The sequence below is a fragment of the Mastigoproctus giganteus genome, chromosome 1 (assembly GCF_048544385.1).
Source record: "Mastigoproctus giganteus isolate SK-2022 chromosome 1, ASM4854438v1, whole genome shotgun sequence".
NCBI classification, from domain to species: domain Eukaryota; kingdom Metazoa; phylum Arthropoda; class Arachnida; order Uropygi; family Thelyphonidae; genus Mastigoproctus; species Mastigoproctus giganteus.
In genome coordinates this window covers 253,206,257-253,278,345 of record NC_143575.1, presented here as the reverse complement: position 1 = coordinate 253,278,345, position 72,089 = coordinate 253,206,257, and the positions used below count along the sequence as shown (strand labels likewise).

Sequence of the window (72,089 nt, the reverse complement as noted above, 5' to 3'; positions counted from 1 at the left end):
AATCTTACCCTCTTTAATCTGAAACTAAATCCGACCAGGATCCAATACATGAATTAGCATCCAGATGTCTTTCCTCTACAAATTCTTCTCAACAGCTTACCATAACTTGCGATTGCAAGTTTTGAGATTTAAGTTCGGAGGGATCTTGTAAGAGTCTATCGGGGTATGGTTGAAACAACATCTTCCCCAAAGCTCTAAGGCTCACAATGCAACCAGACGCTCTAAAATAATTAATATTTATATATTTTTTGGATACTCTCTGCATCTAATCAGAGACATAAGTCAGAGAATCAGTGAATCTTAAATGGTCGTGGACAAATGTCCCATTTCCCATTACTATTGCAGATCTCGACTTCTTGACGAATTCAAGCAATTGATCTTGAGGTAGACCAGTAGTCACAGAGCAAAGAATCTAGGCAGATTCGTTTAAGAAAAATGTCTTCATATAAAACTATGAATAATCTTTTTGTAAACTCTGTTATGAATCATAGAAACTATTAATTAGAACTTTGATCTGTTATTTTCCATATGTGCAAAAGCCAGCTAGTCTCTGTTCTATGGTCCTGGTTTATCCAATGTACCCAACCTAGGGCCATTAAATATAATTATTATAAACTAGTCTGTGGTAAGGTATTGCGAAAAGTGCAGATTTGTTGTTGTTATAGCCGTTCTGTGGTCGAATTTCTGTTTGCTGGACAAAAAATCTGAGTTTACTGGAGAAAAAACCATGCTACCCTCGCCAGAGACCGAGATTTGTTGTGGTTGGATTTTAGATACATTAGTGACTTAAACCATATTGTGCTGTATATATTACAGCTGTAAGTTGCGTATGTTCTGTGGTCAATTTGTCTGTTTGCTGGATGAAAAACCAGAGTTTTAGTCGCCTTCCTCCCCCAGATGTGGGGAGAACGTCGGTTCTGCCAACTGTGCTACCCACAAACATTACAACACTACTTACAAGACCTACCACAATCAAGGTAAAAATCATAGATCAGAAAGAAGTCGAATCCGTTAGTGAATGCCACATCAACGAGTTGCCCCAAACCATAATTTCTTAGTAATGGAAGCTTGTATTAAGCTGCAAATATACAAGCATGAACCAGGCCATGGGAAAAGAAAAAAGGTGTATTAAAGACAATTTTAAGAACCCAAAGAGCTGTCTACAAAACCAAGAACAATCGTTTAAGAAATGGAACAGTTCTGCCCATTTTTATTAACAAAATGCCAGCTGCTGTCTCATTTTACAACCATCATACTGGCTCAGAAGTAAGGTTTATGGTTCACTGGCTCACCGTAAGAAGGCACTGTGATATGTCATGTCCCATATATTAAAATATAGACAAAACTTAAAATGTCAGAGAAGAATTCAATCTTCTGTCTTGTCCAAGTTATGGTATGTGGTATTTTTATTATTACTTGCGCACGCACCTGCCAACAAATCAATCAGGCTAAGAAAACAAGCCAAACTACTTAGACAACAAGCTTAAGAAAGAAATCTATCCTCTAAATGAACTGGTGCAGAAAATGCGACACAACTTTCCTTAGATGTCCCCTTAACAAATCCCCACCACCTCTTCGCTATACGGTATGCTCCAGTACCAACCAGACCGGAAACTGTCACAGAAAACATCTTAGGAAATCAAGCTTCGATAAGTACCCAAACACGAAATGAAAGAGCAGTTATTTAAATAACAGATGGGATTAAGAGAAAAAATCATTTTGTCAGGCGAATGCACTTCCTGTATTCCACCCGCGTTAAAAAGTAACACTGGGCCAACAAAGAACAAACAAAATGTAATAATCGGCTTAAGAAACTTCCAGTCTTACATCACCATTAAATAATGATCAGTTCAGACTCAGTCACACCGATTATTTTAAAATAAATAAAAGTAAAAAAGTTTTTGTTGAAAGACAGGATGCTCTAGAAAAACGGTTTCGTTGAAAAAACGGGTGTAATTTAAAAATTGGAGACAAGTACGTCTGTTGTGGGCAAGTCTCAATTATGGTAGTAAAAAAGGGGGTCAGTTCCTAGGGATCTTGGTGTTTGAGGAGGAGGGGGCTTGAGGGAAAAAATTTCCTATCGAAAGCAAAATTTAAAAAATAAACAACCTTTCTGGTTATAGAAAGTCCAAATTATTGGACACAATGTTTACAAGAATATTGGTTGACCCTCGCAACTTGATCCACCTTTGTTTATTAGACATGAAAGTAAAGCTTTTGTAAATATTTTGAGTAAGTGGAACTTTCTTATATTCACTAAGTATGTCCATCTTTCTTTTCCAGATCTACACATGTCGAAGGTGCACTATGAGCAAGTCTTCCATCTTTCTTCTTCTACTATCACCAATCCTGTCATTTATTATTCTTCTAAGCACCTTTGCTTCGGCCCATCCTGACATTTCAGTCAACAGAAGCCGGAGAAATGATGAGATCTTTGAGGGTAAGAATATTTTGATTGTCTCAAAAGATTTGAATAAAATTATGTCAATTAAAAGAGCACTTTTTTTTTTTTACTCTAAACGTACAATATGCAAATATCAGTTGTAACGTGGTATGATCACGAATTCCTTAGTATCAAATAAATATTGAATGCTTTGACTGGGTCCAGAGTTTTAGGCGCATCAACAACTTACGCCATATTGCACAATATCATCTTATGACAGTAAATTGTTGTATTCTGTGGTCGATTTCCTGTTGCTGGACGAGAAACCAGAGTCTCTGGGAGAAAAAACCATGCTACACGATTACCTCAGCCACTTGTGAAAAAAACATAAAAATTCCAACTTTATTACCCACTAGGGATTTGTGTGTCGGAATAAAAGGTCCAGTGTGCAGCAAATATCTGAAATATTCCATTAAGGCAAAGAAAGACCCATTTCCAAATAAAGCATGCTACTGAAGTTGAAAATTATGCAAATTACTCATGCCTACAAAAACACGGGTTCCGACGACATCACTTCATTCCTGTTCTTTTGCTTACTCAGTGGGATAGCCAAATCTTCAGTCCTCAGAATGGCAAGTAAGTCATCATCGTTTAAATTATTATATTATATTAAGGTCACCCGCAATATCTTACACATACTCATGTGTACTGTGTCTGTAAATTCCGTGTGTTCTCTGGTCGATTTGCTTATTTTTCTGGACAAAAAACCCCAGTTTCTGGGGGCGGGAACCTTGCTGTCTACGCCTCAGACCGACTAACTCAGCTACGGAATGAAAACGCCCACTAAAGTTCCTCGCGTCATCGACGGGATTCGAACCCCGGTCTTTTCCAACCGGTGTGGGGAGGACGGTGCCGATACCACTATGCTACTCGCGCAGACTCAACATCGTTTAGATGATTCTATGATATGGTGGACCATTGGACGACTTGAAGCCGGGCAGTCGCAGGCGGAAGTGGCACGTTGACTTAACGTCTCACGCCGTGTCGTCTCGGCACTCTGAAAGCAGTCTTGGGAGACAAGAAGAGCTGGTCAAGGTCACTCGAGGGCCACGTCAACCAGAACAGACCGCTATCTGGCTCTAACAGCAGGACGGAACCCTACGATACCCTGTCATCAACTGTCTCTTGAGGTTGCTGCGGACATAGGTGAAAACATTTCGAACCGGACTGTGTCAAGAAGGCTCAATCGAAGTGGATTCCACGCAAGGAAGCAAGTGATTTGAGTCCCATTAACCCCAAATCATTGCAGAGCCTGTCGAATCTGGTACCATGAACACGTGACTAGGATCCCTGACAAACGAGACACAGTGCTGTTCTCTGATGGATCCCGTTTTAGCATACAAACTGATTATAGACGTTGTATCAACTGGAGACAACGAGGAATGCGGTACCGTCCCTCCAACATCAGAAAAAGTGACACTTAAAGTGGAGGAGGTGTTCTCGTGTGGGGCGGAATAATAATCAACGGCCGCATCCCTCTTCATGTTTTTGATTAGGGTACTTCAATTGTGCAGAGGTACCGTGGACAGATCCTCGAACCTTACATGCGACTTTTTAGGGCACTGCATGTAGAGCTCAAGTTGTGGAGGATCCACTAGATGCTCAATAAAAGTTGATATATTTTTTTTTTTTTTGCCATTGAGTGTAAAAGATAAAATTTTACGCCTTATTTAGAGATGCAATTCAGTGGCATTTATGGACAGGAACGTCAAGTTAAAATGAGTTTCGCATGTAGTCCTTGTTATTACCAGTGAAAGCTCCTTCCTGAAATTTGAATTTCGAAACAGATCTCCACCAAATATACTCCGATCTTCGACTCATCCCTTCCTTTGAATGCAGTTTCCGTCTTGGTGCTTACAAGACGTATCACCTGTTTCTTGAACCATTAAACAAAGCAGCTAACAAGAACCTGCTTTTGTAAGGTACTTCCGCAACGGTTAGCCACCTAGAAAACCCTTACTGCAGCGATTACAGTAATTCCATTTGCCTCCAGGGTAGCTGCTGCTGACCCCGTTTCGGTCACTCGCCTGTCAATAGCAAAAAAGATGAAGAATCGCCAAAGGCTACCAAATTCGGTACGTCTTGCACCAATTTATATCTGTTACCCTAAATAACCAGTAATGAATCACCACCTGTTAGAAAACGAGTCATATTTCTCTGCAGCAAATCCCAAAAATAATAATCTTCAAGGGTATCACTCAGTTAATGATAGACTGAGATCTCGAATCAAGAAAAGAAAAAGAAACCTGATTAAATTAGCATTAGTAACTAATATAAGATAATCATTAATATGATTAATTAAAGTTTTATAACAGCCTCATACGTGATGAACTATTAAATACAAGAAGTGGAGTATCCAGATTTAAAATTAATTGAGAACTTAACAAGATGCATTTGAGCTTTGGCAATTGCACAACCATTAAACTACATTTAAAAAGAAGAAAGAAAAAAATGGAAAAAGAATAGTAGAAGGTCAGAAGGCCTGAATATACAAGACCTTTTTTTGTTGAGTATCTTCGATTGACCTCGTGAGACATTGGAAAAAAATGATGGTTGATGCTAACAGGATGAAGGGATACAGAAAAAGATTAATCTCTTCGATAGTATTGATTAATAAATATCAATAATTATAATTACATCATTAACTCGTTTAATAGAATTACTAAACTCCTTAATGGCCCGTGAATCCTGGTTTAAATAACCGAAATTATTTCAGTATAATGTAAATGATTGTTGTTGTTGTTCTAATAGGGTTTTCGGGGCATCAGCAACTATATCCATATTGTTTCGTGTATATTGGCTGTAAATTATGTATATTCTGTGGTCTATTTTCTGTTAGCTGGATGAAAACCCCGAATTTCTGCCAGAAAAGTACAATACTGTCCTCGCCTGAGACCGAGTAATTTGGCCACGTTGTGGAAATGCCCATAAAAATTCCTGACTTCATTGGCGCGCTCAAACTCAAGTCTTTTTCACCAGCTGTGGGTAGGATAGGGATCCTACCAACTGCGCTACCCACAAAAGAGCACCAAAAAGACATGGGGTACGAGAAGTTGCTGTCTGCGTATTTTTAATACCAGGGTCTACTTAAACTGGAGTTCATATCTAGTCTGTGGACAGAACAGATGGAGTTGATCGTTACAGATAAGTCAAGATTCATCATGCAAATTGGTTGTCGATTAAAGCTCCATCAAAAGAGACTGTGGAAGTCGTCGTAACTCAAGAGACATCGCGGAAAGGGACAGATCCGGAAGCTGTTCTTTCACCACCACTTCCTCGAGCGCAGAAGTATCCCGGTAATGGATTTTGTGATGAGTATTGCCACCGGGAGAATTTTAGAAAGAATGGGACCTTCAGTATGTATGAACTGACTTACCCATTTTCCGATCATAAACCCCACTGCGTATAACTGGGATGCTCTTGTAAGGTCCACTGGGTCCGCTCTTAGTCAGAGAATTTATAATTGCCCTCATACGGAAATGAACAGTGCTGTCTTGATTACCACTCTCTCTCTCAGCGTGATAGAACGTTAAGATCTTGTTTTATTGCGAGATAACAGCGTGCTCCTTATTGTCTTCGGTCCCAAAGAGTTGGTAATTAATTATTGACGCGCTTATATGTAATCTGGGCGCCATTATTTCCTAACAAATTACTCCCTCTTCTCAAATATTTAAAGCATTAAATGTGCTCGTATTAATTTATTTTTTGATGTTCCAGGACACTGCTGAGAGACAAATCCTTGACCAGGTAATCAAAGAATGGTTTATTCTGAAAGAATTATGTACAATATCCACGAAGCAATTTTACCTTAGTTGCTGATGCTCCTGAAACCCTACAACAACAACAAGGACAACATTTTCTGAGTACTCTCTTAAGCCCATGCACTGGTTCAAAAACGATCTTATTAATGAACTAAAATTGATTAATAAGATCTGTCCATTATCTCTATGTCACTGCCATGACTGTTTTTTTCTTTCTCTCGTGCATTTAGGAACTATTTATTTCCATGGCCCCCAGTCACATGCACCCAGCAGGACCGTGGAAGACCTTTTTCTACTTAACAAACCAGAAAGACAAAGTGGAGTGTTCTCCTACTGTGTAGGTGGCGCTAAGTGTCAGTTCTTTCTTTACTGTTGGCTGTCCGGAGGATCCTTAGGAACATCTTGTGGGCCCCTTTTCTCATGCTGCATTAGTCGTAGTGATGGAAAGATAGAGCCAACAGACTACGGACCAGTCAGGAACGAGCCCTGTAAGTATGGACGATCCCCCTAATATCTTGTATATCTACTTCCATCGATGAGAAACACATTAAGATTTTTCTCTAATTGATTTCTATAACGTCCATTCAACTATTAAATTGATTTTAATCAATTCTCTGTTTTTCAAGAAACTCGGGTTGACAGAAAAAGTCATTCAATGTAAAAGATAAATTCTTTCGATTAATTAACCAAATAATGAGATGCTATAAAAACTACAACAATAATTTTCAAGTGTAGTTTCAACTGATCTCAAGAAGAAAATTCTTTGCAGAGTTGTGAGAGAAGACATTGAAAAATAAGCTAAGAATGAACCTTTCCTGACTCTATTGAAGGAACTCGTGCAAGAGGCTAATAGACTTATCAAGACTCAACATTGATACAGTCTGGTGTCTATACCAAACTTCTTTGGAACTATGTAAAACAATCTTCAGAAAAGTTCTAATCAATCTGTGCTCTCACCGAACCAATGGGTCATATGATCTCAAATTCTCAAAGATATGGCCAATCGGTTTGATGACTATCTTCAACTCGACTCAACAGCAAAGGGTTTCGCATACTTTTCAGGTGCCACAGCACGCAGTTCTCAATAGCGTCGTTATTCACATTAAAGATCTTAACTTGCTCTCTTTAAATTCAAAAATGACAAATCTACTGGACCAGACAATATCTCACTGCTTTCTGAAAAGAACTACATACCGTCAATCTCACAGTTCAATCTCTCCATTCAAACTGGAATTTATCTGGTCCAATTTTAAAAAGGTTCGTGTTATTTCAACCTCGAAAGCCAATGCTAAGAAAAAGCTAGAACTCATTAACTCAATTACAAAACTTTTTGAACAATTGAGAAAAAGCTTATTTCTTCACTATCCTTCCTCAACATTTCAATGAATAGTGGTAAACAAATAGATGTTATCCTAAGATCTTGCACACGCTTTTAATAACGTTGCGCATAAAGTTCTTGTTAACAAATTAAGGATCTGTAGAAGTCTGGATCCACTTCACTCCCAAGTAATTAGCTATAGCTATATAAGCAGCAGAAAGCAATGCGTTATCTGCCATGGATCCAGCTCATATGGGGCTCATTTGTTCCCCAAGGCCCCACATGGACCTTTACTTTTTTAGCAGTTTTATCAACGACTTTAGAAGCATCGACATTAACTCATTAAATTTGTGAAATTCTCTTCATCAATCAAAACTAAAGCGAATTCAAGAACACTCCAGCAAAGAATAGATTTCTTCTCAGAATGGGCCACGACTAGTGGTCTACAGTCAATCCGTCTAAATGCGATTGCTATCTTTTACAAAAGCTGGGAAGAAGGACATCGTCACATTCAAATACACAAGCCACCAACAAGACATCGAAGAGTTATCCAGGGAAAATAGGTCTAGGTATATTCCACCGAGATTGGAAGTCAATTCAGAACTAATCAAACCAACCAGACTGAAAGGATACAGAAATGGTTAATTAAATACTTTACTTTTAAAGATAGCATGTTTTATCTTGGAGAGCACTATTTTAAATTTACGCTTTTTGAGAGCAGGTGAACTGTCTTGGACCTCAAACTTTTCCTCTAGATGACATTAGGCAAAATTCAAGAACCAGAACTCCTGCAGCAAATTTTCTTCTACGTTCCATCTTCAATAACCAGAAACAAAATAAAAAAACTTTCCGCATAAAGAGAACAAAACTGGAACCTGAAACTTTAGATGACAAATCAACTAACACGATTCCTTAAACTAATACTGCTTCTTTCTTGTTTTCAGATTGTGGTCGGAGTGCCACTCGTACAAGTCGAATCGTAGGAGGTAACGATGCTTATTTCGGACAATTTCCATGGCAGGTGAGTTCTTTTAAAATTTAAATTAAAAAATGCAAAAAATCCTCAATTCATTTGAAATATAAACGAAATCTCTAAAAGATTGCAAAAAAGATTGCAGTTTCTTCTACTGCAGTTGGATCTTTTGATGGCCACCTTAATGAAAAATTATATCATACCATTTTGATGATATAATTATAAAAGCTGTTCAAAAACCTGGGCTCAATAAAATTCCGGGCAGAACCGTTAATGGAATGATTTACTCTTGTCGATTGAAATCAAAACCATCGCAACAACCAATCATCTTATTTCTTTAACCACTCAACGATACTTTAATTTAAAAGTCAATAATCGCATCTTTGCTAGGATACCCCATCTTAGTACTTAAAGAACAAAGAAAACATTCAAAATCTCTTTGAAGCTATCACTTCCAGGAGTCAAATATCTCGTTTTCTATTGCGTACGTATTTTGTGCTAATAATAAGGATATCGTCTCGGGCCAGTCAGGAACAAGCCCTGAAGATTCTTGGTTGTGTGAGGAAATGAAGGAGCATGAGGAAACAATGGTATATGGCATATAATTGCCAAACGAAATGCGATATCAATGGCAAGATTGGCGTTCCAAGAGGTATCCAAGCTTCTCTTCCACCCCAAACGCAGCAGTCATCTTCAGAAAGTCCCAAGTCCATAAGGCTGGTTTTAATAGAGCGTGGCCAGTTACCATATACGTTGTCTCCAAGTTTGGAGTAAGCCAAGTCAAGGTCTTGGAGGTTAGGAAACCAACTTAACGGTAGAAATTTCCTGTATTTTCGCCTTTTAATCCTTGATCCCATCTATCTTGCCAAAGTCAAGGTTGAAAAGAAGTAACTTCTTTTCAACCTTGATGGTTTGGCGAGGGTGGTGTTGATACCCAGGAATTCTGTTTCGCGGATTTGCTTTATACAATATAGTAGATCACTGAAGGCTATCTATAATTCCAACCCAATGGGAATTGCCTTGTATGCAATTGCAATGCAGGTATTGATGTGGTTCGGCAGGAACTGGCCATGCGAAACAAAATCAGCCTCTTCTCTTAGAGAAGGTAACTTTATCAGCAGCGAAACCACAGAGATGCCCAATTGGAAGCTATGGGGAGGAAAACTACTGAGTACATAAGTTTGAGAACTTTTCACTTCAAGCCACAATCAGTCCTGGTCATCCTTGCAAGAAAATGCTCAATAACTCTTGATTTTCTCCTTGATGTGTCTAGATGAGGGACAAAGGTTCATCTGTAATCAATAATAATTTCCAGGTATTTCAAGGATTTGCAGATTTTCAGGGATTGTCCATGAAGTTTAATAATTGGTGGTCGTCTGAAGTTCAGTGGGAAAAACATATCAAAGCAGCCTTATGTAGATTGTTGTTTGTAGTGTCTCAGGCTCATCAGCTACTTAGACCGTATTGGGCGAGTTGCTGTTTGCCGGAAACAAAAAACCCGAGTTTCCGGGTTGAGACCCAACCACGTTGTGAAAAACTCCAGTAAAATATTCCTGTGTACTCCTAACTGGCAACATTTGAACATAACTTAATCGATAAATAATAAACTATAAATTTAAATAATTGACGATATATTAATCCGCAAATAAGGGCTGTTCAATAAACAATGATCATAATTTTCCATGAACAACCGTACTGCTTGCTATTTCGAGCTGAGCTGCAGAATTTAAAAGCTGCATCACAGATCGTCCAATGTTCTGAATAGTTTTAAATATTAACAACTTCAAAAAATGAAATATTAAATAATTTATTCCTTTCTGTTTTTCAAAATCCTTTTTTCTATTTATAGGCCGTGATCCAGGTTGGCGGTAGTCGCTGTGGAGGCGCTCTAGTCGGTCGGAAACACGTAGTAACGGCAGGACATTGCGTGGCCCGGTAAGTTGAATCATTTGAAACTGAAAATTATGATTTTTGTTAGAAGACCAGCAACATAATGCGACTTAGAAATGCAAATTAATTTACGTTTTCACGCTAAAAAGACACGTGATAGTATGTTTTGCCACTTGTCACTCGTTTGGAGAGGCCTGGGTTCGAATCCCATCGATCAGTGGAGGAATTTCTAAAAGCCTCTTCAACTAAATCTGCAATTTGTCGGTGTGAGGAGGAGAGAATAGCTTTGTCCCCATGACTTATCCCGGATTTTTCATCCCGCTACCCTGAAGGACTACTATTTATAAAATTATTTCCACTGCAAAATGCATTTAGGTTAGACTCTACACCTACCCCTAACCAATGAGCTTTTGGGAAAGAACCCATTCGTAATTTGTACTTCTTCAATTGTCATAAAATGTGAAATATCAAAGCTAGAATAAAATTTCTTTTAAATTCTTGAACGATTGAGAAATTCAGGAAAAAAAAAATGTTTCTCACTTAATTTTATAGTCGATTGTTGGGTACCCTAGTAGATGGAGAACTTTCTAAGGACTGTTGGTATAAATTTCCTTTAGGGAAAGAGGAAACTGTGGTGATCGAAGTACTCAATCTCAAGACAGTTTTTCATCCCGAAAACATGGGTTCCATCATAAAGCAAAACAGGCAAATCGACCAGAGAATCCACACACATCTACTGTAAATAGACTTGAATGTACACTAAGTTGCCAGTTTATTTGATACAGCTATGAAACCGTTGGCTATTTTGGCTCAAATGTTTCCTGGAGTTCATCTAACTATTAACTCATGCTGCTATCTACCTTTCAATGCGACCTCTGGAACTAACCATTAATTCTAAGGGGCTGGGATGTCCCAGTACAATTAGAAGATAACATAATCCTCTCCTTAGCTTTGTTTTATATTCATTAAATTCGTTTGACTAAGTCCCTTAAGTGAAGTCACACTCCTGCTGTCCACTTTCTCCACTTTCCCATCTTTAATTTTCTTTTTTTATTTATTGCAGATCCCAACACAAGCCTTCCAACATCCGCATCACCCTTGGAGATTACGTACTACATTCGGATGTCGAAAGCCTTCCAAGTGAAATCTTTGGCGTTTCTGATGTAAAACTTCATCCCAACTTCCGATTCACTCCACAGGCAGACAGATACGACGTTGCAGTTCTAATCATGGACAGGTACGCTCCCTACCGAGCAAATATTCGACCTATATGTTTGCCAAAGAAGAACGCTGACTTTTTAGGACGTACAGCGTACGCTGCTGGCTGGGGTGCCCTTGAACCAGGTCAGTCACCTTGTTTTGCCTTCTATCTAGTTCACTGGTGTTTTGTTCTTAACGAAGACCAAATGAATATTTATGGAGTTTGGCTTTTCGCAACAATCGGTTTTCCAACTGTTCTTTAATGCTCAAATGATTCTATGATTGCAATACAATTATACACTACTTGACAAAATTAACAGAACAAAATGTTTTTCATAAATATGTTACTGTAAACAGTGTCTTCGAAGGGGAATATTTGATATAAAAGGCATCCTGGCATGCAAATTCCCGGTATCCAAGAGAAATCGTTCTATCACCTTAGAGAGGGCCCATTATGCAAATTATTCATGCCTATAAAAACCATGCCATGAATACAAAATGTCTTGTGTCCATCTCAAGCAGATTGAGGCGTATCGTTGGTATGGGGGCATGTTCTGGTAGCACGGATTGGATCCAATCATACCCTTAGAAGGCCGCGTTATCATCAATGAATATGTTTCTTTCGTATTGGACCAACTTCACTCTGCAATGCTTCATTTTATCCGGATTGCGATGGGTTCTTTCAACACGACACGTTATTGTTGTTGCGGTAGGGTTTTTAGGAGCAATAGCGACTAAGGCCCAAGTTGCTCAGTGTATGCTATCTGTAAATTGCGTGTGTTCCATGGTCTGTTTGTGTTGGACGAAAAACCTAAGTTTCCGGGAGTAAAACCATGCTGCCCTCGTCTGAGACCGACTAACTCAGCCAATTTGAAAAAGTTCCATAACAATTCCTCACGTCATCGGTGGGACTCGAACTCGGGTCTTTTTCACCCGGTGTGGGGAGACGGGCTCAAGACGACAACGCAACTATCCACAACGCAAAAATTGTATTTGAATGGTTCTAGTAACATTCTCAACATTTCCAACTCTATCCTGACCGTCCAATCCTTTTGTTCCTTGTACGCGCTGTAAAGGGAACAAAAGGTGGCCCTTCTAGATACTAAATCCTTTGATTAGAACCAAACTCATCTTTTCCACTCACTGGATGGAATCCATTAGTACAAAAATAATTTGTATATATCGAGCAGAGTGGATATAATCACCATCCTCCCCAAACTAGGTGAAAGTGGGTTGGAATTACTCAATTTGGTGAGAACTCGATGAGTATGCAATAATTTAATCTTGTTCAACTGCTTACAGAAAGGTAAATTTTTTAAGCTATATGGTAGAAGTCTGTAGGAAGAGTAAAAGTCATACACGTATCATGCAAGTTCTCGACTTTATTGGAATGCAGGTTGGGTTGAGAATTCTTCCGACCTAAATTACTGGAAGAATGTGTGGCACCTCGTTTGAAAGCTCAAAGCAGCCCGACTTGGAATTCATTTCAATGCCATGATTGATATAACGAAAGATAAAGGGAAATTGCAAAATATTAGGACTGTATTTTGAATCGTTTTGTGATACTCGATCTGTGGTTTCTAAACCTAAATGTCATTCGGAGGATAATATTCTCTGGTATAATTTTCTCTGGTGGGCACATAATTACTTTTTTTAAAAACATTAGGGTCCTCATGGTTTATACAGTTGGTGTAATCACCGTCCTTCCCACACCGGATGGAAAAGAATTGAGTTCGAATCCCGTCGATGATACGAGGAAGTTTTATGACCATTTTTTACATCATGGCCAAGTTAGTCGGTCTCAGGCGAGGGCAGCATGATTTTTTTCTCTCAAAAGACTCGAGATTTTCGTCAATAAATAGCAAATGAACCACAGAATACACACGATTTACAGACAGATTATATATGGCGCCTAAGTCCCTGATGCACCTAAAACCTTACAGCAACAGTTCATCACAAAATGCCAAAACGAAATCCATTCTAAATGTTACAAAGGACAATGTCTTGGAACAGTGTCTGAAGAAATGCATTAAACGGTGCCATAAACTGCGCTACCCAAGAGGGCATTGTTGAATTAGATCAAGGACATTATTCAAAGTCACTGTGATTCATGTTGAGGAAAAAGTTTCTGAGTTTTGAGGCCTTAAATCTCTCCAATTACTTGATGGAAAGAGATACTATATTAGTCTGGTGCGTGATACATCCAATGTTAGATTTGCATAATTGTACAGTTCGAATCCGAACCAAACTCAAATTTTCAAGAATAAAGAATAACAATCTGGCTTGTATCTAAATGCTGAAGTGAAAACTGTTGAAAAGTGAAAATTGAGTCAGCCTAAAAGCTAAAGGGGGACCATGGGACTATATATGACGATGGTTGGCAAATTGGAATTAAAAATGTGAACCATTTTGATTCAAGAATTAAATAAGATCATTCTGATTTAAGAATTTTTATCTGGACTGTGTCTGATAATCAATCCTCGGTATTTCCTATACCAGAAGCGGTCCTAATTGGTAATTATTTACCTTCGATTTATTGGTTACTCTCATTTCCATGTGACCAGCAATACCAGAACATTAATCTCCAATCAGAGTGGTTCAGGATCTAACTCCAATTGGCCACCCATCAATATATATAATTTCAGGAATCCTGGTTTTCAGCCTGACCCAGATGACATGATGAATTTTTATGGGCCTTTTTCACAACGTGGCTAAGTTAGTCGGTCTCAAGCGAGGTTAGCATGGGTTTTTCTCCCAGAAACTCGGATTTTTCGCCAAGCAAACAGAAAATTAGCACTGGAGGAGGTTATAGATCTCATAAGGAACAAAACGCTCCATTGGAAAACGTATTGTGGCCTCCATAAGAGATGGGGGCCCACTCTAGAGTCATTATAATACGTCCGATATGAAATATTAGTCTAATAAAATGGTATAAAAAATCCTCCCTTAGGAGAGTGTGCAGTTTTTCATTCATCATTCACATACTCCAGTAACATTTTTTCTACTTTGCATATTTCCAATTTAAAGGAGAATTTGCTTTCTTCCATGATTAAATTCCTTAATAAATACTTATTAACCTGTTGGTGGATTGAAAACTACTTTTGATCTGGATCTTAATTTCAATATTTATTTTTCCAAGGGTCAAAGTTACGTCCCAAAGTGCTACAGTTCGTTGGAGTTCCTATTATAGAAAATTCTGTTTGTGAAATTTGGCACCGCAAACAGGGGATCAACATCCGCATCCACGATGAGATGATGTGCGCAGGACACGAATTTGGAGGAAGGGACGCTTGTCAGGTAAGAAATGAATTCGGTTTCATATTTAAAAAGATATTGAAAATATAGTAGGGCATAGAAAATTGCATTTTCTTAATAAGTTTTGAAAATGCCTGAAGACATTGAGTCCAGTCCTCAACTGTTTTCACAGAACGAACTCAATGATTTGGTAAGAGATTTAAATTTACCAAAAGAATCTGCAGAACACCTTGGTTCTAGACCTAAGTCAAAAAATCTTCTAAGCCAATGGGGCATTTTTCTCGTGGTACAGACACATAGAACGAGAACAAGCCCCTTACTTTTCTGAGGACGATTCTCAAGGGTATGTAGTTCCAACTTCAATAGCTCACTCTGCCCATTTGAAAGAAACGAATGAGAACTTCAAGAAGTTGTTGAGAAATATTAAGAACGAAGAACATGGTGGGTTGGTCTGTGCTGACTTTAAAGTGATAGGCATGTTACTTGGACAGCAATCTGGCTACACAAAAATGCCTTGCTTTTCATGTGAGTGGGAGAGTCGGGCAAGGAGCACTGGGATGCCAAAGTCTGGTCAAAGAGGAACATTTTTTTTTGGATCAAAGAAATATACCACTGGTAGATCCTACAACTGTCACAATTGAACATCAAACTGGGTTTGTGAACGCTTTACCTCGGTAGTGGACAACAAGGATCCAGATTACAAGAATATAGTTGAAAATATGTTGGAAAACTTCAAGAAGGGCTGCAACATGAGTGTCAAGATATCTTTTTTACACTCCCGCATCAACTACTTTCCAGAAAATCTAGTAAGTTTTCACCAGGATATTAAAGACTTGGAGATGAGGTACCAGGGATGGTGGAATGTCAACACGATGGCTGACTATTGCTGGATGCAAAAATAATCTACATTTGGTCGAAGAACTGAAAGCCGATGTTTTTTCGACAATGCTGTCCATAGATAATGTTGATGGATAGAAGTAAATCCTGTGATTCTTCCATCTCATATAAAACTAATTATTTTCCAGTATTTTTCACATTTAATGGTTCGGTCTTTTGCGCAGTTAACTTAGTACCACCTTGGCCCAATCAGATAATGTCTTTGTTTGTATTTTACTATTCAAACAGTGCACCAGAGTAGCTCAAGCTGAACCACGCTCGTTTCTTGCGCAGGGGGTGAACATCTCGATTTCCATTACTGAACAGTCAAAGTAAACAACGCATTTTTTCTTATGTATTTTTCCGCTATACATTTCCTCGTTCTCAGGGTATAATTAGTGAAGTTTTCTACCAGGAATTATCCGGTTTTGGGGCACAAAACAGAAACATTTGCAGGGAACGCACACAGTCCAAATACAGATAAAGATCTTTCCACAGCTTGCTTCCGGGTAAGCGTGAAATAGGAAATTCCATTCTAATACTCAAGTTTCCATGGACATCAGTAAACTCCGGGCAGTATGGTAAAATGAATTTCATCTGTCCATCTGCGTTGTTGTCTTCCAGGTTTTCTTCTAACTCCTCTTCGGTACCATTCTGTTATTTTCTTAGTCCATCTGTCATCATGTCTTTGAACTATGTCCTGCCCAAGTCCATTTTAGTCCTTTAGTTTTTGATAAGATTAGTAATTCGTGAACACCCAAAGAAAAACATAGAAAAAATCCGCTCTGCTCTGTAATAGGTTGATTAAATGTACAAACTGCGCATGCGCTACTTATGCGACTTTCGTGTAGTAAAATCAGCACGTACAATACATACGTAGACTGTTGCTTAGCTTTCACCATCTTTTAACACTTCAGAGTGCTGCCATCTAGCGGTCAGGATTTCTGATTCGAGAATTTAATGCATTATCTGAAAGATTTTTTATTATTTAAAAAACAAAATTACATTTATTTATTCGAGTTTTTCTTCAAAATGCGCCCTTCCATTTTTTAAAGTACTTAATAAACATTCCACCAGATTGTGTGATGAAACATTTTCAGGGAAAAAATTGTTTTAGCAGAGAAATAATTTAATTATGAAACAATGTATTAATATGCATTAATATTGCCATTATGTTAATAATTAATAATAATTATTAATATATATTAATTTCAAAATAATTCTACTCTTTTTCATCTATATAATTTGTTTTAAATGCTATTAACTGTTTAATAAAAAATATTAAAAAATTATAGGTGTCTATACGCTTTCATATTCTGATTTTTATACTTATGAATTATTAGAATTCGAGGGGGATTGGGGGCTTACTCCTATCCTGTTTTATCTTCACTTTATCTTCTTTTTTTTTTAGCCTCGGCTTATTTCTTACCTTCTAACACCCCCACCCCTCTTATCTTATGTGTATTTTGATAAAATATGTCCTATTGTGGCAATCAGAAACAGCTACCTTTTGCTGATTATTGGATGTATTTGGTGGGTGCTAGCCCTTGATAAAGTACCAATCAATATTTTTACGATAATTAGCAATAATTTTAGTAATAATAATTAAGTTATTTAATTATTTTTTTTAAAAAAGATCTTTTCTATTATTTTCTTTCAGGGAGATTCTGGAGGTCCTCTGATGATGAAAGACAGGGGTCTGTGGTATCTAGTGGGTATCGTATCAGCGGGCTATTCATGCGCCAAACAACATCAACCTGGAATTTACCACCGAGTTAGCAGTTCATCGGACTGGATATCGTCCAATATGTACTGAGGTCCAGATATAGCTGGATTCTGAAAGAGTATTTCGATCCTCCCCGTGTGAGGTAGTTGAAGTACTGCCTTGGGGAATGAAAGTGAAGTACCGATCAGCAGAAGAGTCCAAAAGATGATGATGCTTGTTGGGAGGTTCCGACAATGATGGATGAATAGAAAGACCTTTGATGTGTTTATTTCGAGTATCGACAGAATATGCGCCTCTTGTTTGTAATCACGAATTCAACTTGTGCACAACCACATTCCACCCGCTTTCACATCAAGCCATGTGAAACTTAGTGACGCAAAGGTTTGAGATGGAAACATCAAAACCTACCATTCCAAATGCGGCTAGTCCACATCTAAATGTTTCTACAATGCGTTTTCCCACCAGTGCGATGAGTAAGTTTATTGATAGCCCATATTTTCAAATTGGGCATAGGACTAGTTCCAATAAGTCTGCACCTATCTCAAACTTCAAACCAAGAATTATTACTACCAATTTAGAATCTTTGTGAGCAATCTATACACTACTTGCACAAAAGTAAACCACCGTCCATACCCTTGGATACTTTTTAGTTCATCTTACAGTCTACATCTTTATTAGGCTGGAAGATAAAATCATACGGAATACCGTAGTATGTAAAAAGCATGGTAAGATTTTGACAAAGAAGTCATGTCAGATTAGCAACAGTATTATCTTTGATGGACAGTTACACAGTTCAAACGATTGCACAGATGGAATAATCCAGTCATTAGAATTCCCCAGAAAAAGAAATAAAGGTTTTTGGGTGGTCCTCAGTAACTTTGTTTACAATTACTGTTAACGTTTAATTCGAATGCAATACTCCGTGAGATTTATGGTTTTCAAAATCCTCAAATGTATGCGTACAATGCATCGATTGTGTCTGTTGAATCCAAACTTATGGACTCATACTTTCTATGTGGAATTTTCAGCCTACTACACTTGGGACACAGTGGCACAATTTCTCCAGGGTCCCAAGATCACAGAGAACCCAGTCTGAAGCCTCTGACGAGTTTTTTGTGACAGGATTCAGAGAAGAGGACAACGCAATGCTTTTCTAATCCTGAACTGTCCAGATGGTGTACCCGAGCCAACGGTAACCGTATTTTCTTGTGTTTTGACAACAGGACTGGAATTCAGTTCGGTCGCTGAACAAGGTACACAGCTCAAACCCACATTTATGTCAAAGACCACTCTAACTCTGGTTTCTTCAACAACAGAAATTTTTGAAAATGAAAAGCATTGAATGAAAAATGAAAAATATCGGATTACTTGAACCTTCTTAATTCGAACTTGCAATTTTTTGCTCTCTTCAGTTCGAATTAACGAGATTTTCCTGCATTACGAGATTTCCTCCTTGAAGAGCACCTTCTCACCCAAAAAAAAGATGGCATTTTCAAAGTTTTATACAGATGGGAGTCGAATTGCTTCGATTAGCGTAAGGCAACTCAGACCATGAGCCACCATTTTATCGAGATCAACCGGCAGTAATTTTGATGGTGAAGACACAAATACACGAACAGAAAGCCAAAGAAAGAGAGGATGATAACATCTTAGATTTTCTTATTGGGCTTGAAAAAAGACGTCAGACACCTGTTTGTTTCATAATTGACTTTCACTGGCAGGCACAGTGGTTTCCAGAGTGATAGAGATTTGCTTTTTCCTACTTTTTCAGTTCTTTTGGTTCTTTTCTTCATCACTTAAGATGTTCTGGCTTTAATAGATCAGAATTAGCCTCTGGAACCTATCAAAATATAAGAAAGGCTGCAATTTCCTCAGGAGAGACTCATAACATTCTTCTTCTATATAATTTAAACGCACCGATTAAATAACTTTCATTTTTAAAACACTGGTTAGTAATAACTATTTTTAAACTGAAAGATGTAGATTTTAAACTTTTAGCCTGCAGATTGAAAGGATAAATCCTGATTACAAGAAAGTAAACCATGTCTTTTGTACCACGAGGAGAGTCACAGGAAGAAGTCTGCAATGTTCATTACTGTAAATAAAATCGTGGAAAAAAACACATGTATTTTGTCTTTATTATTTATTCTGTACACACTGAGTGGCCACTTTATTAGGTACATCCATCTAATAGCAAGAACCCTCGTGGGCAGCAGTGGATATAATCATCATCTTCCTCACATCGGCCGGTTCGAACCCACACACATTAACAGCGAGTAGATACCCCTTTGGTCCACAGAATAGCCTGGATTCATTGAGGCATGAACTTTAAAAACATTGAAAAGCACGCTATAGGGATGCTGCTCCATATGATGGTTGCTGATCACTAATCCGAAGAGTTCTTGCCACTTACCCCAAAGATGTTCAATTGGATTGAGCATTCATTCATTCTCAATGTTTCCCGAATTTCTCTACAGTTCTGGCATTAGGAAATTTTCCTGTTGGAAGAATCCATTCGCAGATGGATACATTGCAGCCAGAACTGAATGATTCGAGTCTGAAGGGATGCAAATGGTAAAACAATTTCCAGATACTCTGTGGCATCCATTGCCACAGAGTTTGCTGTAAGAAAAACTCGAGTAAATGGGAGTAAAACACTTTATGCTAACCATCAGGGCCTCATATACACTGCTCGACAAAATTAACAGGACACGTTGAAAACGTGGTGTAACTCGTGCAGCTTGCAATGAATCGGGACAAATTTTGGTATGGTGGTGTACCACAGAGTACAAATTTAAAGGAGTTGTATAAGCATTACCAAAAAGATCACATTACAGAAGTCTATACAAGATGCTCGAATATATGGCCACATGATATCCGTAAGGCCTATGGTCCCCTCCAAATGCTCAACATGCCTGACACCGGTGAACAATGCTCGATATAAGGGTGTCTATACGATTCTATGGCAACAAATCCCATTCTTCTACCAGCGCACACCTTAGCTCAAGAAATGGCCTAGGAATTGGCTGCGCAGTGCAACACCCAATGGCTTTCTACATACGTTCGATCGGATTTAAGTCTGGTGATCGTGCTGGCCACTGCAGCCGTTGGATAGTTTCAGTTTTAAGATATTCCTCCACCACTTCAGTTCTATGTGAAGTGGCGTTGTCCTGCATAAAAGAAAATCTGGGCCAACTGCACCCATAAAAATTGATATATATGGTTCGAGGATCTCTTCTCGGTATCTCTGCTCTGTTGCGTATCCCTATCTAAAACATGAAGAGGGGTGCGGTCGGTGATCATTATTGCGCCAGGAGAACACTGCTTCCACCGTAAGTGTCCCTTTCTGTGTTGTTGGAGGAATGGTACCGATTCCTCGTTGTCTACAGATGAAATAACGTCCAGACTCTACAATCTGTGAAGGTAAAGCGAGACTCATCGGAGAAAAAAAAACTGTACCCCATTTGTCAGGGCTCCAAGACACATGTTCATGGCACCAGTTTCGACGAGTCTGCAGTGATTTGGGATTTATGGGATTCAAAAATTCAAATTATTATGTTAGGGCTACCCGTAATTCCTTACATATACCCATTTGTGTTTGCGTGTGTTCTCTGGTCGATGTGCCTGCTTTACAAGACGAAAAAAACCTCGCTATCTACGCCTGAGACCGACTAATTCAGCCACGGAGTAAAAAAACCCCATAAAAGTTCCTCGTGTCATCGACGGGATTCGAACTCGGGCTTTTTCCACCCGGTGTGGGGAGGATGGTGACGATACCACTGTGCTACTCGCGCAAAGCAGATTAATGGGATTTAAGGTATTTTGTTTGTATGGCGGTCTCCAGGGTTCCCCCTATAACCATTGATGAAACTGATAAGTCAAGGCCGGAAAGTGTGTGTACGTGTAGGTGGATTGTGTATGTGTGTTCGGTCGAGTGCCAGCGCCTGGGGAAAGGGGACACCGGGTCCCCTCCCACTCCCGTCCCAAGCCACGTGAAGGCAGCCAGGTTTACCACCAGGAAAAAACACTGGAGCTATCAGACAAGCTTGGGATCCCCGAGGTAAATGGGATACGTACCACTGGCTTGCTGGCGTAGAATCCACTTGAATTGAGCCTTGTCAACATGGTCCGGTTGGAAATGTTTTCACCTGTGTTCGCAGCAGCCTCAAAAGAGTTGATGACAGGACACCGTAGAGTTACGTCTTGCTGTTAGAACCAGATGGCGGTCTGTTTTGGTTGACGTATCTCTCGGGCGACCTTGGTCAGCTCTTCTTGTAATGGTTCTTGTCTCCTGAAATTGCTTCCATAGTACCGAGACGACACTGCGTGACACATGAAACCACCTTCACCTGCGACTGCAAAGCTTCAAGTCGTCAAACGGCCCATCATCTCAAAGAATCATCTAAACGACGATGACTTGCCAACCTGAATACTGGAGATGTGGCTGTCCCACTGAGCAAGCCAAAAATGGGAATGAAGTGACGTGGTCGCAACCCATGTTTTTATAGGCATCAATAATTTGCATAATGTGAGGCTCTGTATGGTGGCAGATCAATTTCTATTGGACACTCCAAATTTGCATGCCAGGAAGGCGCACTATAACCATATCAAAAAAAGTACAAATTCATAACACAAGAATCCTTCACCAACCGCGAATTTGAGATAACGCGGATTCCTTTAACGCTCTTCCTTCTCAATGAAGCAGTCAGTACCATATAAAGAAGTACACTCTACGCATGCGTGGACGTATCTTCACTTCCCTGTGGATTATTGTGTTTTTGATTAATGATATTTATTGTTTTTCTCCCCTATATTTTTATTTTATTTTTTATTTTTTTGGTACCGTAGTCTTGACAATCGAAGTACCTTTGAGGAACACATCTAGTAGTTGGAGAAGGATTCCTGCACTGTTAATAATATCGCATAAGAGCATCAGATATATTTTATTCATTTAAATTCAAAAAAATTAAAACCTTAGTCAGATTATGCTGCCATCTATCGAGTAATCACCGAAACAATTCGAAATACAACTTATATTTAAAAATTAACATCGTATTTACTTGTACTTATTAAAATGAACGTCTTATTATTTAAGAAACGTGAAGAAAATATAAGAAAAGAAATCTATAACTTTTTTTTTTGTTTTTGGTGTATTTTTTGGTATTCCAGGATGGCTATACTAAGCAGGAAGATAAGTTTAAAATAGAACTCATTATTTCCTGGCTCAATGGAAGTTATTGAACCAAACAAGAAAACAGGATCTTTCCAACCGGATTGGTGTAATCGCGAAAGAGGACTGTTGGCTACAAATTAGGAAGTGAGATGGTCGAAGAGGAAGAGATTTTATGCGATGGACTCGCTGCGGGGTAATTAAAATTGGAATGTTGCGTTCATCGTGTGTAGTTCTAAATAGAACCATTGGATGTTGAACGTGCGGACACAGAAGTAGATAACAACAACGAATCTACTTCCTTCTTCGCACTTTCATAAGCTCTCCTAAGCAACCTACTAACACTTGACACCAGGCGGATGTACGAAATTTGCCAAAGAAATGTTGTTACAGATTGACCTACATTTTCCTTCTAGCAGATTGTAGGCGGTGAGAACAGATAATGGGTTCTGCCTAATACCATCAGAATGGGCGTCCAAGTAATTTACTCGAAGAAGGAAGAAAAAGGTTACTGGCCGGCTCCATGCGGTTCGGAGGCTTCCAATGACCTTAAGCGGTGTAAGGTCTTTGACTGATGACCGGGGAAGAAGAATTTCTTGACAAGAAGAAAGGGGAGGGAGAAGAGGGAATGGAGTGGGACCCACAGTAAGGAGAAAGTAGAGACAACAAAACAAACCAGTTGATCTAACACAAAAACCTGCACTACCTGACTTCCTTAAGGACTTCTTCCATAGTTTCAGATTGCTATTAGAATATTGTGAGACTGGAAGGGGTTCTACTCATTTCCATAAGGGATACATAAGCGTTTAGGTTCCAAAATAATTTTATTGCAATTATATTAGAAGACCACCAATTATGCTAAATATATATGTGTCAAGGCAGTTAAAAGAACAAGAACGTTTAATAGAGCTAACAGAAAATCGAAAACCTTATCAGTATAATGGAAGCAACCTGGTTCATCTCCAACAATGAAGTTAAGGCTGTGCAATCGGGGACAGTCCAAAAGGTGTTCTTCTACATTTTCAAAGCTTGAGGCAACCGGGAATGCAACATCTTATGGTAGACCTTTGAAAGAATTGAAAACTCAATTTACAGAAAACAGCCTTGGTCATTGAGACATGGAGTACTCCTACTGCACTGGAACGCGAGAGGTGTTTTTAGGTGAGGACTCGATCATCGTTCCTGGAGCACCAATTTCCATTTGCTTGGCCCACTTAAACAACGGCTTGATGAGAAATGTTTTTCTGATGACTGGAAGCAGGTTCCCCGAATTTGATAAAGCAATGGGACAAATTTTTGGTGATAATAGCCGTTGGGCAACAGTATTAACTGTATTTAGTAGTCACGAGTTCAAGCCTGCGGCTGCTAAATACGGTGCTGTTTCTCGTATTATTTTGGGAATTCCTCTGACCGGGTTATCGTCCCGAAGTATAAACAGAAAATAAACATTTTTTTTAAAGACTTTAGAGATTCTTTTGGAGATTTTATGGGCTTTTTAATCAAAATATTGGGTTTATATCGCACAGATGGGTACAGATAAATATTTGACTGGGCAAATATAGTGTGACCCTACTAAAATATTTTAAATAAGGGTTTTCTCTGTTAAGTTTATTAGTCATCCTTCCAGAAACTTAATAACTGACAACCCTTCATTGAGCTTCTACCCAATTGTTCCTTCATTGATTCTTGCCCAGCAAAATTCTACCCGGAGGAGTCACCATATCCAAAGAAAGTTTAATTAACACAATCAACAAATATCCAATTGAGTCCACGTCCAGTCATACAAACTGCTGTAACGTGCCATTGTGAAATAGTCAAAACTTTTGAATCAAACTTACAGAAGAATTTAATGTTCTTGAAATAGAGAGAATAAATTTTAACCAAGTGCAAGTTGATATTAGTAAGGACATATTATGCAAGGTAGAAGCCTTGCTTATTTGACGTTTTCATTTTAAATTCTAATAATAATATCATTATTAATGCTGTGAGTCAGGCTAAGTTCAAAGTAGAATTGGACGATTTCAAGGTCATCTGCTTTGAACTTAGCCAGACTCCCAGCCTCTGCTACTGGAAACTTTTTTCAATGTTCAACAACCGCTGCCCATAGGCGATGAGATCTAATCTTCTGTTATTCATTAAGGTTTAAGGTAAAATTCATATCATCTATTAAACAAACACTGGAAGACATTTGTGCTATTCTATGTATCCACCTTGTTTGGCAAGATGAGGCAAAACTCTTCGCCCCCTACAATTTTCATTTGAGTCAAATTAAAACATCAATCAAAATGAGGATTTCTCTGTCCCAAAAAGTGTTTTGGGACACAGAAGAAATTGCAATTACCATTTCCCAGCTCATCTGCCTATTTCTAGCCCTTGCTTTAAAAGTATTAACTCCCCTCTCCCCCTGGAAAACCGGGGGTTGTCCTCTGCCTTTTCTTTGTCTGGTTAATACGATCAACTCTTAAGTGATTTCTTTTTTGTAGTGCACAAGATACCAAACAGCTTAGAGAACAGTTGTAGCCAATCGTTAACTCCCCAGAGCACTTAACACCACTCTGGTACGAAGCACAGTTTGGTGTGCTTTGGTCACATGTCTTTCAGCCCCTTTTCACCCCTGAAGGTATTGTCCTGCCCTCCTTTTAGTAAAGTAGGAATGTTTCCTTTGACCTAGCAAAATTCCTCTGAAGATAAGACAGTTCAATTCACCAAATGAATCATGGAAATGTTTCTGGTGTCCAGCCTTGTTGTTATCGTCCATCAATGACGAATGGTTTATCATAAAGCAGCAGAAAAGCTATTCGAAATAGCTGTCCAACAAGAGAACGTTTTTATTTTCTTCAAAAAAGTCTGTATATGTGGTGGCGCCATCGGGTGACACGAATATTTTTTCCTTCTTGCCAGGATCTGTCGTAATTTAGCGGTTTGCTGTATCTGTTAGACACTCGCTGGAGGAAGGAAAGATCTTCCTGATAGGTGTGGTAAGAAAATATCGTTTGATGGAAAAATTTCCAATAAAAGGATGAATGTTTGCTGTTTAGAAAAGGTAAATAATCTTTGCTATTGTGATAATATAAGAGGGTGGGAAATTGTTCAATAAGAACGTTCGCTTTTAGGTTGGTAAAGTAAAATTTCCGCGTTCCCATATGAATGATGATTAAAGTTTAATAATTCTCAGGAACACTGCTTTAGCCCCATCTTTAACTAATTCAGCCCTCCCCTTTAGAAAAGCCTGGGACCACTCCTGATTAAGGGTAATTTTCGAATAATGAAAATTTGATTGGATTTGGACTGTTCTTGGGAGCTTTATCCCCTTTTGTCCACCCCGTTTGTGGTACTCGGGGGGCAAAGTGTCGTGTTAGTAGCAGATGAAGAGAAGCTTTCTAAAATGCATTTTATTTAGACAAATCATAAGGGGAGGGGGGATATAGCGTCTGCTGTATCGAGAGCTTCCCTTCGTTTAGTAAAATAAGTCATTGGCACATGCCACCCCTCCCAAACATTAGCTTCCAATAATTAATACAGCGTAACTCTGTACCTTGACCCAATTTAATAAGCGCCTCTCCTATTAGATCAAAAAGAAGGCCACATCGATGAACGCTTAAGTAACTGCTACAAGTGCAGAGCAGACGACTACCCATTTAGGAACTTTTACTAGCGTGCAACGTCATTCGTGGAGCGTGACAAATATCACATCGCATTCCCCCCCTGTCCCAGTAACACAGCTTTGGCAAACAGAAAAATAACAAAACGAGAACTATATTTGAGTATTTTCCACTACACTGCATTTCAGCAGGGTTGCTATTATCAGCAGTAAACTGTTACAAAACTAAGTACCCTAATTAAAAGGATTCAGTTGTTGGAAAATTTATTTCCATTTTCTCCTGCTATATTTAAATCCAAAATGGCCACCAGTGGCATAATAGCAGCAGCAGACAAAAACAGTAGCAGCAGACTTAATAAAATAGTCGTGTGCACTTACCGTTTGTTAACAATACTTCGTCAGCAACAATAGCCAAAAAGTGAACACCGCATTGTTTTAAAGTCGTCTGCTATTAGCAACCAAAATGAAAAACACTTCCTGTTTCGGTAGAACTTTTCAATTTCCGCGGATTGCGTTTCTACAGATTAAATGTCAACCGAACAAACAGTTAAAGCAGACGACAAAACAAGTGGTACGTGAAACCACAGAGAGTCGCCAGACACGTGCAAAAGATACAATCACTTCCGTATGTGCAGACGACAGCTATTGTTTTAAATGTGTCTTTTGGTAATTGAAACCGAGAGAAATTATTGCGGTGGGAAATCAAGGCGCAATTGTGGACATTAATATCGGAAAACTAGGTGAAATGTGTGACATTACCTCAATGTGCAATGTACGCAAGAGTGGACTCACAATAGCCGAGTAGTTTCGTGTTCGCACGCTCAGCACATCAAACGTGTTGTTCTGTTGACCTAAATCTCGTCTGGATATTCACTAAAGTTTTTCTTACACTCGCTTCGAAAGCTATTTGTGAGTGTGGCATTTTTGAGTGTCGTGGTAGGATGGAATTCTAGAAAAGCAGGAGAGTGCCCGGTAATAAAATTCCCTTTTCTCAGATGTGATTCGAAAACTGAACCCTCTGTGGACGCAACTTCAACAAACTCCTCAAAACGGATGTAGATGTCGCTATTAATTGTCCAGGTAGGTTCCTCGTAAAACAGGTATGAACTGTATCTTGCGTAATCTGTTATTGCTGTTTGGATGGATGGCGGGTTGTTGTTGTTGTTGTTTGAGTATCTTTTTGGATGACAAGTTTACATCTGATTTTAACACGATTACAGTAAATTGAATATTAAGAAATTCTGTGATTTTCTTGAAGAAATAGACGTATGTAGTTTCTTAGGTTGTACAAGGAGACTGATTATCCAAACCAGGGATTAGTTTTTAAAGCTGAATCCAAAATTATGTTCGGGATTCACTTACCTACTCCATGTTTGGTTTCCAGACTGATTTTATTCACTCTGGAAACCAAAAATGGTCTGGTGACCACCCAGGTGCGAATCAGCGTTAGCAGGGGTCGAGGTGTGGCACCAAAACTACCCAGACGAATGTTTTAATATGCAGAACTGAAGTCTTTCTTGGAAAGAAGACGCCATCTTCTCTCTCTCTTCTCTGTACACTATCCAACAGATCCACGCCCTTCCTAAAATTACGGTTCCAGACTCAAGATCTTGCGTTTATAGTGGGATAATTGCCTTTTTGTCCCTATGTCCTAGCAGACTGTCTGCACCGCTCAGAAAACTTCATGCGAGACAATTACTATTAGGTTTTTTCCTTCTTTTAAAGTGTGATCTGCAATTTCGTATTGCTACCATTTATGAAGCAAATACAAAGGGTACTAGGAAAGTTTTGCAATATGACGCAACAATGAATCACAGGAAGCTGCTTGTTGCTGCATGTTGAGACATGTTTATACGTGCATAGTAGCCGCCGCGCCAAGTCGATGGGCTCAGTTATTCATTAGTAGTGAGAGTGTAAAGTGCTTGCGATGGCATCGTGGTCACGAAATGAGATAAGGACAGTTTTGCGGTATAATTTCGTGCGTGGTTTAACCATAGACCAGTGCTTAGAAGAAATGACTCTTGCACTAGATGATGATTGTCCACATCGTACAACGATATTCAGGTGGTATAGAGAATTCCAAAGGGGAAATTTCACTCTGGAGGATTCTGAGAGGCTGGGAAGGCCACGAACGTCAGTTACGGAGGAAAATGTTACTGCTGTGAGGAAAATGCTTGACGAAAACAGGCGAGTGACCTACCAACAGATAGAGGATACTTTGGGCCTAAATGCACCAGCAATTCGTTCGATTCTGCAAGATCATTTGCACGTGAAGAAACTTTGTTCTCTCTGGGTGCCGCATCAACTGATTGAAGAGCAGATGACACGACGTGTGACTTGGTGCCGGGTGATGTTAAAAAAGTTTGATAAGGGACAATCTCGGTATGTGAACAACATCGTGACAGGTGACGAGACTTGGCTGTACTATTACGATCTGCCGACCAAGGCTCAAAACAAAGTTTGGGTCTTTGATGATGACGACACACCCGTAATTGTCAGAAAATCCCGATCTGTAAAGAAGAAAATGATAGCTGTATTTTTCAAATCGAGTGGAATTGTGGAACGTGTCGTTTTGGACACGCAGAAGACAGTCACAGCTAAGTGGTATACTGAACAATGCCTGCCTAAAGTCATTGGATCTATGAAGAACCTGCGGCCAAAGTCAAGAATGGACACCTGGTACCTCCATCACGATAATGCTCCAGCTTACCGCGCCAAAGCCTGCACCGAATATTTGACCACGACAGGACTGAAACTTCTCGAGCACCCTCCCTACAGTCTAGACCTTGCTTCCTGCGACTTTGCACTGTTCCCGCATGTGAAAATGAAGCTAAAAGGGAGGCGGTTTTCCAGTGATGAGGACCTTCTACGGGCTTGGGACAACGAGTGTGCTTTACTCCCTAGTGAAACTTGGCAGAACTGGTTTAAAGATTGGTTTCGGAGGATGGAGAGGTGTATTGAATGTAGAGGAAATTACTTTGAAAAAATTAAATAAACAAAGCTGTATTGCAAAACTTTCCTAGTACCCTTTGTACTTAAATCCTTAATTGCCTTAATATTATCCTAAATTATATAGTTACGATCGATAATATTTTTATAGCTATTTTATTGGCCCTTCTAGGCTGTGAATATAACTTAAATTATATTTCCTATTGGGAAACAGATTGGAGTTACGATAAAACCTGGTATTTTCAATAATTCAATTCAATTTGACGAAAAGGTGTTATTCCATACTTGGTCCATTTATAAAAGAACTTTAATTGCGCACAATTAATAAGTTAATGATTAGACCAATATGAGTATACAGCTATCCAAAAGTTATGTTTCAATTATTGAAACGTTATTATGTAAATCTTTACAAATCAGAATCCTTCTAAAATTAGTCCTTGAGGCTGTCACAGACATTCTCTTAGGTATGCCAAGCAGGGCTTACTAAGAGTCTAAAACGCTGATGAAACTAATATTCGGGTGACGCTCAAGTCAAGTAGACCTAATTTAGGTGAAGTCAGGTCTGTCTGTGATAGTCAAATCGCTTGCATCTACACGATGGTGTGACTTTAGTAACCCTGGGTAACCCATGTTAGTAAACCATGTTCAAGTCCTGAAATACCAAGCCTAGCGCACTGGAGGTGACCACCATGGTGCGAACCATCGTAAGCAAGGGTCAAGAACTGGTGCCCATACAACATGGAGGAAAGCAGCTCCCTCTTTCTTATCAGGCAATACTAGGTGATAGAAGACTCATCAACCGGTGCAATATCATCACTTTGCATATTGGAGTGGTGGAACCAGTGTCAAGTATACAGAGAAAAGCTCTGACAACCCCCCCACCTCCATCTCTTCCAGCGAACAGTATCATGGGAAGATCCAATATTTCATCCATTTTGAGGGTACAGCTCTAATGGTACTTTAATGATGCTCACGAGCCAGCTGCTACATACTCCACCAGACCAAACCTATTGGTAACTATCTAGGAGGCTTCCGGATCAGCTAATGTATAATCTTGCTGCCTCTACTTTGCCACATAGTGCAAGTCCAAGTAGTATGTATGCAGGGAGCCTTGTCAAGGCCATATTATGTCAAGGAGCTGGGTATATTCTTGCCATAGTGTACGCCATATGCAAAAATTTCTTTACTTCACATAGCTTGTCCTCCCTACCTTTTCTTAATACAGAATACACAAATAGTCAAACTAATGGAACAAACTTATCTGCGAAAAGATCTAAACCTCCCAAACACTTCCTCGTTCATCTCACAAATATACGTGGTCTCAGTTCTAATCTCAACGATGTCCATTTCCACTTAGTCTGCCAAACGCCACATCTCAGTTATCGGTGGATTCAACCACTGCTCATCTGTGTGAGCCTTTCCGCCTCAAAGGTGGTACTTGTGCATATGTCCGTTCCGATATTCCCTGTCAGAGATTTGGTAATTTGGAATCTCCTCTCTTCGATCTTCTCTGGCTTAAAATCTCTCTACCTCATTGTGCCAAATTCATCTGTTGTGTCTACCGTTCTCCCAACTCCACTAATCACTTGGAGCTCTTTGACTTCCTCTCTTTGCAACTTGACTTTCTCCAGTCCAATTTTCCTAACAGTGAGGTAATTTTAATGTCCACAACTCCAGCTGGCTTCCTTTTTCTAGCCATACTGACACAACTAGTTGAGATGCTGAGGCTTTTGCAATTACTAATGAATGACCTTGCACAGATTGTTCATTTACCTACAAGAATACTGGAAAATCTTAACCACGCAGCCAACACGCTTGATCTTTTTCTCACAAACAACCCTTCTAAGTACACTGTCGAGGTGAGTGGCCCTTCAGATCACAACTTGGTGATGGTCTATCCTCCAACGTTGCCTTTCTCTCTTAGCTATTCTCAACCTCGTGTTGTTTGGCATTACAGGAATACAAAATGGGGTGATCTGCGTGATTTCTTTCTTTGTTTTCCTTGGTCGGATTACTGTTTAAAATCTTCTAATATCAACGTTTGTTCAGATCGAGTCAGTAAAATTATTCTTGTATGGATGAAATCCTTTATTCCACACTCCACCTTAAAATCTCTTTCTTTATCTAAAGTCTAAACCTTGGTTTTCCAAGAAATGTGCTAAGACTGTTCAAGATAAAAATGCTTCATATCGCAATTGGCTTGTATACAAATCTCCAGGTTCACTTTCTCCCTACATGAGAGCTCGCAACAATTGTATAGTAGTTATTAATCAGTCCAAACTAGATTTCAAACAGTCTAAGAGAAGAAAACTTGCTTCTTGTCCAAATGTTAGATGAGCATTTTGGTCTCTTGCTAAAGCTGTTGGCCACAACACTTCTGCTCTTTTATATTCCCACCTCTGTCAAAACCAGATGGTTATGTCACTTCAGCCAAAGATAAAGCTGATCTATTAGCATCCCATTTTTCTTCCAACTCTGGTATTGATGATCTTGATAAACCACCTCCTACCATTTATAGTACACTCAATTCAATGCCTGCTGTGGTCTTCCGTCCAGAGGATTAGAGGAATTTTGCACAATCTTGATGCTAGGAAAGCACCAGGTCCTGATGATGGCATTTGTCCACTTCTTATCAAAACCTGTATTCACTCCTGTTTTACGTTGCCTTTTTTCATTCCAAAGATGTTTTCCAATTCTGCTTGGAAATTTAGTCATACTCAGCCAGTTCCCAAAAATGGTGACAAATCCCTCCCATCCAATTATCGACTCATTGCAATTCTACTCTTTCTAAAGTAATGGAGAAATTGATTAACCGCCAACTCTTAAACTACCTTGAAACCTTCCGTCTGATCAATGATCGCCAGTGTGGATTCCGTCAGTGTCGATCTACTTGTGATATTCTGGCTTATGTTACTCATCAATGGAAAAATTTGGTGAAACAGAAGCAGTTGCTCTTGACATTCCAAAGGCTTTCAATCGTGTTTCGCATAAGTCTTCTAAACAAGCGTCAATTTTATGGTTTGCCTTTTTTTTTTTTTTTTCCCCTTTGGGTATCTCTCCAGTTTTCTCTCTGACTGATATCTACGGGTGATGGTAGATGGCACTCTGTCTTCTAACTTTTCCACTAACGCTGGTCTTTCTCAAGGTTCAATTCTTTCTTCCACTCTTTTCCTCTTGTATATTAATGACCTTCCATTGACCGAAAATCCTATCCATAGTTTTGCGGATAACAGCACACTGCGTTCTACCTTTCCTTTTGAGAAACCTTGCCCTGCACAAACAGGTTCAACTTCTCGAATATCCACTACCAATTCCTTAAATGCCGATCTTCAGGTAATTCTCCAGTGGAGCAAAGACATCTTAGTTGATTTCAACCCTTCTAAAACTCAGTCTTGTCTTATACCTCGCAAAAAGCATTCCCCTGCTCCTATGCTTATCTTTGATGGCACTGTGATCTTAGACGATATCTTTATTTGGGATGACCCTGACTTCTAATCTCTCTCTTGGCACAAGCACATTACAAATATTGCTTCTTCTGCATCTAAAAAACTTGGTTTTCTCTTTCGCTCTCGGCGTTACTTTTCTTCCAAACAGCTGCTCACTCTGTATAAATCGCAGATCCGCCCTGCCATGGAATATTGTTCTCAAATCTGGGGTGGTGCCCCCAAAACCTCTCCCGGGCTTCTTGATTCCATTCAGAAGAGGGCATTTAAGTTAAATAATGATTCATCTCTAACAGAGTCTCTCCACTCGCTGTCTCATAGACGTACTGTTTCTGCTGCATGCCTCTTCTACAGATACTTCCATGGGCACTGTTCTTCTGAATTGGCGTCTATAATTCCCGCTCCCTCTTTGAAAGTAGTTGGAACACCTGCCACAACCAGCCAACATCCATTTACTGTCCAACTTCAAACCCACAGAACCAACTTTTCATCTTCCTCGTTTATTCATTCAACTTCCATTTTGTGCAACAACCTTCCTTCATACGTATTTCTTGAAAATTACTATCTACAGAATTCAAGTCTATTGATAACAAGTATCTTTCACTTTCTCAACCTCCAACCCTCTCGTGTTTGGGGTTTTCATAACAAAAATTCAAAACCTGGTCCATTTATCAAAAAAACTTTAATAATTGCACAGAATTACATACCGGTATAAATATACAGCTATCCAAAAGTTTTGTTTTTTAAATATTGAAAAGTAATTCTTTGTTATAAATCAGAATCCTTCGGCAGTCTAACCTAGGTCACGTAGAATCTCCTACGACGTGCACCAATTACAGATGAATGCTAAAATTTGCTCTTGTGGGTTTCATTATAGAAGACAATCTTTTAACAATCTTTTAAAAAAACAGGACAGCTCGACGCGAAAGTTGACCAGACTTCCAGGTTGATCCTACTAAACTCACAGTAGAAGAGTACTGTAAGTTGATCCCAGGAGTGGCCCTTTTCCTTAATTATGCGCTTGACCTATGCAAATATGGTTCGCATCTCTCTGTATTCTCGAGATCAAAACTATGAATCATGAAAACAAATATTTCTTTTCAAACTAAATGTCTTATAACAAATCATTTCCCAATATACGATAAAATTCAAGTTTTGAACAACAGCGCACCTGTCCACAGACTAGAACAATAGAGATGCAAATGTATAAGGAGAGAGATTCAAAGGACAATGATCAGAACACCAGAAACATGGATATTAAGGACGAGAAGCAACCGACCTCATCAGTACAACACAGTGACTAATCACTGTCTTTTTACACTGTGTGCAAAAAACCTGTGAGTTCCATCTACCCTTGGAACTCAAAGGAATTTTTCGCACAGTAACCAAGTTAGTCTGTCTTAGAGGAAGGCTGCATGGTTTTTACGTCCCAACCATTGAATACATGCCATTTACAGACTCTGTTACATTCATGTGCTTAAATGCCTCTGATTATAAACTAGAAGAAACACCAATCATAAGTACCATATTTTCTGGGCAATAAGACGCACCCACGTTTCAGTGTAAAATGAAGATTGCGTATTTACTACTGTCACAAGCCGTTATAGTCTGTACTTCCACTTTCTTTAAAGAGGCACGGTCTTCAGGACCATCAAGGACTTAGCTGATTCCACATTTCTTGAAAGACATCGACTGGCTCGTGTTTCACTAACTCTCACCTATTTGCACAAGTGGAAATGGTTGCTGCATTCGTCTTGTTGGTCCCCATCAATTTGGTTCTCATACACGAATACTTTAAAGGGTTTGCCAATTGAGAAAACCAATGGCTGCAGCTGGTTTAAGACCTCCTGAAATTTAGTGTTTAATTCAACAGCCGTACTTTTTGTTGCTTCATGTGTGATCTGAAATCGTCACAGACATCATGACATCATAAATGTCAGTGATAAAAGACAATCTGCAAATATTCTGCCCCATCCTCGATTCCTCTGCTACCAGTATAGCAACTAAAACGAGCTAAGCATCTGTAACTTTGTTTCTCTTTTCTTTCGGCTACCCTTTAATAACCTCCTTCCGTTTGTTTTAAAATTCAGCTTTAAAATAAGGTCAGCAGTATCGAATGTGGTTCCATAAGTGGGTTATTGGGATGAGTAATGCGGAAGAAACCTAACAGAGAACAGGGCGACATCAGAACTGGAATATTACAATGAAATCTGAAGGTTAAAATTTCGACTGGATTAATAACCCAGTGGGATTTAACCTTGCTGGATTAGTGGATAAGCGAAAAAATGGTCAATTGTCTTTGTGGACTTCTTAAAATGGAGATGTTATTTCCAAGTGTAAAGAAAAGTCTGCACCTTGTCTTTTTTTCGGATGGTGAAAGATCATCCACCGAAAACTGAAGTTTAATTTTCAGGAGGAAGTAAACTTTTACTCCCAGCAATGTTCTCTGTTGTTCTACCAATGCGGAAATTCTTTTCCTCAATAATATCATCTGTTGTTATTGTTTGGACTGTTGAATATTCAAAATTAGGGAATCGGGTGGACATTCTTCACGCTCTGTAAGTAATAAATACAGGAAATCATATTGAAAAGTTGAATTTCATAACTTCCATCATTATTTTACTCCTGGAATACTTATCTACAGATACTGTTAATGATCATTCCACTTTTCCTTTTATTCAGCGTCTTTACCAGCGCATATCTGAACTAGATTCGCATCTTTCGAGCGCGTGTGTGTGCAGTGAAAATTGTAGCAGTAGCAACTAATTTGTCCACTCTTCAGAAACAGGTGAAAACCTGTCTTTTTTTTTTTTTTTTTTTTTTGGACTGCAGTTCGTCCGAAGAAGGAAAGGTGCCCTTGGCTAGTGATTACTTAGATTGGAATCAGTGTACCGTGTCTGTCAGTTGCTGGTGTTCTAAGGCTGGTTAATTTGTTAGTGAGATAACAAAGGAGAAATATTCTGGTGTACCGTACACACCTGTTAACTTCAGCTGAAAAGACGTCAGTGAATTCTTCCTGGAATTCAAACCGGGCGATCAATGAGAAATCTAAGTACAAAGATCTCACTTAAATACCAAAGGTATTAGAACTTATAGTACTTGGTACCATGCGTGGGTTAAAGGTTGGGAAGCCAGACACGATACTTGTTGACATTAGACTTGAATCTTTGTCGATTGAAATTTTGAGGAAATACGTCCGAAGGGTGGATGTTCCAGAAAACGGAAGTTGAAGGAATAAATGAAGAAAAAGAAAAGTTGGTTCTGTGGGTTGGACAGTAAATGGATGTTGACTGATTGGTGAAAAGTTAACTGACTTGAAATATGTTTTCTCCAGTCTCACCTAACCAGTGAAATTCAAAGGGATACCGAAGCGTGAATACTCAACCCCCAGATTCATGTATTCATCCAACTGCAGTAAGTATTTGTCTCCTTTAAAAGCATTAATAATTGCGAATATAAGTGGATGTCAAATGAAAATTACCGTCCATTTGTGACAGGTTGTTGGTCTTTGGACAAAAGCCACAAGCAATTTCTTCTCCAAATTGCTCTCCATGTAATGAACATGTGACAACTTATTCTGACAGTCTGTCTATCTAAAGAAATTGGGACGTTTATGGCGAACATCGCATAATAATGAGCAATATTTAATTCTGATTATCCTGTACCAAATTCCTCAACGTATTTCATAAGGGGGAAAAAGTGACATTATACACCCTTCGGCTACACTTAGGCTCAACCTACGAGGTACTTAAACTAACCTATTTTTTTTTTTTTTTTTACTAAAATGAAGGCTATGAACTAGCCCCTCGCACTCAAAGCTTTTTTTCTAACATATACACTTAAAAATTACAACGCATGTTCAGATATAGCAGGGATTTCTGATTATCTTAGCTTAGATTGATATAAATGAGAACAAACTAGCCTTAAAACAGCAAAGCGAAAAGTTTCATTCCTTTCTGAGTTCATTAGATGACGCTTGTTGTATCACGGACTAAGACTATATTGCTGTTTGCTGGACGAAAAACCCAAGTTTTCGGGAGGAAAAGCCATGCAGTCCTCGCCTGAGACCGATTAACTCAGTCACGTTGTGAAAAAGGTCAATAAAATTCCTCACGTCATTGATGGGACTCAAACTCAGGTCTTTTCCACCCGGTTTGGGGAGGACATCGATCCTACCAACTGTCCTGCTTATGAGGACTTCATTAAATGAGAAATGTATACTATACTTCGATTTAAATAGGAGTACTCTGAAAATGTTGCATAAGTAATCATTGGACGCCTTTTTGAATTCATGAAGCATGGATTTTCTTTAGAATTTCTTCTACCCTCATTATTTATGCCTGAAGGAGAGCCGAACTTCTGTGTTCACTTATTTCTTAGATTCTGCAATAACAGAACCACTACACAAGATGATCCATATATAAAACACCTAATTTACCACTAGACAGCACACTTTCTTTCTTTGCAACACTCAACAGCAACATCTCTGACCCACAATTGGTGAACGTAATCAAAGTGGCCATGTGCACTTTCTGCTCGTTTGATTATGATGAAACCAACTCGTGGTGTTGATAATGAAGAATGAAAAGGAAAAGGAGCACGTGGAATGGACAGACTTGTTTGTAATTCTGAAAACTGTCTCACAAATTTGTTTTTCTCCGAGTTCATCGTACTATCCATTAGAAACGTCTAGCAGGTTACACTTCACCACCAAAATATCATGAAAGCATTTCTAGATATAAATTTCGTTAGTTCCAACAGGAACTCCCCATTAATAAAGCAAAAGTTTTATCCTGTAACTGGATTATGAAGAAAAACTTAATGTCCTCTTACTACAATTAGAGATCTACCAACAATATTGAGTAGCTTTGCGGTGTTTATGGAGTTAATATTACTTATCGAAAAGAAGAGATCATATCCATTACTTAAGATGGCAGAATTAAAGATTGGAACCTTTGAAAGGACGTCTGAAGAAAATGGCCACCTATCTTCAGGGTCCTATAGGGAGAATCTGCCCAACCCAGTGTTTGCTTATGATCAACTTTGTTGCATTTCTTAGGAAGACTTCAGGGAATGGCATCAAATTTTGATACACCAAACTTAGACTCAAGACAATCCTTGATTTTTTTATGCATCCATTGCAATTGGGTTGAAATACAATTAAAATCACTGCTTGTTAATAAATCTCTCACCAGACGTCACTACTGAAGTAGTTAATTGTTAAAATGATGTAGTTGTTGACGCGCATAATTATAAAACACCTTAATTATTTCTGTACTTATGAAAAGGCAAATTGAAAACGTCATTCTGATGTTAGGACTCTGCAAGATTGATCCAGCCCTGAGGAACAGTTTGTCCACTTACGATGTTTGTTGTTCTCTGGTGGCTAATGGCGTCATACCTTTTATCTGTCGTGGGAAATCCAGAAATTTCAATCTACTACAGGCCCTCTTCTAGAGGTAAGCGCTACAATTCGTGGTTGTTTGTGTAATATCAACAACATTCGCTCTTTCCGCGTCTAATGTTTTGCTTCTTTTTTTTTTTATTCTCAGAAGCAGTTCATCGATCTCGTGCTGAAAGGAACTCTTACAGTTGTACCTACAGAGGCTCTCGACACCGCTGCACTTTCTTCCTCTACTGCCTTCTGCGAGGAGGAACGTCGGTTGGTTCCTGCGACAGTGGGTTTCTAAGCACATGCTGTGCAGTTCAAAAGCCGGTCCTCAGACGATGGCGCCCTCTACCATCACCTCAGAAATACTCAATTAGGGAGAGTGGTGAGTATCTGACGCTTATTTTTTTACGTACGAAATAAATCCATCGAGGATGTTCTCAATATAAATGAAGCACATCGTGCGTTTAGCCCACTGAACTCGATATGCCAATAAACCCCTCTGTGCGAGAAGGGGATCAGAGTAATTTTCCATGGTCTCCAGATCAATGAATATACTGTTTTGGTTGCTTCGCTTTTAGGTTGAGGTACAAGTTAAAATAAGAGCGGATATTGAACACTATTTGTGAAATTAAGTATTTATGGGTTTCTCAGGATGAAAATTGCAAAACGTTTTCATAATTGAAAGGTAAGGTTTCAATTAGATTATAAGCAGAGTACCTTGCTTCTTGATTTAGGGTTTTCGGTCCATTGAGAACTGTATTTACTAAAGAAAGGAAGTAGGGTGTAACTGATGGATTACATATTTATAGAAAAGACAAATGGAATCGATTACTGGGAGAGTATCGGATTCACAACATGAATTTAGAAATGAATATCCCATATACCACAATTAATCTTTCCTATTAGATAGTGGAAAGACCACAGAAAGCACAAAAGCCATGGAAGAAAAAAGGACACGCTGCCCTCTGAGACCGACTAACTCGGCCACGTTGTGAAAAAGTCCTATAAAAATTCCTCTCGTTACTGAAAGGACTGGAATTCAAGTCTTTTCCACCCGTTGTGGGCACCATATTAATATCTCTGAGATTAACAATGTTCTGTGGAAGTAGGTTTCTTCTATACGTATATAATTTGATTTCTAAAAGCGATTTTTATTTAATTTCTAGCTTGTGGTCGTGCAGCAACGAAACCTCAGAGTAGAATTGTGGGAGGACAAGATGCCTATTACGGAGAGTTCCCTTGGCAGGTAATGAAATATTCTTTAAATCATTTAATTTTAACAAAAATTAAAAGGTGGGCACTGTTACTTGGAAATACTAACGGTTTCCATATTCCTCAACTCTAACTTTGAATTGTACACGATTAAACGCTAAAATATCCCCACATCTTCGATTTTTAAATGAAGTTAGTTTTCTCCATGTTTTCTAAAATATATATCACGATGTGGGCCCTTTTCCATGATTATTCTCTTTGCCAGATCAATCTTCAGTAACCCTTCCCACACACACACAAGGACAAGGCCCATGTGAAGAATTTATAAACCATGCTTAGAAAATATTGAATTTAAAAGTGGTGGTGAATACATTGACCACCCTTCGTAAATTCAATACAGTTATTGTATTTAATCCTTAAATTCTTCAGGTTAGATATCAAACCTGGCTTTCACAGATGCCTTCAGCTCTTCGGTATCTTTGAAATGATTTCACGAAGATGAGACGAGACTTGAGAGTTTTGAATAAATAATAGTCACTTGGGGGCCAGATCCAGCTGTATGTGGGGTGGTTTAATTGTTCAATTTTATTGAATTTTAGCTTTTGCAACGCGGGTTTTATGTAAAAGTGAATTCTCATGGAGAAGCTAAACCTGATGACCCAAATTTCCTCGTATTTTATTCCCGAATATTACTTTAGTAAAAGGCTGCCATAATATTCCTCTTTTGTTGTAGTTTTAGGTGCAAGGTAATCAATTCACAATTTTTTGTGACCCAAAAAATTGAGGCCAACACTATTGATGGTTATGTTACCAACCATCTTGGGCTTTCTGACTTGGATTCAGGATTATAAAAATGTAATTAAGTTTCATTAAACGGGATAAAAATCTGCCTGGATTACCAAGGATTAATCTTAAATTCTCTTTTGACAACTCCACCCCCTCATGTTTGTTATAAATGGACAGGAGTCTGAGAATCATCTTGTAAACTTTGGACATTCCTAAACGCTCGTATATTCTTTTTAAAAGCTTCCATGAGAAATGTTAACTTTTTTCAAGTTCAGACACTTAATTCTTCCATTTTTTTTATGTTAGCTGTTTCAGAAATTGCTTCAGATGGATGACCAGACCTTGGATCAACCACCATCAACCTCCTTTTTGAACTCGGCCGACCACCTTGCAACAACAGCACTGAATGACACGCTCCCGAACACTCCAACTTTCTTTTGTGGATTTCTTCAGCATTTCTACTCTCGTTGATCAAAAATTTGATTACAAAACGATTTTTCCATTTGCTGGATTCATCTCTTTCATCTACCAACACAAATTTCAGAAAACGCACGAGACAAGCAATATTCTTCATGTTATTTTAAAAGACATATAAATAACCTATTCTATAATTCGTCAATACATTTTATATAACCACTTCTCAGAACTTTTTGCCACCCCTCATCTTCCATTAAAGAGATTTCAAACACTTTTTGCCCAACCACTAAACAACAATCTACATTAAAGTTCCCCCGCAGCAATGACAAAGTAATACTTTTAACGAAACACGTTCCTGTCCTACAAGGGAGCCCGCATTTCCTGACCTCGTTTTTACCAGATATCCTGACATAGTTTACATCTCCTACCCACTCTCCAATTTAACAGCTGTCATGTTCCTATTACCTAAATTTTAAATCAAATACTAAGGGAATTCACAGGGATTTTACTTCTAGCGTGACATTTCATTTCAAATATGTGGACTGGGCAATATATTTGAAAACATCTCCACGCAAACAACTTCAATCAAGCGTAGTCTACCATCAGTCAGTTCGCCTACAAGCAAACTTCACAACATACTGAAACGCTACTCAATTATTTGTTCCTGTCAGAAAAAACTTCAGTCCAAATCACTAAATAAATCAATATATAAATGCATTTTAGAGAAAGTTCAAAACCATGCTGTCTTGCCTGACACCGCCTAACTTGGCCACGTTGTGAAAAATGCCATTGGGCCCATAAAGGCCCATGAAAAAAGGCTCAATTCTTCACGTCATCGATGGAACCCAACTCTGGTCTTTTCCACCCGGTGTGGGGAGGACGGCGATTCTACCAACTGTACCACCACGAGGGCAAGTGAGGGCTACTGTCCTGATATCATAAATATATGGTCGTCGTATACTAATTAATTTTCTTTTCATTACAGGCCCACATAAAACTGTCCAAACAACAGTGTGGAGGTGTCTTATTGAACAGCCGTTACATCCTTACAGCAGCGCATTGTATTTTTGCGTAAGTAGCGCCTTCCTGTATTTGTCATTGACTTTGGTAAATGATATAACTATAAAACTTCACTACAATATCTTTGTTATTAATAATAACTTACCCCTACTATATTTACTTCATTACTTGAAATAGTAAGAAAACATGAGCAAAGTCTTAAGAAAATCTGAATCCCATGGACTTAATTCGCGAACATTCACGTGTTCTATATCAGAAAGTTGCTTGATTAAGAAATATTGGGTTGACATCTCCAGCAACAATACTTAGATGCCAGGTGAAGTTCTTGAGCAATATTTTAGTTTCTTCTAAGATTATTTACTGGGCAACATTTTTAATAAGAGCTGGAGGAATGCCAGGCCACCTGCCCATATGACCCAGATGAAAATTGAAGACCTAGGGTGGAGTTTCCTCACCCTGCGTATAGTCCAGATTTGGCTTCGTCTTATTTTTTTCTATTTAGTCATATGAAGAGAGCTCTTCGTGGAATACTTTTAGGGGCTGAAAAAGACAGTAACTGGATGGCTTCCATCCTTTTACCATAGGACATGAGTTTGAAATAACCATGGTAAAAATGTATTGCTAAACAAGGTGGATACGTAGAATAATGTATATATTTCCAATGTTTTTTTTAATAAATATTCATTAATATTTTTCTCTTTGCAGAGTTACACTATCGGAAATCTCAGTTATTTTAGGAGTGTATGATGTCCATGACCCAAAGAGACAGTTACTCCCTCCAGAGACATTTTCAGTTATTGAGAAAAAAGTCCATCCTAAATTTCAGTACCAAGTAAACAACCCTGACCGTTATGACGTCGCCCTGTTGAAACTGGACAGGGTTGTTCATTATGGAGATCATATTCTTCCAATCTGTTTGCCTCAGAAAGGATGGAAGTTCGACGGATGGAGGGCAGTCATTACAGGGTGGGGTAAAACAGATGCTGGAATAGGTAAGGAAGTTATTTCTTTCATTTAAACTTTGGGACAATACTCTTAACTTGAATAATTCTAACCAGGTCGGTCTCCCTTCAGTAAATTTTTTTCAAAGAAATGTTACAGTTGTAAATAATCATCCACGGATACAGCGAGAGGTGGTGTGCTGAAGAAAGTTGAGGTTCGAATCAAAACAAATCCATTAGGAGATGACAGCTGTGTAGGTGAGGACTGGAAAGCACAGTTCAGGTATGGGTGAAGCAGTGTGCTCAATGACCCAAGAGAACCAAGATCTACCTCGATGGTAGATCTTGGTTCTCTTGACCCCTTTCATTGTAGCTAAAGTGGAACAGCTAATCCTTGAGGATAGACGCATGACTGCAAGTTTTTATCCCACCTTTCCCCATTCTTGAGAAATGTAATTTAGACTGATGAGAAGGTAATTAATGAAGTGGAATCCTGGTTTTATTCTCAAAGTGAGGATTCTATTCAAGAGGATAGAAAGAACTTATCCACAAATAGGAAAAATGTGTAGCAGAGAAGGATGAAGTTTCCAACCATGTTTAAAATCCCTAACTAAAATGTTTCTAACTGTTCATCAAGAGCATTTATTAACTATATTACATAAATGTGTAATATTTTTCAAAGTAGAACTCAATTTTGCAATTTTAAAATCTTTAAAATTTCGCCCATAAAAAAAGTAATAAAATAAATTAGAATTGGGAGAAAACCAGAGAAAAAATTGATTCCACTAAAACTAGGGTAGAAAATAAACAGATTTTGTTTCCATAATATTTTGGTATACTACTGTATATACTGTTTATATAATGACCTAATATATTGAATACTTTAGGGACTTGGATGCTAATCGATATTCCAATTCTTCATTGGAAATATCGATTTGAAAATCGGTATGATCTATAGAATTTATAAATAATTGAATCATGAAATGCTTAGGGATACCTTACCGAAGGCTAATTCTCTTCAGGTACCAAGTATGGCACGAGACTTCTCCAGAAAGTCGATGTTCCAATCATATCCAGTGAGGAGTGCGAAGAGTGGCACCAGATGCGAGGGATTGACATCAGGATACACAAAGAGATGATGTGTGCCGGATACGAGGATGGTCAGAAAGATGCATGCGTTGTGAGTTGGTCCATTCCATGATTCTCCAATATCTAATTACAATATAAAATACCAATTATTATGCTTAGGTATAGTTTTATATACAACAGGTGGACAAAATAATGGAAACAACTGATTGTACCATCTGTCAAACATGTAGAAGGATTAACAACGATTTGCCAGCAATGTTTTGCTATTCTTTAGGTCCTATATCATCCTGAACGGGTGAATTATTGCCTCTGAGTGCCAAAATTCATCCCATGGTGCAAATATTGTAGTAGTATTAGTGTATTGCTGTAACTATTACCAGGTGTTTCTATTATTTTGTTCACCGTATATTGTTATATGAATTAGACCAGAAAGTAGTTTCATTGTGACAGCAGTAGAAATAAATGATCTGGATACAGTGATTAACAGTTTTGTTTTTTTCCTTCTTACCAGGGTGACTCGGGAGGACCTCTCATAGTATCGATAAACGACAGATGGACTCTCGTAGGACTGGTGAGCGCTGGATTTGGATGTGCACAGAGTCGTCAGCCCGGGATATATCACAGGGTATCGGAAACGGTGGACTGGATCAGGGCCAACATCAGATGACATTTGAACACGAGTATCAGTGGACAAATGGATGAGAATGGAGAGTAATATGGCTCATTTGACACCGGGGATGACCTCATTTATTGCAGATCTCTACTGCGCATGTTTCTAGAAGTCCGCTCACATATTTATACCTCTAGATATCATTTTATGTAAATATTTTGTTACCACAATTGTTTTTTTTATCTTTCATGTATATATATCACTGCACGTTTTGTATCCATGATTGCGCATGCGTATACGTAATGTTTTGTGTTGCTTCTGTCTTTTTTTTTTGGAAGAAATTATATATTTCGGCGTATTTTAAGTTTACTGGCATAACTTGTGTTTTAAGAAGTTGCTGTTATGTAAGGATTTGTTAGTGAAGTGCCATAATGCCGTCCCTTAATCTCGACTCATTTATTACATGACTGGTTTCTGTTAATAAAAATAAAAACGTTTTGAAGTTTCTTAAAGAATCAGTTTATTCCTTTAGGCATCTGCAGTTTAAAAACTAATTCAATTATATATTTTTTAATTAGGTAATTATATATTTTTCGACTTCTAGAATGAAGAAATTATTTAATTTTATATAATAGGTATTTTTGGGTTGTTGTGGGAGGTGCAGAAACAGCCAGTGGCTTTCTTTCAGTATTCTTATTAGACTCTAAATTATTTGTAGAAGAGAATCTATCCTTTTGTCTAGTTCTGCCATCTAGCGGATATTCTGTGTACTATATTAATTCGGCTTATATTTTAAATTGGAGGGAGTGATAAATAAATTCGTAGTGTGGGGAATATATTGACAGAACTTTTGAGGGAATTTCTGTAATTTGCGTTTTTAGGTTGCAGAAAATATCCGGATATTTGTATTATAAGAAACTAATAAGAAGTTTCTTATTATTATTAGTTTCTTATGTTGACAAATCAACAGAATGATTATTTTTGGCAATTTTTTTGAGCTCTTCAATGGGCCCTTAGTTTCTGTAGTTGATGGGGGCTGTAGGCTAAAAAAAAAAAAAAAAAAAAAAAGGGTTGTACAGTTTTAGCGCATCATCGGGCCTTGAGCCATATATGATTATGTCTAAAAGCCACGCTACCCTCGCCTGAGACCAACTAACTCAGCCCTGTTGCGAAAAAACCTCTAAAAAGTCCTGACGTCACTCACTAGTCCAAGAAAGCGTTCCACAGGTATTTCCATCCATAATTGCTGCACCCCTGTCCATAATTCCGTCGCATTCCTGGATGGGGGAACCAAAGCTCAAAGGGACCTTTCCACAGCATCCCAAAGATGCTTCACAGGGTTCATGTCCGGTGAACAGAGAGGCCACTACACTAAATGGTGGTAAAATCTGCGGAATACTCTTCGAACCATGTTCTTGTCAGCACGGCTCTGTGTGGAGGAGGTGCATTGTCCTGCTGTAAGATTCCATTACACTGTAGGTACACGAGGATCATGAAGGGATGCAGATGGTCTGCAAGGATAGACACATAACCTGGACTGCTCACAGATGCGTCTGGACGTACCAAAGATCCCAACATGTGCTAGTTGAACACGCCCTAGACAATTACTGACTGCCCACCAACATGTACAGTTCCTTGTTCACATGACGGGTCAATAGCTTCGTGAAGTTTCCACCAGATATGCACCCTCCAGTCCGCTCGAAATAACTGGAAACGGGACTCATCAGACCAGGAGACCCGTCTCCAATCATTCAAGGTCTAGTGCCAATGTTCTTTCTCCTAGTTGAGGCATAGTCCTGTGTCGTGGTGTTAGCAATGGGACTGTGGTGTGATTGCCTGATGGCTTTGGGGGAGATTTTTCTGGCACCTCTCTCGCTTAAGTCGGGGTTATTTATGCCACTGTCGCTCTCCAGTTGGCTGAACGGGGAAAGTGCAATTTCTGTACCAACTCGCCGATAGTGGCCTATGCGTCGGGCATCCACTTTCATCCCTCTTTTAAAGTCTGTTAACTCACGATGTTTATCCCTACTAGCATTGAATTACCGTCTACGTGAATGCAGTGTACCTATATACCTGCCAAGTGGTGGGTTCGTCCACTAGCGAGAGGGTTGACTGTCGCGTTGCCCAGGAAACTGATCTACCACGAATTCTGTCCTTTCAGTATATATGATAACGCAAACTTCCAATTCCCATCATATTAGGTATTAAAATTATGGTAGGATGGACTCCTATGGCCAAGGGAACGCAATCCAAATGAAACAATCTTTGAACTTGATTCTCGTCAGATTTCAGATTATATTAAAAAAAAAATACAACTAATTGTGTGCAATGTTCTATACTACAATACTAAATACGACAACAATATACACCGATGAGCCAAAACATTATGACCAGCGAGTCGTTATGCAAATCGAAGCAACTTCAGGTGAACTACTGCGTGTACGCGGGTCGGGACACCGTATAAAAAACACTGATACTGAGCTCCGTTCATCAGTGTTACTCTTCTTCTTCAGATGGGAAAGGCAACAGACTTAAATGAGTTTGACAAAGGCCAATTTGAAATGGCCAGACGACTGGCTCAGAACTATCAAAAAAAAACCAAACTATTATTTTTAGGCCACCCGAATAATTAAATTCATCTGCCGTGCTGTGCCTTATGTCTATTAATTGCGTGTGTTCTCTGATCGATTTATCTGTTTGCTGGACGAAAAGCCCCAGTTTCTGGGGAAAAACCTTGCTATCAACGCCTGAGACCGACTAACTCAGCCACGGAGTGAAAAAAGGCATTCAAGTTCCTCGCGTCATCGACTGGATTCGAACCCGAGCCTTTTCCACTCGGTGTGGGGAGAACGGTGACAATACCACTGTGCTACACGCGCAGACTGGTCAGAGCATATCCAAAACGACACGGCTGTTGGGATGCTCACGGCTTAGTATCTACCGAAAGCGGTCCGAGAAGGAGGAACTCACGAACCACCGGGGAAGTGTTGGACGACCTCGGCTCATCGATGCTCGAGGTGAGCGAAGGCTCTCCCGGATGGTACGTAGCAACAGAAGGGAGACTGTGGCGCAACTCGCCGGTAATTGGAATGCATGTATTGTGTCACAACACACAGTACATCGAATCCTGCCGAAAATGGGGCTGCGTAGCCGCAGGCCGCTTCGAGTGCCCATGCTAACTACTGTTGACCGGCGACAGCGCCTACAATGAGCACGCGAGCATCGAAACTGGATCTTGAGTGATTGGGAGAAGGTCGTCTGGTCCGATGAATGACGTTTCATGCTGCACCACGTCGCTGGCCAGGTATGTGTGCGTCGTTTACCTGGGGAAATGATGGCACCTGGATGCACCGTGTGGGGTAAACAAACGGGGGGCGGCGATTTCACGCTTTGGGCGATGTTCTGCTGGGATTCCCTGGGTGTAGTCCATGTACCAACCGTGCTGACGTTTACCACCTACCTAAACATTACCTGTGTGACAGGTCAGTAAAAGTCACTGCTTCTTACTGTACAATAACAGACGCATCTACAGAGAATGCCCACAGGGCTTCGTCCTGGGCCCACTGCTTTGGAATGTGGTACTGGACGGATTCCTCAACCTTGGAAATGCAGCCTCCCAGACGAATGCGAATGACCTTGCCCTGACGGTGGCAGAAAACTCCAGGGCACAGCTGGAAAACACAGCAAACCGGGCGCTCGCCACTCTACAACAATGGGCTGACGAAAATAACCTGAAGATATCATCCACTAAGACAAACTGGATCCTACTTTGGGGAATCCTGGACACCAGGATGCCCCCCCCCCAAATAAAAGTACAAGGAACTACCGTCAAGCTGACTACAGAAATGAAATTTCTTGGGGTTGTCCTTGATAGAAACCTATCCTTCACTCCCTATCTTAACTATCTCAGAAATAAAATCAGAAATTACTCGTCACTATTTGCAAGAATCACCCGCAAGGACTGGGGCATAAAGAAGAAAACCCTTGCTCTTTTTCACAAAACTGTGTTCCTGCCAGTCATCCTCTATGCCTCCGGTGTCTGGTACAAGAAAGCAACCACTGCAACTAATAAAAGAAAACTAGAAACCATACAGAGGTACATCTTACTGACTATCTCTCGAGCTTGCAAAACAGTGAGTACACACGCGCTTCAGGTGCTCACGGGTGCCCTCCCCTTGGACCTGGAAGTGATACGCAGTGGACTCCTCTACAGCCTTTCCGGAGGCATACCGGATACCTGCCTAAATTTCACATTAAATGTAGCCAGCGTACCGAAAATAGAGAAAAGAAGACTAACTGTACATCTCCAGCAAACCTGGCAAAACTCAACAAAAGGGCAAATAACGCGAAAATTCCTCCCAACTGTCTCGGCCGTATACCCAAGCTAGCTCTCCCCAGGATTGCTGGCCACGGCACCATCAGATTCAAACATGATGACCTTTGGACTGAGCAACACTCCCCTCTGTCATTGTGGCTTAGTGGAAACGTGGGAGCATTTAATGTACCACTTCAAACTTTATGAAGGCCTCCGATGCCGACTAATTACAGAATTACATTATGCACCAGAGAATCAAGAGGAACGCTTACTGGAGGAGGAGCACAGCTGCAAAGCACTGGCAAACTTTGCACAAGATCTTTTTGACAGAATGCATACTCTTCCGCCCCCACAGCTACAATAGCGATTCTCAGGCCCGCAAGATATGTCTTTGCAAACAACCATATAAGGTGCACGGTCAGTCTCCATCGAGACAATCCACAAAGGGATTGCATCCCAGGAAGAAACAGCATAAACTGAAGTAATCACATACTGGACCAAACACCTGCAACCACAGACCTGACTAATGGATCTGTCCTGGTGCTAAGTGACAACTACGGACAGGATCCTACACCTGGACTCGACAAACTCGGATCCAACAACTAATGACCATGACTCCAGACAGAGACATAAGCAACTACAGACTGGACTAAATATCCACAACTACGCACCTGACTAAGGCATCTGTCCTGCTGCCAAGTGACAACCACAGACAGGAACCTACACACGGATGGGACAACTAGGACCCAGCCAAGGACCTGACTCAAGCAAACATGCAGCTGCCAGGCCATACTGCGACCTGTGCAGGCTCCCTTGCTGGGCACACTTTCCTCCCTCCCTCTCCTGGCAGAAGGGGAGACGACAGCCTTCTTATTGCCATCCCACATCTTTCTCTCTGGTGGGGCATGGTCATGCCCCACTGGCACATGCTGGGGTCATCTATTCTATTGACCCCACTCTTTCCTAGTTTCCCCCCCCCAGCCTTCAGTCTCCTCCCTTTTCTATCTGTATGCCAGTGCAAGACCCACACCAAAATTCTAGCTTCTTTAAATTATTTTACCCTCTCCTCGGCCATTAAATTCTCAAACGCAACCCCTTCAAACCTGGAAACATGTATGTGATCAACATACAATGTGCAAAATTTATTTTATTTTATTTTATTTATTTATTTATTTATTTTTTTTTTTTAGGTTCTTGCCATTGAAATCTCAGGAAAATAGGCGGCAGGACCTGCCAGAGTAACTGCAAATTACTAGGTACCTGGTCTGCCTCCACGGAGCGAAAGTGGGGCAACGTCGGGCCTCACCAGGGGCTTGGCGGCTAAATGGCCAGAAGAACAACGGTAGATGACACCACACATTTCAAGATCCATACACTTTTAAATCTCTGGCCTTTACAGTGAACCGTATCACCACACAAAGTAAACTACGCGGAGATGGGGGAAACGCCTGGTGCAGTTTGACCCTAGATACACTTTACCTAAACATTCCTTAGCCACTAAGAACAAGCTAATTCTCAAAAACCCTACTAAGAACCCAAAATGTTCAGCATCATACAGACCCATCGCGCTGCTCTCAGTGATCAGTAAATTATACGAGACGCTGCTCCACATGCGGATACAGAACCACTATGAAAGGGCAGGCCTGGCAGCTAAAAATCAGTTTGGCTTTAAGCCAGGATCCTCTATGGTGGATTCCCTTGGAGATCTGTTTGGGAAAGCACACGTGCAAGAAAAAATATCTATTAGTCATTTCAGTCGATTTCACTGGGGCATTCGACTCACTTTGGTGGCCGAGAGAAGCTGCAGTACCCATCAACTTATACAAAGCAATGGAAGACTACCTTTGAGGCAGAAGAGTGGAAATAAATACAAATTTTCAAAAAATCACAAGAAACGTACATAGGGGCTGTCCCAGGGATCTGTCTTGGGTCCTCTCCTTTGTAACATGGTCTTGGACAAATTCCTCTGCCAGGACCTGGGGCTAGCCGAGTCCCAGGCCTTTGCGGACGATCTCATTATTACTATTGAGGCGGATTCCAGAGTCCAACTGGAAAACCCCCTCGTGGGTAGCACAGTTGGTACGATCGCTATCCTTCCTACACCGCATTGAAAAGAAATGAGTTTGAATGTCGACTGTGACGCGAGGAATTTTTATGAGTCTTTTTTACAAGGTTGGCAGAGTTAGTCGGTCTCAGGCGAGTGTAGCGTGATTTTTTCTCCCGGAAATTAGGATTTTTTCGCTCAGCAAACAGAAAATTTACCTCAGAACACAGACAGTGTACAGTGTATAGTCCATTTAGAAGACCTTCACGCACAACATCATTGAAAGCCTTGGAGGTGCCAATAGAAGCTTTTGTTATGAAGGCTACTGCAATTAAAAGCAGGCAAGCCATCGTGTATGTGTGCATGTTTCAATCCACTGAGAATGAGAGCATCATGGAACTTCGCGAAGATTTTCCTCAAACTGAACAGTGATAAGGTCTTCCCAGACCACAAAGGTGGTGCTAGAAAGGAGTTGGGTAACCATAAGAGTGAGTTTGACTTTCGTGGTAGGAAGATTAAAGATGAGATTCAGATTCACCGTCACTGAAATGATATCTTCAATAGATTCCAGCATGGGTTCGTTAAGAGAAGATCCTGCCTGACCAATCTCCTAAATTATTACAATGTAATCACTAAGCAGTTGGATGCAAGTAAAAATTTGCCATATTATATCTTGACATTAGTAAAGCTTATGATACTCCCTGGCGCAATATGGCCATGCTGCCCTTGGGCCATCAACAACAATGATACTCCCTCATAGAAGGCTGTTGTATAAACCAAGAGAATTTGGAGTTACTGGTAAGATCCTGCTCTCAATTATAGACCTTTGTCCACCCTCCCAGATCACTCTTCATGGTAGACTAGTTCTCCTATTTCTAAATTTCATAAATAATACTGAAGAGGACATCCAAGGGTGGCTTTCAAGGTTTGCTGATGATTTTAAGATGGGAAGGATCGTTTACAATTTGTCACACTACGTTGCATTAAAAAGACGGATTGGTCTTCGCCTGAGACTCACTAAATCAGCCACGGGTGAAAACGGCTCATAAAAATTCCTCGCTTCATTGACAGGTTCGAACCCATGTATTTTCCACCCGGTGTGGGGACGACGGCGATTCTACCAACTGTGCTACACACGAGGGCACCTTATTAACCCAAAAGATCTAAGACCCATTCCCTTCAACAGCACGCTCCATAAAAATCCTAAATGAAGGGATGCTGAGCAATTTTTATTCGCCTTGATAATCTGATGCTCATTCAAAAGAAGCGCAATAGGGAACAAGTTGAAGTCACCTTCGTGGACATCATTCGAGGAAATTTGATAAAACTCCTTATCCAACTACAATCAGTTCCATCTTAAATTTGATACTTCCGATGGGATACCATATTATAGCGTCCACTCAGGCACACCCCTATTTTCCGACGCCCTGAACCCTTTTTGAATGCCCATGACACGTTGACTTCATATGCTAACGACTTAAAGTTGTTGATTTCCTCCAGGACACTAACAGATGCACAAAGGATAATCTTCAAGCCGGCAAAATTATCATAAACTTTGAACCTTGTCCCCACTGCTTAGGGGACAAGGTACAAAGTTTAAAGGGGACGTAGTTCAAGGTTCAAAGTTCAAAATTTACTAAGGTCATCGATGCAAGAATTACAGGAAAATCAGGCTGCTAATAAATCAGCTTTATTTTTAGCTGAGGCTGTGACAGAACCATCAGGTGGTAACAGAGGTGCAAATATACACTGCTCGACAAAATTAACAGAACACTTAGAAAATTGGTTTAACTCGTGCAGCTTTTGAAGAAGCTAGATGAAATGACGTCTAGAGTCTGTTTGTAGGCTAAAATGGGACTCATCAGACACTAGAACTGTACCAAATTTGTCAAGGTCCAAATTCATGGCACCTCTTTCAACAAGTTCTGCTGTGATTTGAGGTTAATGGGATTGTGTGTATTGTCTGTGTCATAAATAAATATTGCATGCGTTTTCTGGTCAGTTTGCCTATTATTCTGGACAAAAGAAACCCGAAATGCCGGGATAAAAAACCTCGCTGTCCTCTCCTGAGACCTGCTAACTCAGCCACGATGTTCAGATGACGCTGATTCACACCAGCCAATAATTTAAAGTTTGGAAAATGCACCTTGGAACTTGCACAATAACTCAACTGGTTGTTAGTAGTTTCTGATTATGTCGTGGTAGCTAAGGCAATGAGGCGTTAGTATATTGCTTTTTATGATTGCGTATTATCGGGATGTCTAATGGGATGAAAAACTCCTGCTCCCGAAAAGACGCTGTAGATCATGAAGTCGATAATGAAACTTTTAAATAGAACTTCATTATCGTCCCCTAAAGACCGAACAACCCCCCAGAGCTGTCGTTGCTATAGCTACACCACCCGAGTAACCTATTTAACAGTGGGTATTTCAAAATCCTCAAAATTATAAGCTTTTATCAGTAACGGATCATGACCTACTCTTCCAGGAAGTATTAAATGATGCTAACTGGTGGCGCCAATTTATTAATGGTGGCAAATGGAATTATCATGATTTTGGTCACGTGATATAACGATAATTTCTTTAATAAAATGATTATTAAGAAAGTTGTCGACGAAACAGATCTTGTTTGGTGGAGTGTTTTATTGAAGCGCAAAGTAAAATTTAATTGGGAAGTGCAGCCGCGTCTTTTCTCCGGGTAACCGGCCTTACAGGGGTCATTAACAAGTGTAAGTGGCACTACGGCGTCGTTAACATATCTCACCGGTTTGCTTACAATTCCCGAGTTTCTTTGCCTCCTCAGCTGTTATAGAAAAGGAGGGCATTGAAGGTCATACGATTGAGGGTGTGGGGTTCCTTCGGAAGTTGGGTGACCCCGATTCAAGGAGGCCACGAAACGACGCTTTCGGAGTTAGACGACTCATGTCGACAGGAACGTCTTGCGTTCGTGCAGCGAACGTTTCCCTTCCCCCCCCTTCCCGGTCTCAACACTGGGCTGCACTTGACCAACTTTGTGATGGTAACCTACTTCGGGGTACCTGCTTGCCGGAGACGACACTGTTCCGTCACTTGCGGAGGTACTCGAAGAGGGAAAACACGCGGAAAGCTCGATGGCTGTTGCGAAACCAGAAGAGACTCAATAACCGGATGACAGGAGTATGTAAGTAACTGTTTTAATGGAGTTAAATCCCAAATCCTAATTATTGAATATTTGACAGAGGTGTTAGTTGTTTTAGAGAGTGTTTGTATGTGTTAGATTAGGTCAAAGTGGATTAGTGCCATGGTAGAGGAGGACATGAGGTTTCTGTCTATTTATGGACTTACGGTGTTCAGTTATCAGGTGAGTTTCGAATCTGTATTTCAATAATAAAAGAAAGTTATGTAAGGTTACACTGGACTTACAGAAGTCTGGTTTCGAATCCTGTGGGAGACTAGAGTTCAACCCTTAAAGTGAGTGTCATGAGTGAGTTGAAGGTTGACAAGATGAAAGATGATATTTGTTGACTTCAACTTCTATAGATTGCAATTTTCAGAAAACGGAAATTAAAGGAATAAATAGGGGAAGGAGAAAAGTTGGTTCTGTGAGTCTGAAGTTGGGCAATAAAAGGATGTTGACTGGTTGCGGTAGCACGTGTTCGGACTGCTTTGGAAGAGAGAGCTGGAATTGTAGAAGCCAATTCGGAAGAACAGTGCTCGTGGAAGTATCTGTAGAAAATGCATGCAGCAGAAACAGTGCGTCTATGAGACAAAATGGACACTTTGTTAGAGATGGATCATTAATCAATCTAGCTGCCCTCTTCTGAATTGAGTCTAGGAGCTTGAGAGACGTTTTGATGGCACCGCCCTAGATGTGGCAACAATATTCCGTGGTAAGGCGGATTTGAGATTTGTACAGAGTGGACGCTGAGAGCGAAAGACAAAACCCAGTTTTTTTTAGATGCAGAGGATGCAATATTTATGATGTGCTTATGCCAAGAGAGATTAGAAGTCAGGATAATCCCTAGGAGATGTATGCGTATTGTCTAGAAAATTGATATCGTCGAAGATATGCATATAGGAACAGAAGAATCCTCTTTGCGTGGTAGCAGATAGGACTGAGTTTTAGAAGGATTGAAGTTAATTAAGTAATCTTTGCCCCACTGGAGATTTATTTGGAGATCAGTATTTAAGGAACTCATTATATCATCTAGTAATTGCTGAACAGCGAAATGTAGAGCTTTACTTGAACAGATGTCCGAGGTGTAATCCTAATTTTCCTGTTCACCAGATTCATGATTCAAGTTTGAAGAAGCATCTTTTTAAACATAGTTAAAAAATGATGATCTGGATTCAAACTTTTTAACAAGACTCTGATGTTTCAAAATTGTTGAAATAATTATTTGTAATGAGTCTTTTAAGCATATCTATAAATTAGCAACTTGCATTTTCTCCCTCATGGGTAGCAAAGTTGGTAGAATCGCTGTCCTCCTCCACAACGGGTGAAAAAGACCTGAGTTCGAGTCCTCGATGACGTGAGGAATTTTTATGGGTCTTTTTCACAACGTGGCCGAGTTATTCGTTGTCAGAAGAGGGTAGCATAGTTTTTTTCTCCCAGAAACTTGGTTTTCCGTTTTGCTAAAACCCTAAAACAACCCCAATAAATGCGTCCTCTTCAGGGATAACTTGTTGGGAATAAACTGATTGTAATACTGTTAAAGTAGAGGTAAAATGCAAATTACAAGGAGGAAGCTTGTGAGATTTAGTGGTTCTCAAACATGTAGTGCATACGGATTGCTGTCTGTGTATAAGTATCACAGACAATGCATTTAGTCATGCCATGTCGACTCCAGAATAGTAAAGTGGTTCTGCATGATTTGAATTTGTTTCTGTGGGCATGGACTAGATCCGTCAACTGTTATCAGAAGCAACCTAACCTCGATACCCGGATATCCCAGTAATGCCATTATCGACAGAATTCGCATATAATCCTTACCTGGTTCCAATAAAATAGTATTTCATGTCACAACACATTTTGAAGAGATCCTAGTAATGGCTGAACTAATGGCTCTGAATTCCATTCAATCATGTCGACTCGCTGAAGCTTGGAAAATGGGGCGTTAAAATTCTAGTGTACTCTACAATTTTGTGGCAATTCGAGAAAAGTATTCATTCATTGGAAGAAACCTTTCTCCTAACCAGTCAAGTTCAATTCACATCATCTGAATCTCGTATGTCCTCACCCAAATATAACAACGAAATCATTGAACAGTTGCGTATTATTTAGGATATTGTACCCATCCATATTGAGTAGATTCAGCTGGATAAAAAACCCAATTTTCAGCAAGCCAAATATACATTTCTGATATTTTTGTGAAGGTTAGAAAAGGTCATTAAAAAAAAAAGAAGAAACAAAATGGGCTGCAACCCATCTACCATCTAATGTTTCTGTACATGCAGCCAACAAAGATGGCTTGTATTTTTTTTAGTTTGATAGTCGATCTTGCATCTAAACCACCTAACAGGAAATATAATACCACAATTGTTTACGCCTCTGAGGTTTCATTGTGAGAAGAGAAAGAGCACACTCGTCATGTGAGGAAGCTTTGGTTGAAGAGTGCAGGTCCGATTATCCTGGTCTCGGGTGAACAATAATGGTTAAATAGTAACACACTCCAGGTCACGTTATTCATAATGAACCGAACTCGGTCACATTTAAAAAAAAACAGTTACACTCCGACGTAAAACTTGAGCCAGTTAACTTATTTCGCAGGCTGTGGAAAATCGGGTTCGATACAGTTATATTTATTACTCTTCTCCTATATACTTTTTTAAAGCATCTTCTTCTGTTTAATTTTCCATACAACACTGAAATACTAAAAATTCGTCCACTGGAATTCGAGTTATTACATGCGGATGGACAGACAGACAGTTATTCTAGTATTTTATATGCGCATAAGTCACTTTGGCTATATTGCGCTTTATACAATACGTCTGTTAAATTGTGTGTTCTATGGTCGATTTGCCTATTTGCTGAAACAAAAAAATCTGAGGTTACAGGTGAAAAAACCGTGCCACTGTGAACAACTAACTCGGCCACGTTGTGAAAAAGGCCCATGAAATTTCCTCACGATGGGATTCGAACTCGGGTTATTTTATCTTCTTTATAAATGTGACACGACTTCGACAGACGTCCCTAATTCAAAGTGGTACTGTACCAGTAATCCCTGAACTAAAATTCCTTCCTTATTCTTTAAGCGTGCGATTTAACACTCGAACTAGTGATTTATAGCAAAATGCCGGTAACGTCAGCGAAGGCGACCCTGTGACCTCGACTCCCGGCTGCAGAACTTCACGCACACACACACATAATCAAGTTTTGTGTATTCAGTACGTAATAAAGTAAAAGAAGTTCAAAAATTATAAGAATTAAACCAATCACTGCTACAAGAATTTTGAAAAAAGCTATATTGTTCCAGTTGTGAATTCGGTTTTGGAGATTCGTTTGATCAATCGATTTAATTATTTCTTTCATCACAGATGTGACAGCTATGTAATATCCACTTTGTTTTAGGCAACCCCAAACACGAAAGGTATTAGAACCTATAGCAGTAAGTATCATGCGTCGGTTGAAGGTTGAGAGGACAGAAGAAGATATTTTGATATTTGACTTAAATTTCTGCAGACTATAATTTTCAGGAAATACGTGCGAAGGGAAGCTGGTGCAGAAAACGGAAGTTGAAGGAATAAATGAGGAAGAAAGAAAGAAAGTTGGTTCCCTGAGTTTGAAGTTGGACACTAAAAGGATGCTGGCTGGGTACTGTAAGAGAGAGAGATTGGTCATTAAGTAATCTAACTGTCCTCTTTTGAAAGGAGTCTAGAGAACTCGGAGAGGGGGGGAGGATTGGAGATATGTATAGGGCGAGGCTACTTGAGAAATCGAAGACGTTTGTGCAGGGTAAGGTTTCTCAAAGTGGAAGATGGAGTGCAATATGATACCCAATTACAAAAAAACTGTTGGCAGACCATAAGATGGAAGTTTATTTAGAAGACCTTTATGCAAACACGATCAAAAGCCTCTGAAATATCAAGAGCAACTGCTTAAGTTTCATCAAACTTTTCTATTGAATTTGTCTATAGATGGGTAACATAAGTGAATATATCACCAGTGGATCAACACTCACGGACTACATACTGGCGATCATTAATCAGATGGAAGGTTTATAGATCGTTTAGGAGTTGGAGGTTAATTGATTTCTCCATTACTTTAGAAAGACTAGAAGTAATTGCAATGGGATGATAATTGTTTGGGAGGGATTTTTTACCCTTTTTTAGGAACTGATTAGATATGGGAAATTTCAAGGAGAAGGAAAAACACCGGTAAAATAAGAAAACGTAAAAAGGTGACACAGAGCAGAAACAGGTTTTAAGAACAAGCGGGGACATACCATCAGAACTTGGAGCTCTTTTGACATCAAGATTGTTCAAAATTCTTCTGACATCCTTTTCATGGAAGACCACAAGCGGCATTAAATGTATTGTACAAGGAATGGCAGGACTCATCAGGTTTTAACAGAGATGATAGTATAGATGGGCAAAAGTTGAGGCCAGGAGCTTTGGCAAGAGACCAGTATGCCTTTTGAACAAGAAAATGAACCTGGAGATTTGAATACAAGCCAATTGCAATATTCAACATTCTTATCTTGAACAGTCTTAGCACATTTATTGAAAAACCAAGGTCCAGATAATGGACGAGATTTTAAGGTGGAGTGTGGAATAAAGGATTTCATCCCTACAAGAATGATTTCACTGACACCATCTGAGCAAACATTGACATCAGAAGATTTAAAACAGTAATCCCATTATAGAAAAGAAGAATAAAAATCTCTCAGTTTATCCCATTTCGCAGTTTAGGCGGTTTTTGTTGGGTTTTTTTTCAGGAAACTTCCGGTTTTTCAATGAGCAAAACAAACATATCGACCGGTAGGATTGACTGGTAGGTAAGAGTGGGTTCTGGGTTTTGTGTGTTATCAGAAGATATCTAATAAAATACAATGACGTCATAGTCTATACATAGCATAGATGATGCATATCTTTAAGATCATACTTCGTTTATCCCTTTCAGGATCTTCAGATCATTTCTACTGTTTATCGTAATAAAATTCGTCACTTCTGCAAGAGACGTGTACGTGAGAAGCGAAAGGTTCAGGCCCTCTTCGGCAAGACCCCTTGACCCAAACCTTGCATTCCATCTGCTCAACATTTTTCAGTACTTCTTAGGTAAGATCACAAAAATTATTTTACAAAAGTTTACCATCTTTTTGAACTGAAGGGTGTAATCACCGTCCTCCCCCACAGCGAGTGGGAATACCCGAGTTCGAATCCCATTTCAGATTCTTTAAACTTGATTAAATATTGTTCGGAGACAATTTCGAAAGCTAATAGTGCAGTTACAAACTCAACTCTCTCTCTCTCTCTCTCTCGAATATTTTTTAAAATAATAATTTTTCTACTTACCATGCTTGAAAATTTGAAAAAGAATAATGCTTTGAAAGAATGCGCGCAACATTTAAATATAAATGTTGGCATTGAAGTTGTGTACATATCCTACCAAAAGTCAGTGACAATAGTTATGAAAAAAAAAAATAAATAATAATAATAATAATAATGAAATGCATGATTAGCTGATAACCAATATCATGGACCGAGGTTCGATCTTCACCGCGAAAAAAATTGCGAAAGTCGCTTCATCAGACCTCATCTGACTCACCTCCATCTATTGAACAAGACTAGAGGAGGAACACCAAGCAGCCAAAGTGGAAACAGACGAGGTCGCGACAATAGAATAAAAGAAGGCATTGCACATACTAGGAGTTCTAGCAGAATTCGTGGGAATGGACCCCACAAAAATCCACACCATACCGAATAAGAGATCCAAGAAAATCCTGTATCAAGTCACAGATCACCTTATTTGGTGAATAACACCGGATTACTTCAACAACAACAAAGTAACACTAGACACCATCCACACAGCAATTTACACACGCCAGGGTGAACGGAAGAGAAACCAGAAACCAAAAGGAAACCAAAATGCAAAGACAAGGAACCTCCAGCCTAGGAAAGAAGGCTACAGCAGAGGACAGAAAAGATAAGAGCGAAGATAGGCCAACTGACCCCAGCACTAATGGGGTAACAGAAGTAAGAAGCTGATCAGAAAAGTGAAGACCATTCTAAAGAAAGAAAACATCCACAGTACACAGGAGACTTATAATCAGAGAATCGAAGAATACCTTGACACCCTCAAGCAGAAACTTCTGGCACTCAGCAAGAGACTTCGTCATTACAGGGAGAGTGCCCAGAGGAGAAACGCCACAGGATATTTGATGAAAACCAGAGAGCCTTCTACAGGAAACTCTGACAAGAGTAGAAGGAAAGAACCCCCCAACCAGAAGGAGCTCTGGGGAAAGCAGTGGAGCACTAAATTAGCCATAACGGCCATACCCTCGGATAGATCTAGAACGGAAGAAAACCAAGGACGTACAAGAGATGACAGATTGAGAGATTCGGGAGGAAGTGCAACAGTCGATCAGGAAGTCCCATTACTGCCAAACCCCAGGTGTATATAACATCCACAACTACTGGTACAAGAAGTTCAGCTGCACACACACACACACACACACACACACACACACACACACACACACACACACACACACACACACACACACACACACATAGCGAAACAGTACGCCTAGGTAATAAGGCACCCTAACACAATCCCAGAGTCTCTGACTCAAGGAATCATCTACCTGAAGGGAAAGGACAAAAACACCACAAACTAGGCGAAATACAGACCGATACTTCCCCTGATCACCTGTGCCCCAACTGTGTACAAGATCCTTACCAGCTCCATAATTAAGAACATATCAGACCATTTGAGGAACTAGAACATCATGGCCAAGTAGCAGAAAGGAAGTAAGCAAATGAGCAAAGTGTGCAAGATGCAACTGACCATTGACACTACAGTTATGGAGCAAGTCTACAAGAAGCATCGCAACCTGTACACGTCGTTTACATCGCTTACTGCAAGTGCCTCATACCAGTCTGATAGAGACGCTGAAGATATACCAAAGCCAACATGACACTGACATGCTTCCCAGAAGCAAGCAAGCATGGCAAAATGGAAGACCACCATCAAGGTTGAGAACATCACGGCCAGACCGATCTCCTTCAGAAGACAAATATTCCAGATAAATGCTCTGAGCCCATTATGATTCTGTCCAGCACTCAACTCAGTGTCCACCATGCTCAACAACAGCAAGCACAGATATACCCTAAAAGACTGGAGGAAGAACACGTACACCCTCTCTTACCTGATGTACATGGATACCATCAAACTCTATTCCGCAACCGAGAATCAACTCCAACAGCTACTTCCGATCACCGAAGAGTTCACCACTGACATCAGGATGCAATTTGGACTACACAAATGGAATACCCAATGGATTGCTCCAAGGACATCCAGCCAGACGAAACTACCAGTTGAAGTCTGGTGAATAAATTGAAGCCATGATAGAGGGAGAGACCTACAAATATCTGGGGTTGATGCAGGCTCGCCAGTTAGAACACAAGGAGATCAAGGCCCACCTGCCTGAGAAACACCATCAGAGACTAAAAAGCCTGCTAAAATCAAACCTAATGGGGGAACATGGTGACAGCCATAAACACTTACGCAGTCCGAATACTAAAGTACTCCTTCGGGATCGTAGATTGGATCAACACCGAGGTGGAGGATTTATCTTACCATTATACTGGTAGCATTTAGGTTTTATTTCTATGTTTTTACTGAACCTCCTTTCTAGTAAAATTGATCATCGGTATAGATGTGACCAGTAAATTACCTCTCATTTATTTCTTTTCATTTTCCTTTTCATAAATCCTTCCATCCCAAACCCCCTATTCGCCTGGCTACCCTCCAGTAATTCATCAAATTTGTCCTTCAGAAATTACTGGTTGATAACCTAAAGGCCACTAATTGCGAGGTGTTACACAATTAGTTCGGGAGCGAATAAATATTCATGTCACTGGGACGCTAACACATTTTTCGTTTCTTTTTTAGCCGCGCCAAGAACGTGCTTCTATGAGGGAAACAACTATCCCTGTGGCCTTGGATTCAGTTGCTGGTTTCAGGGTAAACGTCCGCTTGACCTCTGCAGCGGTGGGATGATGTGGGCCTGCTGTGTACCGAGAAACGCCGAACCTTCTACTCTGGCTGCAGTAAGAGACGCCAGTAAGTACGACCCATATAATTAATAGACCACATTTGGCGTTTTCTCTTCTGATTAATGATCTCTTTAACGGTTGTTATTATAAGAAAAGCAAAAAGTAGTCATAAAATCTCAAATTATCTTATTTGAAGTTGATTGAATGTCATCAAATATACAATATCAGATCCATAAACGAAAAACTGTTTTTATACACTTGCAATATCTGCAAATGGTCCAATGCTGATTGGGCATTAGAAACCAGTTACAGATATTGCAAACCTCTGAAAAGTCTGGAACCAATGGGATTTACACTACGTATGCTTACTCTCATTTGCAATATGTGTTCAACGTGTCCACGCTGACTCTTCACGCATTTTCTCAGCCGGTTTACCATGTTTGATTGGATTCTTCTCAGTATATTAGGATTGACAGCAGCAGAAGCCTTGGGAATTCTCTCCCTAAGATGAAGAAGATCTTGGATTTTTGAGGCATACACCTGTGCCTTCAGGAATCCCCAAAAGTCCAGCTGGTTAAGGTCAGGTGGTCGTGGTGCCCACTCCACTGATCCTCTCCTCCCAATTCATCGATGAGCAAACATGTCATTTTTAAATTTCTTCACCAGTTTCACAACTGAACTGTGCGTTATTGGATTCCTTTTAGGATGGCTAGCATTAAGACGAAACCAAGATGCATCACATAGCAAATGCGCAATTGAATCATGCGCAAAGTGTGACCTTGGCAGTTGGTCAAGTTTATGACTGTTCCTGGACGTGACATGCGAGGAAGACTATGCTCAAATTTTATTTCTGTTTCAAGAAAACATCAGCTGAAGCGTAGAAAATGTTAAAAGAGACTTATCGTGAATATACGCTTCCATATAGCACAGTTCTCAGATGGTTTGGAGTATTTAAAGATGGACGTGATTCAATCACACAAATTGGTGGTCCTGGAGCTCCAACCACTGCTTTCATCACAGAAACCATAAACAATGCTTCTGTAATCGGAGAGAAGATCGTCGTATAACAGTAAGGCAACTGGCAGAGATGTTGAGAATATCAGTAGGAAGCACGTGAGGTATACTCCATGACCATTTGCATATAACACTTGTTTGTGCACGCTGGGTTCCAAGACTACTCACACCTGAATAACAGCAAGTTCGAGTGAAGGATTTTCAGGAGCTACAACGGATGGTTATTGAAGATGGCAAGTTTCTGCACGAGGTGATAATGGCAGATGTGAGATAGCTTCATGATTTAGACCCAGAGTTTGGAAGTCTACGTCATTGCCAACACTAAAAAAGCAAAAGTTGTTGCTTATGCAGGAAAGGTTATGGTTGGTCATCTCTTTCTTTGACATTCAAGGAACAGTTTACAAGCAGGTGGATGGATGCTGCATCACGACAATGCGAGACTTCACACTGCTCATATTGTCATCGAGTACTTAGCTAGCATTAATGTCAAATGCGTTCCTCATCCCCCCCTTCGGTCCTGACCTTGCATCCTACGATTTGTTTTTTATTTCCGAAGTTAAAGGAGTTGAGAGGGAAACTTTCCCAGCTCTCAGAAGAAGTTGTAAAGACATCTAGGCGATTCTCAAACGCAAGTCAAAAAATGGCTTCCACCATGTTTTTGAAGAATGGCAGAAATGTTGGAGTAAGTGCATGTTTTATCACTTCACAACTATAGGGTGCGTAATTTCTGTGCTGTAATATTTTAAATTTCTGTTTTTAGCATGCGGCAAGACACACATCAGAAGTGCGAAAATTGTTGGAGGCGAAAATGTAGAGTTTGGAGATCAACCGTGGCATGTAAGTAATACTTGACTTTGTACGTTTTATTCAAGAATCAATTAATAAATGCTTGTTAGGAGCGTTACGTTGCCTAAAGAGTCAACTGTCTTCATCATATATGTCCGTCCAACCGTCACCGGGTAATAACTCTCTCAGCGGATAAATATTCTTTTTATACTTGGCTCATTTAGAAAGATTTGTTGAGTCATCCCAAATTTCATTAAAATCGAATCAATAGAAATCAGGCAATTATTATTTATTTGTCCGTCCGTCCGTCCGCATGTAATAACTCAACCAGTGGATGGATTTTCATGAAATTTTATATTAACGACACACACACTGTTCGTCACTTAATTAAAAAATTTTTAGCTTTATAAGTTATCTACAGTGAGAGAATTTTTCAAATATTCAGTGTCTCGTAGCACTTCTAGCTAATGGTTTCAAATCTGGCCGAAACCACGCTACCCTCGGCTGAGACAGATTAATTCAGCCACGTTGTGAAAAAAAAGCCCATTAAAATTCCCCACGTCATCCGCGCGACTCGAACTCAAGTCTTTTCCACCCGATATGGGGAGGACAGAGACTCTACCAACTATGCTACCCACGAGGTGGAATTGTAAGATCAGAACGTGATGGTACTATTACAACTTACGAACGTTTGTGCTCTTAAGGTATTTTTCAAATTGAGAAATTTGGTTGGTCAATTTTTGGATTGATTTGCACATTTGCAATCTGTAGACACTACCTCTCAATCCAAGGATGCGCTCATAATGATGAATAAAGATTTGCTTACTTCTTTTGCTGCATCTTTTTATATAAATGTACAGATCACATCATGCACTTGTGTCTTACAATTTCTCTTCCACTGTCTTGGTACTTCTGGTGTTTCCATCCCTAAAAACTTGTCCAGGTGTGAATGTAGATGTAAAATGTTTATTCAGTGTGTCAGCAACCAGAACAGGATTATCTCTAGTCATGGGATTCAAATGTAGTGGGCCAATGTGGTTAATTGCTTCTATTATTAACAAAAACAAAAACTCTTTGCTACTTTTCTTGGTATTCTTTGCCAGAGACCTCCCATAATCCACCTTAGCTTGCCTGACCTCCTTCGTGACTGGATTGTAGAATAGTACATATATTTCTGTGTTCCTTGATAATCTATAACCATCTTACGCGTTTTTCTTCTCTACCACGAGTCTCTTCAGTTCATCTGAAATCCATTTAGATCTAGACAATATCCTTGAACAATATTGCTGTTAACAACATCAATTACTCCGCGTGAAGCGAATTTAAAAACACTCTAAGACCACTGGAGTCACTTTAACAAAATCAAAATCCCTTCCCTTTGACCCATGGTAGTAGTCGCATCAGTAAGTAAGTCCCTCATCAATATATTAGGATCACTGCCACCTAGTGGTTCCTTTTCTCTGGATATTCTTGATACATGAAGAGTAATCCAATTTTTAATCCAAAACAGTCATCCAATAAATCCATAAAAGGTTCTACTGTTCAGTAGAACCTTAGTTGATCTCAGGCGTGGTTTTTCATCCAGAAAAACAAAAAAATCGACCAGAGAACACGCAATTTACAGACACAACACACATCAACAGATGAATTAATTTTCTGTAGCCCTAATATGACACTTTACTTTTGTCCCTCCTGTACAATTGTACTCACCATATTCAAATTCTGCATCCCCTATGTCTGGATGGTACCTTGTTTCTGATATGCCCACAATGTCCTCATTTCATGACAAGAATCTGACATCGAAAATAGCTATCGCCATCTATCGACAATAAAATAAACTTTCTTTTATGGAATCGCAGAGCGCGCGCTTTTCAGGGATCATCAAAACTTGTTCTTTCAGAAGGAACACCACCAAATCTCAACTAATTCTCAATTTCACCAATTATATTTGAGAAATATTTAACAGACAGTTTCGGCAGAATAATTTCTTTTATTAATTACATTTTTGAACTCGGTTTGGACCCGAAACAGCTTCCTAAGTGTACTCGAACCTTTTAGAAACGGCTGGATCATTTCAACTAAAAATACTCTGCAATTCAGTTTTGTATATGCATGAACGAAATCCATTTTTACTTCCAGGTAGCTGTCATTAAAAGATCAGTTCTGTCCCAGAAAATAGCTTGTGGTGGCGCTCTGATTCACAAGAAATGGGTTGTCACAGCAGCACACTGCGTCTACAAGTGAAGTATTCATTCGTTCTTTAATTTTTAGCAGTTCTGTACATTCTTTTATAAAATGTTGTACAATTTTTCTTAATTCTGAACATATGATTAATGTATTTATTTCAATACTCACTGTTTAAAACCTGATAAATTCTGGTAGTTGGCTAACCATTCTTCAAAATGTGAAAATTGGAATGGGTGAAGACAGACGAGATTTTGATCTACCATAGTGGTTTGAGCGTTTATTAATTATCGATTGCTTTTACTATAACAGCAACAACCTGTTGTTGGTGCTGCTGGGGAAAAAATCATGCAACCCTCTTCTGAGACCAACTAACTCAGCCAGTGAAAAAGACTCACAGAAATTCCTCGCATCATTGTCCAGATTCGAACTCAAGTCTTTTCCAACTAGTGTGGGGAGGACAGGGTTATACCAACTGTGCTGTCCACGAGGACTATAATTAATTCCAGCGGTTAGGAAAATATCAAGCTCTGATAATCTTTGTCGAAAGATGGGATATTGTCTTTCGTTGGTTTGGAAGGTTTTCAATTAAACAGAATACCATTTGCATTGTCATTGGTTGGTTGCTCGTGAAATTCGCGGATGGTTGTTCTGTTAACATCTCAGAATATAAAAAGAAAATTTATTTATTTATGTATTTTATATTTTGATGCCAATCTAACCACAGAGGATGGAAAAGGCTTGAGTTCGAATTCCGTCAATGACGTGACGAATCTTTATGGATGGTTTTGACAACGTAGCTGTGTTAGGCGGTCTCAGGCCAGGTAGCATGGTTTTTCACCCGGAAACTCCCGATTTTTGTCCATCAAACAACAAATCGACCATAGACTGAAAGAATCCAATCAAAGAGCAATTCAAATTATTCTAAAGGATGAATCGATTGTTTCAACGGTTCTCATCATCTCCAGTGAAAACAGACCTCTGAGAGACCCACTGAATTAGATTGCAGTGATGCTAATTGGTGTGCTTTTTTTTGGACAATATTTTTATGCCAAGTCATCATTCCAGATGGTCCAGTGGATTCCACTGCTGTGACATTGAATCCATTGAAACCATGATTTGAACGACCATATTGTGCAAATCATGGTTTCATGAGTATTGCGCTGTTGTCACAGGAAATCTTAAATTCATATGTGGGAATTGTACAGTACTGTACAGAAAAAAATTCAAAATGAACGTATTATAAAACCTCGTACAATTATTACAATTATTAACATTTAATGCCTGAAATTGTTTACTGACAAAACAAATATATAATTAATATTAACAATTAATTAATAATAAATTTCTGCACGTAAAAATATTCAGTAATAATTATTTTTCCTGGAGTGATCCAATTCGTCCACACTTACATTATCTCATCGGTAAATTTGATGTGTTCTATCATGTTTTCAAGTTGAAAAATCCGAGTTTCCCGGAGAAAAACCAAGGGAATCATGCCCTAGACCGAATAACTTGACCATAGCCGAAAAAAAGTCCATAAACAATTCTCCCTTCAAGACTGGATTCGAACCCAAGCTATTTCTGCACAGAGTGAGAAAGAAGCATTGCAATGACTGTTTTACATGAACCTTCATTGTATACCTGTTAAATTCGGGTTTGCACGAATCTCTGCTTGTCCTGGTTCATATAAAGTACACTGAGTGGCCCTTTCATTAGACATACCACTTTCATCCTTGGAATTAACTACTCCATCAGAGACACATATTGAGTTAACGAGGGAACAGCTTCTAGCATTGCTTGTGTTTAATGAAATAAACGATGCCATTTTCTGAGTGTCTGAAAATGCAGTGAGCCGCGTTGACATTTCCCTTTGAGGAGGCAATCTACCTACATGCCTCCCTCAACATCCAAGAAAATATTTTCCGTAATTTCACCATTCGATTGTACTGTTCTGGCATTCTTTTTTGAGCCGTGATGTCATGCCATTCCATTCTCTGTTGCTTGGTCTGTAGTTGTGAAATCGTGCTGTTGAAATCGTGACTGCTGAAGGAAGGATCACAATTTCACGACTGCCGTCACGATTTCCAAATCATTCACGACTGTTGTCGAAATCGTGACTGTTGAAGAAAGCTAGTTCCATCAGCTTTCTTCATCAGGCACAATAAATCGCCGTCGGCAGAATATCGGTGAAGCGACTGCGATGATATTTCATCAATGTCTTACTGTGTTCGTTCATAAGAAAGAGAACCTAATGAAAGCTGGTATTCCCATAGGTTCGCTTCTTTCTCCCACTCTTTTCCTCTTGAATATTAAAGAGCTTTTTCCAAACACCGGAAATCCTATCCATAGTTTTGCTGATGACAGCACATTGAATTTCACCTTCCAGTTTGAGAAACCTTGTCCTGCTCAATCAGCTTCAACTCCTCGAATATCCGCTACCAATTCCTTAAATGCCAATCTCCAGGTAATTCTCCAGTGGGACAAAGACAACTTAATTGATTTCAATTCTAAAACTCAGTCTTGTCTTATATCTCGCAAAAAGGATTCTTCTGCTTCTATGCTTTTCTTTAGTGACACTCCGATTACTAGGCAAAATGATATATCTTCTTTGGGGATTACCCTGACTTCTAATCTGTCTTGGCACAAGCACATTACAAATATTGCTTCCTCTGCACCTAAAAAACTTGGTTTTCTCTTTTGCTCTCGGCGTTACTTTCCTTCAAAACAGCTGTTCCCTCTATGCAAATCGCAAATCCTCCATGGAACATTGTTCCCACATCTGGGGCGGTGCCTCCAAAATGTCTCTCAGACTTCTACATTCTATTCAAAAGAGGGCAGCTAAGTTAATTAATGACTCATCACTAACAGAGTCTCTCTCTCTGTCTTAGTCGTTTTGTTTCTGCTGCATACCTTCTCTACAGATTCTTCCATGGGCACTGTTCTTCTGAATTGTCTCCTATAATTTCCGTTCTCTCTTCCAAAGTAGTCCGAACACGTTCTGCAACGAGTCCACATCCTTTCTTTCACTGTCCAACTTTAAACACACAGAACCAACTTTTCTTATTCCTCATTGATTCATTCAACTTCCGTTTTCTGAAACAATCTCCCTTCACACATGTTTCCTGAAAATTGCAATCCACAGACATTCAAGTCCAATGTCAACAAGTATCTTCTATCTTCTCAACGTTCAACCAATAAATAAAACTGTAAAATAAACTTATAATTATCACTTTTTGTTGAAATGGTAGGGATTTATGACATGCTACTAGATATAACCAAAGTCCCTGTTTCATATGCATTATTCTTCCATTAAGGACGCCAGCCTCAGCACTCAGAGTGAGGGTTGGAGAATACAATATCAGGGAAACTTCTGAAGAATTTCCTCACGAAGAATACACTGTGAAAAGAAAAGTCGTCAATGAGGATTACGAACCTGCCACGTACCGGCATGATATAGCACTCTTAGAACTGTCCCATCCAGCTGTTCTCAGGAAGCATATCATCCCTGTTTGTTTACCTCATAAATCTGACAATTTCACTGGAAGATTGGCTACTGTTACTGGCTGGGGAAGAACGGAGTATGGTAAGTTTGTGATCTTTTTTGAATTATTTAGTTTAGACACCTTTTATTTATTTTATTTTTTCGTTTTGGTTCAAGATGTTGCTTTCGTTGTAGAGTTTTATGCGCCATGGGCCATAAATCTTCATCTTCTTACCACATACCAACTACTGTGAAAATCCACAGATGATATACTGCACTCTTTCATCAAACTGTTTACACTGGCTGTATATCTGTCTGTAGAGTGGAGTCTAAAGACGCCATTATCTGGTTATGGATCTAACAATCATGTCGAGTAATACATAATGCATGAAATCGTTCTTAATTAATTAACTCCTTAATGATAACTGGTGTCATCTGCTTGTAGGTAGGAAAGCTGCTCCCAGTGTTCTCCAGAAGGTAGATGTTCAAGTTCTAGACACGAGCACGTGCGTAGAATGGTTGAAGACCGCGGGTAGAAAAGAGACAGTATATCCTACCATGGTGTGTGCTGGTTATAAAGATGGGGGAAAGGATTCCTGTCAGGTTAGTAATAAGATCTTCAGAAAATTCTGGTAAATTTAAGTTCACTGAGAACGGGGGAAAAGGACAGGGAGGCGTTTTATTTGAAGCATAAATATAATTTTTGATTTTAATAAACTCTAATTAAAATGTATCATAAGATTCTTTTATCAGTGGTTAAAAAATATTCAACTAATTTAGTAATAACTGCATGTTCACGTAATTTGCTGACAATTTTTGTATCATAAAATATCTGGAAATTTTATAATCTAGGGTGACTCTGGAGGACCGCTTACCATCAGAGAAAATGGACGCGCCAAGCTGATTGGTCTGGTATCTTGGGGAGTTGGATGTGCCAGACCTCATCTACCCGGTATATACACAAAGATAACTGAATATTTGGACTGGATCAAAGTGTATGTATCTTAACAGACTCTTCTCGTCATATCGCAATGAACTAACCAACGTCCGTCTCCTTTTCTTTATTTATTTCAAGGATATTTCCAAGGAAGAATTGGACCATACTCGTTTTGGTGAGAATCGCTTGATTAACTTGCTCGCCTGAGGAGAAATGTAAATAAATGTAATTTTTAGTAGATATATTAAAAACATTGTATATATTTTGACAAAAGCATGTGATTAATGGACACTGGTTTTCTGAACAACTTATTTCTTCTGTTTCGGCCATCTAACTTCATTGTAACGTCTCATAATATTCAAATCCATTCAAACTTGAGACATTTAACTTATTAAAGAAAAAGTTGTCGAGCGTAATTGAGAAAGAAGTTCAACTGGTCCGATCACACTTTCACACAGAAACAAAAATAAAGCACTTATTCTTATCTTAATAAATACAGCAATAGAACGAGGAGATGAATGTAGTCAACCCCTCCAAGACTAGCTAAGCGGGTCTTAAATGAAAAAGCCTGTCTAGAAGTGCCTGCAATCAGCAATCTGAAGTGAACTTTTCCAGACCATTCTAAAGGTGACAAGTCTAGTAATTGCTGGACCTAGTAGTCTAGTAGTTACCAATGAGGGCACAGACCCATCTATACGTGAATAAATGAAACCATGAGTTTGAGAACTGCTTCCAGCGCGTCCCCCCTTAACACAGCAATTCTAAGCCCTTTCTTCGAATCCCGTCTTCATTGTCTTCATACAGAGGACATGGCCGGAAATTCGAGTCTTTCATCCAGCAAATAGGCCTCATGATCTTATCTATTTGATACACACACGCAAAACAAGCTAACACTGGCAAGGACAGAGAATTAAGTAGACACGTGCTAAAAAGGCCTCATCTCTCATCTCTGTAAATCGGAATGGTGTTCCGGTCATTGATGATCAATTCCAGGCCCTGGCATGGTAGGGGAAGGATCTTTCCTGTTTTTTTGACAAACACAAGCCGATTAGAAATACGAGAAAATAAAATGTGGAGTACTTCCGGTGAAACGAAGGTTAAACAGCCCGCTACAGATCTCGATAGAAAAATATTCTGTAATTTTATGAGCAGTCCATAAAAATTCTTAAGAAATAATATCCGTATGGGAAGTCAGAATTTTAAACCATCCCTGTTTTCATTCTAGCTTCCGTGTCACGTGATGAGCAAGTTTTCGTGTTTTGCACATGCCCTTCACACGTGCCACTTGGTTTCCTACTTACTGAATTAAGACTAGTTTTTTATGTTTAAAGGGCAAGGACACCTCGCAGTTCTGCTGATCCATAACGAATATTGCAATAAATATGGACAACGCGTTCCACAGCATGAAAAGTATTTGTCTTTGTAGTTGCTTTATTATCATAATGCTGCTGTCTTAAGCCAATTGAAACAAGTAGGTGACTATATCCTGGCTAATTTTTCAAAACTAACAAATAAAATGTTGACATTGAATACAAAAGCTAAAATAAAGAGCCACGTACCTAAGGTTCAAATTTTCAAAAAAAAGAAAGTTCGTCTAAAAATAGGTCTGTTTCGCTTTGTTTCCGAGTTACAGCCATTTTTGTGTTTCATCAATTCTTTCCACAAACTGAGTTAGCATTGCTGACCCGTAGAGGGCCTTGCTGTAATGTAAACAAGATCCCGTAGTGTTCTTTGAGTGATTCCAGTTAGTTCTATTGATAAGGACATTGCATTTGGAGCTTATTATTAACATTTTGACAGTGTGCATTTGTTGTGATAATTGAAGCTTATTCAAATCGAGAGATGGTAGACATGCATCTCTTGTATGGACTTTCTAGATGCAATGCAGCCAAGACAAGACGTCTGTATACAGAAAATTTCCCTAATCGTCATGAGTCAGATAAGAAGATCTCCAGAAGAAGTCCATTGCCAGAGCAAGGCAATGGACTGGTTCTGGAGTATCTTCTGCAGTACCTTATCCTGAGAGGACTATACCACTGCCTCACAGCAATGCCC

General features: G+C 39.5%; 3 protein-coding genes across 4 annotated transcripts; all 3 read left to right on the top strand.

The window, feature by feature from the left end:
* Window positions 1-3,012: 3,012 nt before the first annotated feature.
* Window positions 3,013-17,532, top strand: LOC150091776 (trypsin-1-like). The gene is made up of 7 exons (XM_090369647.1): window positions 3,013-3,019; window positions 6,435-6,692; window positions 8,467-8,543; window positions 10,345-10,430; window positions 11,449-11,729; window positions 14,725-14,882; window positions 17,377-17,532. Exons 1-7 carry the CDS (start codon window positions 3,013-3,015, stop codon window positions 17,530-17,532), a joined length of 1,023 nt encoding a protein of 340 aa, XP_090225773.1.
* Window positions 17,533-25,540: 8,008 nt separating this feature from the next.
* On the top strand, window positions 25,541-44,291 carry LOC150091775 (trypsin-1-like). 2 transcript variants are annotated; one of them, XM_090385679.1, is made up of 8 exons: window positions 25,541-25,655; window positions 37,923-38,064; window positions 38,158-38,379; window positions 39,164-39,243; window positions 41,398-41,483; window positions 42,138-42,424; window positions 43,396-43,553; window positions 43,974-44,291. In XM_090385679.1, exons 2-8 carry the CDS (start codon window positions 37,971-37,973, stop codon window positions 44,127-44,129), a joined length of 1,083 nt encoding a protein of 360 aa, XP_090241805.1. In that variant the 5' UTR covers window positions 25,541-25,655; window positions 37,923-37,970; the 3' UTR covers window positions 44,130-44,291. The 2 variants fall into 2 exon arrangements, with proteins under 2 accessions (XP_090241805.1, XP_090241812.1); XM_090385686.1 differs by lacking the exon at window positions 25,541-25,655 and adding an exon at window positions 27,211-27,293.
* Window positions 44,292-53,710: 9,419 nt separating this feature from the next.
* On the top strand, window positions 53,711-70,105 carry LOC150091774 (trypsin-1-like). The gene is made up of 8 exons (XM_090369634.1): window positions 53,711-53,770; window positions 58,532-58,625; window positions 61,526-61,696; window positions 63,404-63,480; window positions 65,569-65,669; window positions 68,931-69,199; window positions 69,543-69,700; window positions 69,950-70,105. The coding sequence occupies exons 1-8, from the start codon at window positions 53,711-53,713 to the stop codon at window positions 70,103-70,105; spliced, it is 1,086 nt and encodes a 361-aa protein (XP_090225760.1).
* Window positions 70,106-72,089: the final 1,984 nt, after the last annotated feature.

Bases quoted from the DNA above. Each gene is read 5' to 3' on its own strand.
- LOC150091775 (XM_090385679.1), top strand. From the start codon at position 37,971: ATGTTTGTTGTTCTCTGGTGGCTAATGGCGTCATACCTTTTATCTGTC. The intron at 38,065-38,157 runs GTAAGCGCTACA...TTTTATTCTCAG, and splicing joins CTACAGGCCCTCTTCTAGAG to AAGCAGTTCATCGATCTCGT. The intron at 43,554-43,973 runs GTGAGTTGGTCC...CCTTCTTACCAG, and splicing joins GTCAGAAAGATGCATGCGTT to GGTGACTCGGGAGGACCTCT.
- LOC150091776 (XM_090369647.1), top strand. The intron at 6,693-8,466 runs GTAAGTATGGAC...TCTTGTTTTCAG, and splicing joins ACCAGTCAGGAACGAGCCCT to ATTGTGGTCGGAGTGCCACT. The intron at 11,730-14,724 runs GTCAGTCACCTT...TATTTTTCCAAG, and splicing joins CTGGGGTGCCCTTGAACCAG to GGTCAAAGTTACGTCCCAAA.
- LOC150091774 (XM_090369634.1), top strand. From the start codon at position 53,711: ATGGTAGAGGAGGACATGAGGTTTCTGTCTATTTATGGACTTACGGTG. The intron at 53,771-58,531 runs GTGAGTTTCGAA...TATCCCTTTCAG, and splicing joins TTACGGTGTTCAGTTATCAG to GATCTTCAGATCATTTCTAC. The intron at 69,200-69,542 runs GTAAGTTTGTGA...ATCTGCTTGTAG, and splicing joins CTGGGGAAGAACGGAGTATG to GTAGGAAAGCTGCTCCCAGT.